Source organism: Tauraco erythrolophus, chromosome 10 (genome assembly GCF_009769465.1).
Source record: "Tauraco erythrolophus isolate bTauEry1 chromosome 10, bTauEry1.pri, whole genome shotgun sequence".
NCBI classification, from domain to species: Eukaryota; Metazoa; Chordata; class Aves; order Musophagiformes; family Musophagidae; genus Tauraco; species Tauraco erythrolophus.
The window spans coordinates 6,977,279-7,038,226 of record NC_141474.1 but is presented as its reverse complement, the minus strand read 5'-3'; the positions used below and the strand labels follow the sequence as shown (position 1 = coordinate 7,038,226).

General features: G+C 43.6%; 4 protein-coding genes across 5 annotated transcripts; 2 read left to right on the top strand and 2 right to left on the bottom strand.

Annotated features, from left to right (window-relative positions):
- Positions 1-397: 397 nt before the first annotated feature.
- Positions 398-18,411, top strand: SCYL3 (SCY1 like pseudokinase 3). Its single transcript, XM_086617339.1, has 15 exons — positions 398-424; positions 4,121-4,336; positions 4,865-5,050; positions 5,713-5,826; positions 6,799-6,855; positions 7,574-7,676; positions 8,279-8,390; positions 9,070-9,147; positions 11,331-11,470; positions 12,184-12,371; positions 12,918-13,089; positions 14,866-15,009; positions 15,605-16,341; positions 17,697-18,075; positions 18,284-18,411. Exons 2-14 carry the CDS (start codon positions 4,172-4,174, stop codon positions 17,757-17,759), a joined length of 2,259 nt encoding a protein of 752 aa, XP_086473465.1. The 5' UTR covers positions 398-424; positions 4,121-4,171; the 3' UTR covers positions 17,760-18,075; positions 18,284-18,411.
- Positions 18,412-18,811: 400 nt separating this feature from the next.
- Positions 18,812-37,080, bottom strand: FIRRM (FIGNL1 interacting regulator of recombination and mitosis). Its single transcript, XM_086617338.1, has 24 exons — positions 36,952-37,080; positions 36,401-36,440; positions 35,591-35,679; positions 34,318-34,422; positions 33,620-33,760; positions 32,462-32,624; positions 32,005-32,089; positions 31,315-31,453; positions 30,755-30,835; positions 29,730-29,794; positions 27,917-28,065; positions 26,900-27,008; positions 26,226-26,412; positions 25,188-25,270; positions 24,758-24,809; positions 24,341-24,434; positions 23,499-23,680; positions 22,688-22,810; positions 21,664-21,759; positions 21,125-21,238; positions 20,585-20,689; positions 20,255-20,335; positions 19,379-19,492; positions 18,812-19,072 (listed from the first exon to the last, which is right to left on the bottom strand). Exons 1-24 carry the CDS (start codon positions 37,048-37,050, stop codon positions 18,887-18,889), a joined length of 2,682 nt encoding a protein of 893 aa, XP_086473464.1. The 5' UTR covers positions 37,051-37,080; the 3' UTR covers positions 18,812-18,886.
- Positions 37,081-37,934: 854 nt separating this feature from the next.
- METTL18 (methyltransferase 18, RPL3 N3(tau)-histidine) lies at positions 37,935-39,016 on the top strand. 2 transcript variants are annotated; one of them, XM_086617644.1, is made up of 2 exons: positions 37,935-38,030; positions 38,127-39,016. In XM_086617644.1, the coding sequence occupies exons 1-2, from the start codon at positions 37,955-37,957 to the stop codon at positions 39,014-39,016; spliced, it is 966 nt and encodes a 321-aa protein (XP_086473770.1). In that variant the 5' UTR covers positions 37,935-37,954. The 2 variants fall into 2 exon arrangements, with proteins under 2 accessions (XP_086473770.1, XP_009991112.1); XM_009992810.2 differs by having other exon boundaries at positions 37,935-39,016.
- Positions 39,017-43,633: 4,617 nt separating this feature from the next.
- LOC104369861 (14 kDa phosphohistidine phosphatase) lies at positions 43,634-46,709 on the bottom strand. Its single transcript, XM_086617630.1, has 3 exons — positions 46,580-46,709; positions 46,004-46,128; positions 43,634-43,767 (listed from the first exon to the last, which is right to left on the bottom strand). The coding sequence occupies exons 1-3, from the start codon at positions 46,707-46,709 to the stop codon at positions 43,675-43,677; spliced, it is 348 nt and encodes a 115-aa protein (XP_086473756.1). The 3' UTR covers positions 43,634-43,674.
- Between the last annotated feature and the right edge of the window lie 14,239 nt (positions 46,710-60,948).

The window sequence follows — 60,948 nt, the reverse complement described above, 5'->3', positions numbered from 1 at the left end:
CTGCGACGCAGGAGCTGAGGCGGTGCGCGCACGGGTGGGCTGCGGCTCCTCCGGGCGGGAGAGCGGCCCCGCTGCGAGCAGGGAGCGCGGCCCCGCTGCGGGCAGGGAGCGCGGCCCCGGAGGGCGGGCTGCCGCCAGTACGGACCTGCCCCGGAACGCAGCGGGCGAGGGCGGCTGGCAGGGAGAGTCGCCCGCAACCAAAATGGCCGCCGCCGCTTCGCGGGCCGCGCCCCCGCGCAAGATGGCCGCCTGCCCGCCCCGCCCGCCGCCAGGGGGCGCGCAAGGCAGATGGCGGCGCTCCGCCCGCCCGCTCGCCTCGACGGTGCGCTGCTGCCGGAAGCGCGAGTCGGCGGCCGCGCTGTGAGGGAGGGAGCGGCCGGTGGGGCCGCGGCAGCACCTCCCGCCCCGGGCCGGCGGGGAGCAGGTGGGGCGCGGGCGGTAATGGTGGGTGGCTGGGGGACAGGTGACGGGGGGTGGCAGGGGCTGACGGCGGAGGCAGGTGGTGGAAGGTAGTGGGGGGTAATGGCGGAGGCTGTTGATGGGGGGCTGGTGGAGCTGGAGGGGGGAGAGGGCGGTGAATGGGGGTGACCGGGGCTCCGCTCCTCCGCCCGCCCCAGGGCGCCGGGAGCCCCGGTGGCCCCGGCTCCGCTGGAGCTGGGCATGTCCTGCCTGTCCCGGCGGGGCCTCGCTGCCGCCGGGGACGTGGTATCGCGCCTGGCGCCGGGCACGGGCACTCTGCCCCGCCGGGGCCGGTCGGTTCAGCCGCAGTCGGTGCCGCCTTGCGCTGCCGGGCCTCGCTCAGGACGGGTCCTGCAGCCCGGCCGAGAACATGGAGGCGCCCGCCCGCCCTCCGCGCAGGTGTTTGTAACTCGCAGGCAGGGTACGTGGTGGAGGCAAAAGCTCGTTTTTCCGGAAAAAAAAAAATGAATACCGCATTGGTGACCGTAGTTGTTTTGAGTGTGCTGTAGGCAGCGGCGTTGTTCCTGGCAGCTGGTGTTACGCTGGTTTTTCTCCAGGAGCCCTCCGTGTTGGAACGTGTGCTCTTTCCCTGTGCCTGGTGCCCAGGGTTGAACTGTCCTTCGGAAGGTGTGATGAAGTCGTGCTTCCTTTCCCAGAGGGGCTGTTGCCTACTGATCGCCCGCCTGTCCGTGCTTGTGGCACTGCCGTGCAAGGTGCCTGCTGGACGTTTCCAGTTGCCACGTTGGGAAACCTCTGCTTTTGGGAGCAAAGCACGCGTCACCTCTGTCAGTGGCTTCCAGGAGGCTCTGCTGGCATGGGAGGTGGTGGGCAGAGCCAGTGGAAAGCCGGGAACTGCCTCACTCTTAGCTGTGGAGCGACAGCGCTTAGCTATGTTTCAGGTAGATGCCTCGTATGTGGGGCGTTACTGCTTCACAGAGAAGCTAAGTGGAAATTCCAACTCTATTACCACTTTTGGTAGCAAACCCAAATTGTTCTTACCTACCAGTCCCTCTGCTTTTCCCTGCTGGGCTCCTCTCCATCTCAAGGTGTGCTCTGTGTTACGTCTGATGTTCTTAGGGCATTATAATTTGTTGAAAATAAGATATTAAAGGTTTATAATGTTGATAATGCTTTTAACCCACAAAGCACATGTGGTCCTTCCACAGTGTGAGTGATAGTTTACTTTAGCATTGGAAGAATTCTTCCCTGGGCTTTAGCCACGTCTGGGTGTATGCCTTTGCAAATGCCTTTGCCTGCTGGAGTTGCAATAGCCAGCGTGTTCTGGAGTGCTGTGAAAAAGAAGAGAAACCAAGCAATAGTTTTATGAAGCTGATAGGTTCCTGAAAAGTGTGGCTTGTGGTTCCACAGGTGCTGTTGCCACTTGGTTGTTGGAAGCTGCTGGCTGAAGGTGCTCAGTGTTTGGTACCCAGAGTTGCTGGACACCTCCTGAGAGGTAGTTACGTGGAGTGGGGGATGCTTGTTTGGAGCTGGTGGTTGTGCAGCGGCACCTCGAGTAGATGGCAGTTATTTGAATGACTCTGCTGTTACAGTATTTCTGAACTGTGGGCATCTTTAAAGCCAAATTTGTAACTGGTGAATACATCCGTGTGCATTTGGAGGAAGGTGAGGCACTAGGTCTGTGCAGATACTTTTAGCTGTTCTGTGCAAAACCTGACTGCGAAACAATTACAGTAGAGCTAGCAAGCAAGCAAAGCTGAAAAGAGCAGATAATGCAGATAAATGCACTCAGCTGTGCCCAGGAGGAGCAGCCGGTGCCATTGCACACAGGTGTGGAAGGTTAACCAGGGGTGAGCCAGAGCAGAGCTCCCAGGGACTGGCTGGAGAGGGAGCCCTTCATCTCGGGGCAGCATGAATCCTTTTCTGCTAAGGAGTTCACAAGAAAGTCCTTTTTAGAAATGTGTGTAGCTGCTGCATCGAGTTTCCTTTTCACTTGTTGGCCCCTCTGTGTAGTGCTGGGAAGCTGCAGTTTAGACTTCTGAATCTTTTTCTTTATTTCTCAAAGGTCACGTTAAAGCAATTGGCACTGAAAAGGTGCACACCCATCCCAGACACTAGAGAGGAGAGAGTGCTAGGAAGTTGCACGTTCTGTAGATAATTCCCTGTTAGATTTTAGGTGGATCAGGAGACAAAAAATCCCCACAATTTCAGGCTGTAGCGGTTGTTGTACACTCCCTTGGTACACTCTAGGGGGTTCAGATCTGTTTACATCAAGCAGTTAAGAGCTGTAATGTGTATTGGTTCCTATATCTAATGAGCTCATATGGTTCATTCCTCCCAGCAAGAAGCACGTTTAGAGTTGTAGCTACTGTTTGTTACAGAACAGTTTACAAAGATGATTAAATGATGTGTGAGCACGGATTTGTTTGAAGTCTATTAAAAAGGCAGCATTCTGCTCCTTCCTAGTGCTCTTGTTAACTGGTGGGTTGAGCAATTGGCATATTTACATTTAACAAAAACATGGGATCATAACATGTTTAAGTGTAGGACGCTTTGGGGGAAAGGGGGATCAATCATTTAGATAACTAATTCTCAACTGAAGCAGCAACAGGAAGCCAGGAATCCGTAACAGAGCAGCTCTCTCTCCAGAAGGCCCCCAGCACTGCTGACCTCTGAGCTCTTGGAGGGGCTTGAACTAAAGACGTGGGTGAGTGGCCAGAGCTGCAGCTCTGCTGGAAGGGCTCTGTCAGGGAGCTGAGAGACTCCCATGCTGTTGCTCTCCTGAAGCCTCAGGTCACGGCCAGAAACAACCACCATAAAGCAATTCTGCGGTTGCAAAACACGCTTGGGGGTGGGCAATATTTTTTCCTGCTTTTCCTGAAGGCTGAGGTGTTGCTCTCTCCTTCCCTCCTTACTAAAGATCGTTTGCTAATTTCTGCATACGGACCGGTGTGGTAGCCTGTGATCACAGGCCTGATTGCAGAGCACGTGCTGGGGTCAGTGTTTTCTGAAAGAGCCTCTGCAATCAGCACCTTTGTTTTACCAGTTTTGTATGTGAGGAAGCAGCACAAAAATCTGTGTCAGCCTCTTCCTGACAGAGGCTGTGGGAGGAAGGAAGGGTTGGCAGGCAGATGGCATATTTTTCAGATAGAGAGAAGGTAATCGAGGTGAGGGGGGAGCATGCTGCCAGAGGAGGTTACCTGACTGTAGCTTTACTGAAGTTCTTCTTCTTAAAAGCAGCAATGGTTGCTTTTAAGAAGGCTGAGGGCTCCTAAGGCGATGGCGATCACAGTTCCTCACTGCCAACAGGTCTTAATCTGAATCAAACGTCTGGAGTAGGTGTCTGCGTGACTGGGGGTGTTGGTGGATCCTGGTTTTGGTAGCCAGGTCAAGTATTAGTTGTGGATGCTGTGCTGTCTGTTTGTGGCAGAGCTGGTGATGCTTGGTGGTGATGCTGGCACAGATGCCAGCGCAGTCCTAGCTCCACAGCTGCTCACCTGTTGATCTGAACCCTTTTGTGGACACTCGGTTTCCTTTACAATGCATGGGGATTTTGTTCTTGTCCTTAAACTGAAGGAGGGGATACCGGCAGGAGGAGGTTCTTCGTGGCTGTGTCATGCTTTTCAGAAATGCTCTGAAGGTGAACTGGACAGCGCCTGCCAGAACTGAATTTATCTGAAAAAGATTCTTCCTTTACCTAAAGGGCCTGTTTGTCATCAAGAGGGACCCTCTGCAGCGGTGACTTCTGCAAGTGATGGGCTCGGAGAACAGCGCTCTAAAGAGCTGCACGCTGGAGGAGCCGCCGTTCACGCTGCCGACTGGACACACCGTTTATCCGGCCGTGCTACAGGATGGCAAACTTGCTTCGGTCTTCGTGTACAAGCGAGAGAATGAAGATACGGTTAATAAAGCTGCCAAGGTACTGTCAGAGCATGCCTGGGACAGGCTTGTGAGAGCTATCCCTCTTTTTTATTTTGGGGGGAGATGGGAATCACTTAATGAGGATCAGACTCTTGGGGAGTAAGGGCAGGAGAAAAGGTCGCAGCTGACCCTGGCTGCAGACAGCTGCCGTGGAGGGGGGAAAAGGGAGTGGGAGCTGTGAAGCTCCTTGTGCGCCGCACAGTGTGAGCGGTGGCGGGAAACGGTGTTCAGCCAGCGATGCCTGCGTTGGTTTGCAGCATCCTGGTCTCTTCCCGCAAATCTAAGTCAGAGAGTCTTTCTTAGGTGGACCCTACCCAAAACACTGTGTTTATTCTGGGTAACACTTTATCTAGATGCGTTATAAAAAGTTGTGCAGTGCGTGAGTGAGCGTGCGGAGTGCCTGGCGAGGAGCAGGGGTGGGCTGTCTAAACGCAAGCAGAAAACCTGGCTAAAAGCACAAGGCTAAGTTCTGCAGCCAGAAGAGGTCACGTAGATGAGATTTAACAGATGTCTTTGTTTCTGGAAGCACCTGAAAACCTTGCGCCACCCTTGCCTTCTGCGCTTCCTCTCGTGTACTGTGGAAGCAAATGGGATCCACCTGGTTACAGAACGTGTGAAGCCTTTGGAGATGGTCCTGGAGACGCTCTCTTCCGCAGAAATCTGCGCAGGGATCTACGATGTGTTGCTGGCACTCATCTTCCTCCATGACAGGGTAGGTACCACTGGCAGCAGTCGCCAGGCTTTGGTGGGAACCAAATGAAACGTGACAGGAGAGTGTTGTACCTGGGCGACTGTCTCATTCCTGGTTCTCCACAAAAAGACAGACCTACACCCCACAGTTCTTTTAGACTGAAACTGCTAAAATCATTAGCTGCTTCGTAGGAGGAAGGGTAATTAAAAACACTGTGGGCCTTGGAAGTAAGGGAGCAGTTTTCAATTCACAAATTGATGTTTGCTTGCAGTGCTGCTTACTTTAGGGAAATGAGATTGCTCAGCCTTGGCATTTATTTACAGCTGTTGCCACAGGTCAGAGATTGGTGTCACCATTCCCTTGTTTTGGCATCATGTCCAGGACTGCAGTTAAATCCCAGCTCAGACTGTTGCTTTTGGGCTTTGTGTTCATAGTTGGAGGCCTTCTCTGGATTTACAGTTGCATTGCAAGAGCTGTGACAATTAGAGCTTTGTCTTCTCTAAAACCCCAGCCCTTCTGCCTGGTACCTGTGAGTCACCTGCAAAGTCCTGAAGGACCTTTAGAACCGTGTGCTGCTTGGCAACTTTTCCTCAACTCCTCGCAGTACCTAATTAGTGCTGATTAACGTTTTACATCTTCACCTGTCTTCATCTTACCCTTTTTTTTTTTTTTATATGTTTTAGGGAAACCTAACACATAACAATGTCTGTTTATCATCTGTGTTTGTAAGTGAGGATGGGCACTGGAAGCTGGGAGGAATGGAAACAGTCTGTAACTTCAGTGAAGCTACCCCAGAGGTAAGAGCCAAGCAAAGCGCACCCTCTGATGCCCGGAGAGGGCTCCTGCCTGGCTGAAGCTGGCCGGTTATGGACGTGAAGGCCCACGTCTTCCCAGTTTCTTCAATTTACTCTTAAGTGTATTGGCTCACTTCCAGCTCTGACCTGGACTCTTTCCTCTGAGGACACCGTAACCATAAACTGTGACGTCTACACAAGCAGAAACTAATTCCCCATTAGCCAAAAAGCATTTATTTTTCTAAGGGAGACCGCTGGCTGGAGGGTAGGCTAAGACTGAGGAGAATGAGATATCTTTGCTCCTCTGGACTGATTTAAAAACAAACTGGAAAAAAAAAAAAAGCTTTAGTGTGTAGCAGGAAGATCCAAGTTGAAATGAATCCATAAGAAAAATGATTTCAATGACTCCTCAGCTGGCATCTTCATTGCTTTTTACTGGTCTCAGCAGAAAAATCCCTGGTTTGATTTCTGCTGCATGCTGTGCAGAGTCATTGCTGCAGCTTGGCACTGTGTTGTAAGTGTATGTTGCTTTTTCTCCCAGAGGATCCACAAATCCTTCACAAACTGTATTGGGTGTCCCTGGCGTGTATCACCTTTCAGAAGGGATCAGGCAGACATGCAACTGGTGTTTGTGGTGGTGCACAACAATGCAAAAAGCACGGCAGTAAAACCTGACTGCCAAAGCTCGTGAAATCTTTTCCCTGTCCAGATGGATCATGCAGAACAAGGACTAAAGGGATGAGTTGGCTGTGATGCCCTGAAGTTGCTTTCTGTCAGTTTGGTGCTTCACACCTGGTCCGTTTGCGCTTCCCCTTTGGACAGAGCAAGGTGCAGGCTGCCGTGGATACCAGCGGAAGGGGCAGGGGCAGAGGTCCTCCCACACTCTTGGAGCTGGCTGGTGGGGAGAGCCTGCTGCTGCTGCTTGGCACAGATAAGCGATCGAGGCAGCTCACGTCTCCCCTCTTCTCCTTCCAGTTCCTCTGTCATGTCAAGTCTGTACGAGACCAGTCGTGCATCCCTTGTGAGGAGATGGTGAGTAACTTCACTCGCTGGAGGAACTTCTTGCTGGCAACAGATAAAAGTGCAGCGTTCGGGAAGTGGTTTTCATTCACATGTTTTATTTCCTTATGCCTGAATGGGAGGAAGTGGCTATGGGATAATATCTGAGGTTTGCTCTCTTCCTTTTTTCCCCTCTTCCATCCCATCTCTGGTTTTGGAACAGTGTTTGGCACAGGGAAGTGAAATTCTGAATGGGGAGTGATGGGACATCAGGATCTCATCATGTTTTTCAAACATTTTGTGTTGCAGCTTTAATGCTTTAAATCACCAGAGCTTTGCAAAACTTCAGAGTAGTTGCTTTGGTTTTCCAGATCACTGTGGCCACACCGTTCTGTAGTGCTCACAACAGCCTTTTTTTCACTTGTTAATCGCCTCCTATCCACTGAGCATCCTGTCAGTCGCTTATGCTAAAGGACCCTCTTTCCCTCTCTAATTGTCACCTGTTTCCATAGAAATGCTGAAAGCTGTTGACCTGCTAGGGAATTGCTTCCTAGTGATTGCTCCTTTGGGTTATAAATTCCCCAGTGAAGGTTTTTTTAGCCTGATATTCTACTGCAGTGTGCTTAGTGGAGCTTTGATGCTATAAAAAGAATTGGAGAATGTGTATGGGGGGGCAGGAATAGAGACTCAGGGAAACTACCAAGTATTTCATAAACTCCTGCTTTGCTGATCTTTTTGATTTTGTTTTCAGTCTGCAGATTTCAAAATTCTGCCCAACAGCTACGGGCACGCGAGGGATGCCTACGCGTTTGGAACAATGGCTGAAAATCTCCTGACGGTCCTAAACGATCAGGGTGAGGAATGACACATGTTCATTTTGCTACCGACAGGCCTCCGTAGCTTATTCCTTGCGTGTGTCACAAGCCATCTGCCTTTTGCTGCAGATGTGCTACAGGTCCGCTGGCCGTTGTTCTTTGTGCTTGCTAAGTCAAAACGCAGGCTTCGGCTTCTCCTGTGTCCTCCTTTTCCTGCATTTGGACGTGGTCAGATGTGGCTGGAGGTCACCAGCCCATGTAACACGAGCCCTCTCAAACCTGCTCTGCAACAGTCAAGAGGGTCGCTTGGTGCTGCCCCACGAGCCTCTTCGTCAGGGGTTCTGGCCATGGGCACGTGGAGGTTGTGTACTGCAGCTGAGCAAGGGCTGCCACCTCTAGCAGAGAGGGAGCGTGGCAGCCAGGTTCTTGGGAGGACAGTAGCACTCCTGGGTGCCCCAATAGCCAAGCAGCTTAGGGAGAGAAACGGAAATGCTATTTTCCCTTCCTTTAGGGAAGATATCAGCAATTTTGCTATCAAATAGAGCTTCTAAAAATAACTCTTTTGGGAGGGTGGAGGACTTCTGAACATCGCTTGTTCACTGTCGGGAGAGAAATCTAACCCAAGGTGCTCTGGATTTCAGTTTCAGCAGATATTCTCTCCAGCTTTCAGCATACCTTGCACTGTACACTGCTGAATCCAGATCCAAAGAGTCGTCCACCACTGTCCAGCTTATTGTCTCACGAATTCTTCAGGTAAGGAAAGGAACATCCTGCTTCTCTTGGTATGTCTTGATACTGCTTATTTCTGTGTTGCTAATGTGTTATTTTTCTGAAGGTGTGTTACTTATCGGATAGGAAGCGCAGACTTAATCCCTGCCTTTTACAGGGATCTTTGTCGAAGAGACTCCTTAAATTAAGAAAGCATTATCGGCCGTCCAAATGAGGTGCTGAACTGGCAGTGGTGACAGAAGCGTGTCTCTTAGTCACTCACAGTCAATCGGATCTCCTCAAGCTCATGGGAGGTGGCGGGAAATGCTCTAGAAAATAAAATCATTAGTGATACCGCTGGAACAAAGCATGCTCCGAGATAAGCCACACAGAGCTGTGTCTCCTGTCACCTGAGTGCTTCTCTGGGTGGTGGCCTTAGCGTGGGGTGGCACTTCCTTCTGCTCATTGCCCCGGGAAGGTGGTCAGAGGTGGCCGATGCCACGTTGCCCAGGTCTCCCCGTGAATTGCTGACTTCAAAGTGCAGCACTGCACGGGCACACCCTTCGTCACACCCTGTGCCAGCGTTCTTGGTCCACTGGCATTCGACTTGTATCCATCTGTCTAGTTCTCCCTAAATGAAGGACAGGGATTTGCAGTCTCTTGGTTGTGGCTGGTTTAAGCATCAACAAGGATCACACTTGACAGCCTATGTTTTTGTGCTTAGGAATGACTTTTTGGAAGTTGTGAACTTTCTGAAGACCTTAACGCTAAAGTCTGAGGAGGAGAAAACTGAATTTTTCAAGTAAGTGAAGGAACTATGATCTGAAAACTTACTATTTCAGAAATACTTCTGCCCACTGGGATCATGGTGGGAACTGGGGAGGCGAGTGGCCAGAGAGGTAGTTCCTTAGGTGCCAGATTTTGATTGCTGTGGCAGAACGTTGTTCGCTCGGTCGTATTTTGGGTACTCCAGCCAAAGCGATGATCACATCAAAGAGGAAACTTCACTCCCGCCTTTCCCAGTTTCTTCCTGTGCACGGTTTGGTGTTTGGGAGGAGCGGTGCCTGCTGGGCATCATGACTGCCAGCCTCTGGAATGATGCCGTGCCCTACGGACAGTGGTGTTTTTGCCTGCTACAGACCAGTCGCTGCCCCTGGAGAAGCAGTCCAAAACGAGACTGTAGCGACATGTGTTGCTTCAGGGTTGCTTTTCTGAGTCCCGTCTGTTTGCTAGCAGCTGGGCTGAACTCCTGCAGGCCCAAGAACAGAAACTTCCCCAGGAGCACAGGGATATGAAAAGGAAAGAATTTTTCCATTGTCCGTGTTCTGATTGAGTTAATGCACTTTGTGGGGAATAACGCTGATGTTACTAGCAGGAGAAGCAAAATTATTCAGGTTGTTTTCCACCCGCTTTTAGCAGCACTGTCCCATCTCCCACCGCACCACGGCTTGGCAGGAATCATTTGAAAAGCCCATTCGTGGCCCGTAGCGTTGTGGTAGAGGAGGAGTGTGGCCTAACAGCTCCTCTGCTCAAGCTCTGGTGAAATCTGTCCCTGCTGGAGCTGTCCCGGTGTCCTGCTGCTTTACACACAGGCAATCTGCTCGCCCAGTTTCAAAATGCTCTAAAATATCAGAGAGCTTCTTTTAATATGCTGGAAAAAAATAATCTTCCCCTCGCCTCGTTCTTAGAAGTAGTTTTATTCTAGATGTGACTTTGCGAGAAAGGGAAATGTAGCACCAGGCACCTCTTGAGGCTGAAAATTTGTGCCGTTTAGGCAGATCTTGTAAACTGCTGATGAGTTTTCAATAAGACATTTGGGTGAATTAATCTTGTGGTGCCAGCCCTGTCTGGGTAAAGCTGTTGTCCGTAATGGATGTCGTGGCTGTAGGAGTGCAGTATCTGCAGGAAATCCTATTGCCGTGGTCCTCCAGAAGTTTTCTGTAAAGGAAGCTTCCATGCAGTCATGGCATTATCTGGGCCTGAAAACGGGAAAAGCTGAATTTTTCCTTCTTTTTCTGTGTAAAAGAGCCTGAGTGTTCTTACGGAGCTATTTTCCTGCCTGTTTTATACTTCTGTGGTTGCCATCGGTTGTAACGCTAGCTTGATTTCTCTAGTGTGAGACGAAGTGGAGGAAATAAGAGGAGAAAGGGGAGCATACTAGGAGCACTCGGAGTGGTTCCCACCGTCTCTGTGACAGCAGTGTGTACTGAGGGAGGGAATGAAAACTTTGCCTAAATATACAGCAGTGTATACTTTGTCAGGCAGAGGCACTCTCACAGCGTACGCGCTGTGGCTCTTAAGTCTCCTCCAAGGCTAGAGAAAAGCAGTAACTTTTACTGATATTTTAAAAATTAAAATCCTACAAAGAACAGCAGTTGCACAAAATCAGACTCTGTGACTTTAATAAATAAACCTGGCCCATGCTCTGTTGGCCACCTCTGAAACTTATTGGATGGAAGTGGTTTCGAAATGGGATTCCCTTTTTGCGAGGGAGATTCCCTCGTGTGGCGGGCTGAGCAGCCTTTTCTCAAGCAGAAGGAAGATTCTTGCGATACGCCGGATTGCGGGCTGAGGCCAGCTCTCTTCTGCAGTTTTACCGCTGTAGCACTTCATGAGAGATACCAGCTCAGGCGGTTTGATGCCACAGCGGTGGGCAGCTTCTCAGAGGGGGAAGCCTTCCCTTCACGAGCCAGCTGCAGGTGCAGCGGTGCTTCTGGGAGTGCTCGTGACAGCCTGTGTTCCGCTGTGGGGTTTTACAGGATGCGTCTCTGGCTCCTGCCTTGTGTTATCGTTGCCTGAAAGCCAGAGGCAGGAGCAGAGCCTTGTCCTCCTACGTTAGTGGGTATGTGGAGTGCGAGGCTGCGCTGGGACTGTGTTTCTAGGAGACGAGGCAGACACAAAAAGAGGGGAAAGTGATATTAAGAGAAACGGTTGTAAATGCACGGGAGGCTGCCTTGATACTAACTCCTCTCTCCGGCAATGCAGGTTCCTGCTGGACAGGGTGGCCGGCTTGTCAGAGGAACTGATAGCATCGCGGCTGGTGCCTCTTCTACTCAATCAGCTCGTGTTTGCAGAACCCGTAGCTGTTAAGAGTTTTCTTCCTCATCTGCTGGGTCCAAAGAAAGGTGCCCTTTAAATGCTTTCTCTCTTCACAATTATTGCTGACAAATTTGTGATTAATTCAGAGTGGTTCCGTTGAATCAAGGGCATAGTGGTGCTTATTTATCCAAAACAAATACCGTAATGTACAGAACTGGAAAGGACAGTTATGTGTGTTTCCATGTTTGCAGTACTTCCCACTGCTTTGCTGCTGCTGGGAGAATTAGGAATTGCCTGGGCTCTTTCGCAGGTTTAGGGGTCACCCTTCCCACCCTCTGTGACTCACTGCATATCCCTCTTCTCACTTTTCCCCTACCCTCCCTGGCCTTTTTTTCCTGCTGCTGCAGTTACTCTCCTGTAAGGGCGCTCAGTTTCTTCCCCTGTTCCCTGCAAGGGGTGGTCAGCATGTCTTGCCAGGTCCCCGGCTATCTCTGTCCCTGCTGTTTGCCTCCCCTTTCTTAAATAGCCACGGGTGTTTCGGCCAAGCAGTACCTGTCTTTGGACTGACCGTCCGTGTTCAGAGCCACTGACATCGAGCAATGGACGCTGATACTGCTGCCTCTCCTCCCTCCCATCTCCTCTGACATCCCAAGCAAGCTGTGTTGGCAGCTGACAAAGAATTGGACCTGGCAGTGGGGTGACACTGTAGATCTCAGCTGTGATGGTTTCTCAGTGAGTGGCTTTTGGGTGAGCTGTGTCTCGTTATTGAAGCAGCCTTTTCCCATCTTCTCTTCCCCAGAGCAAACTGGAGACAGCCAGACCAGCTGCCTCCTGTCGCCAGCCTTGTTCCAGACGCACGTCATTCCTGTGTTGCTGAAGCTATTTGAGGTTCACGAGGAGCACGTTCGAATGGTGTTGCTGTCTCATATTCATGCCTATGCAGAACTGTTCTCTCGGGAGGAGCTGAAAAACATCATATTGCCCCAGGTGAAGGACAGCAAAACAAGACGTGGTATATCCTAGAACATGGATTCTACTGCCCGGGTTGGCTCTTAGCTTACTGTTAGGATCTCGTAGCGCTGGCCACAAACAGGCAGTTTGCAGCTACCTTTCTACACAAGCCCTAACCCTGACACCCCATCCTGATCTGGAGCACTGGTTTTGTTAAATCCGGTGCCCGCTGTCACACACCCCACTCGTGCCGATCCCTGTTGGCCGTGACTGGCAGCCTCGCAACGAGAGACCGCGTTTCTCTTACACACTGCAGCTGTCGAGAGAGGAGTCGTCGATCTAAGCCCAGAGTGCTTTGGCATGACAGTCCAGCACTCGCCAGGCACTGGGATCAGCTGCCCTCTTGAGCTTGGAACACAAAATGAAAGGCTGATTTTATGCTATAGAATAAAGTCCGGTATCCACTGAAAGCTGGGGGAGATCATAGAAATGAAATGTGCTGCAAATATCCCCTTTAAACCTTAAAGAAGTGAAAAAGCAGAATTTTCCATTCTTGGTAACTTTATTATGTTCTTGATGTAGGTATTGCTGGGCCTTCGAGATACCAGTGACTCCATTGTCGCGATAACGCTGCACAGCTTAGCAGTTCTTGTCTCTCTCCTTGGACCTGAAGTAGTTGTAGGTGGAGAAAGAACGAAGATTTTCAAAAGCTCTGCACCAAGTTTCATGAAAACTGCTGATCTCTCCCCAGAAGGTAAATGACACGGTCAGAGCGCTCTCGGGATTCTTGCCCATTCTATCCAAGCAATGTAGGCAGAATTTATTGGATGGTTAATCTGTTGCTGTTGACAGATTAATTGGAAAAAAGCTAATTTGCCTTTCCTTTAATTCTAAATTAGGTGCTGACTGTTTGCAGTTACAGAACTGATATAAAAGTATTTTAAATGTAGGAATTTAAGAATCTCTGTAAGCAAAGGAGATGAAGTGTGTGTGTGTGTGTGTTGTGGAAGAACTCTACTGCCCTTCTAAAGGACTTGTGTATTTATCCAGATAGTTGTTTTAATATTCCCTCTCTCCTTCACAGTTTTAAAACCAGTAAATCTCAACCTCTTCCCCCAATTTCTATTCATAGATTGGAAAAGGAATACGAACTTCCCTATTTTCTCAGCTCTCAGGAGGCTTTTCAGCTAATCCAAATGAAGACAGTAGTCCCTGCACCTCCTAGATAACTTGGAGCCAAGTGTACTAAGGGAGAGCTTTTCTGGATATTCAAACTAAGAATGCTTGTAACTGGAGGGAAGAAGCGGCAGGTGTTCTGCTCTAGCCATGTAGATGCCAAATGAAATGCATGGTAGAGATCTGTTTAATGTTTGCTTCCTGATCACGTGTGTACCAACAGCTGCCACCCTGTATTAAAACCTGTGGATGGCTCATTGCATGACTGTGCTTTACGTTCTTTTAGTAGGCTGCAGTAAATAAAAACCCTTTGGATTGCATGCTAAGACCAGGTTATTTTTCAGAATATATTTAAATTAGACCTGATCAAACTGTTGCCCAACACCAAAACAACCACCTCTGTCCTCAAACGTGAATGATGACCTCCAAAAATAGTACTAGAGGCTGAACACGTGTGGCTTAATAAGCTGTTTGCTTAAGCCCCTAAAGGGATGTACCTTTTATCAAGGGCACTGTGGGAGAGGGTGGGATCTGCGTGTCAATGGCTGTCCCTTCCAGTGGCACGGGCCACAGGGCGCTGGCTGTGCTGGTAAGCCCTAACCCAGGCAGGCGCAGCTGGCTGGCAACATGAGAGCCAAGAGGAAGCAGATGCAGCGCTGGCCCAAGCCACGATGTTCTGGGGTGGTGGCAATGGGGCCTCGCACAGCTGAGGCCACTGCTGGTGAATCGCCACCACCAATCCCAAAAAATGAGCTGGAGGTGATGCCAAGCTCTCATCACTGGCCCAGGGAAGCAAACCTGTCTCGTGCAGCTTCAAAGATGGCCTTTGCTCCCTGCCATGCCATGCCACCCCACCTCACCTCGCCTGGGTGTGGTGTGAGGGAGGCTCTGGGTGGAGCCTGCTCTGCTCATGCCCAAGCACAAGGTGTAGCGTGTGAGTTTGCTTGTGCTTCGAGTTGTTGCCGCTGTCAGTGCTGTGCTTTGGTACGAGAGGCAGATAACGGGATTTGTGATGGATTTTGGATCCAGCCAGGTGGCAGACAGCGTGGGGTTTCTTGAGCATCTGTGCTGACTGTAATCAGTTTGTTCATTGTATGCTTCTCGAAAGAACGCAGCAAAACCTGACCCCTTACAGCTGCCCAAACTTTGTACTGGCAAGAGCCGCAGACGGCGGGAACAGAGGAGTGTTGTGTTATACCCAGATCCAGAGGCGCAGCTGTCGGACTGCTGAATCTTCATTCGCTGTCGCTTGTCAGTGTTGTAAAAAGGAACCTTCCAATGCTGTGGGTGGTTTCCACTCAGTGACAACACACCTTGTAGACCTGGTGTCCTCTCTCTTCTTTTATCCCTGCAGACTCCCCCAGTCACGTTGGAAGCAATCAGAGAAATCAAACCTTGCGGCCTTTGAAGAACAACTCTAGTGTGTTCCCCATCTCTGGAAACGCACCTGTCAAGAAGCTTTCAGTGCAACAAGGCAATCCACTGGCTTTAAAAACAGGTAAAACTTTGCCCTACCTCTTCCTTTTTAGAAATCAAGTGTCCTACAAATGGAATGTTGCTTGAAAAGAAGTTAATTTTCCCCCTGTGCTGATCTGAAAGAGATACAGCGAACCAAGGAAGGAGAGTGTGACCCTTGCCTTCCTAGGGAAGCATTATTTGGGAATCTGATCCACACAGACTGCTGGCTGGCCTGGAATTTGTTTCCACACAGCAGGTTCTCTGCTGTGCTTTTCCACCACTCCCACAGCGTGGCAGACACACTGGGTTTATAGGTTAGCTCCTTCTCTGACCTTGGAAGCTGACTCAGCTTACTCTCCTGGCCTTGTTTCAGTCACCTGTTGCTTATTGGCTGTCAGGTTTTTTGCCTGAGGGCTTTGAGCTGAATGCCCCTCCTCTGCAAGCAGGAGAGTGTCCAGGAGAGTGTCCATGTTTTCTAAATCGAGAGGAGCTTAGCACGGAAGCATCGTTCCATTCAGCATTACCGGCTTATTTCCACAGCAGGTGCTACCTGTGATGTCGAGGAGTTTTAGGCACAACTCTGTCTCTACACTTGCTCTCTTGAAATGAGTATGTAACACCTTTGTCTTCCACAGGTGAGCAAGACATTCAGTCTCCCCCAAATGGAATTCCTGGAAGCATTAATACGCTAGGGAGCAGCAGGAGCTCTGTGACTACCTCTGAAAAGCCAGCAGAGGAGTGGCCGGACTGGAGTGAGCCAGAGGAGACAGACACTGAGAAAACTGTGAACATTCAAATTCAGCCCCAAGAGCCACAGGGCAGCATGGCATCTTATTTTGCTGAACATGATGTGGATGAGAAGCCTTGGGATGACTTTGAGCCCAGCAGCCCTAGTCCTGAACTGTCCTCAGGAAACTGCCTCACTGTGACACAAGCTGATGCCGTGGAAATGCCAAGGCCTCTACCAGGTACCCATCAACCAAGCAAAGAACTCAAAAGCCTCAGACTGAGTCCGCCCACAAAGTCCTGCCCCGGGGAGAGCTGGAGCAATGACAAGTGGGATCACCAGGAACAACTGGAAGAAACTGTGCTGCCAAAACCAACCTTTCAGGAAAGGTTGAAGTCTTCATCGGAATCTGGCCTAGGAGAAGAATTCACGATCAAAGTGAAGAGGAAACCCATGCAAGACCCTGAGCTGGACTGGTTTGCTGACATGGTACCAGACATTAAACCTCCTTCGGCTATCTTGATTTTACCTGAAGCGAGGACAGAAGCACTTGTTCCCAGTCACTCTGGTGTAGTATCCAGCAGAGAAGATGCCTCCCAGAATGTGCTGTTTTCCTCCAAATTTGCAGCAGCTGATGTTATTGAGGTAAGAGGATATAGGCAGCGGGGTTTGAGTGACTGCACACTTGAAAGGATCCTAAAGCACCTACGTAGCTGGCTCCTTAATCAGGTGGTGGATAAACCTGAGGAAGTTTCAGCAGCACACAACTGTACAGTTGAGTCTTTACCTGCGAATACGAGATGCCGAGCTTGGAATTGTCAGGCACCAGGTAACTGAGGGGGCTGTTACTGCAGCAGCAGGAGAGCTGTGTTAGTCCATTCCCTCACTGTTCCTTAACTTGTACACTACTAAAGGCACTGACTAAGGAGTTTTAACTCCTGCTTTTAATTTGTGCTGCTGTTTCTGGGATAGAAGGACCCTCCGCTAAGTTAGGGAGAGTCTTTGTCAGACAGGTGGAACGCGGCTGGATGCTGTCGGCTGGACAGGCATGGCCCCATGCACAAGCAGACCGGGCTTTCAGGTGCAGAGGGTGCTCAGGACTCGGTGTTGCTCCTGGCTCTTCTAGGAAACCCTAAGAGCACTGTAAATAAAGGGCCAGGAAACCAGAACCTCTGGGTTACAGAGTAAAGCTTTTTGGGTGCCTTGTTTTCATGAAAGAAGAGCTGAGACACTTCTCTGTTTTGGAGAACCGGGGGGGGTTTAAAATGGCCTTTTTAGGTAAGCAGGTAAATCCCTCTAGCCTCATCACAGAGCCTCTGGAGACTGCTTCTGTTTCCTAGGAGGGGAGGTAGCGCTCCCAGCGCTGCCACCTGAACACACAACAACCTCCAGTAGGGAATAGCTGTTGATTTCAAGTTGTTTTGCTGCTTCAGCCTCAAGAGACCCCCCCACAGGGGTAGCAGGTAGCATGGAGAGAGCAGCCTTGGATGTAAACTGAAGTTGTTTACAGCACTGGAAAATGGCACACTTGGTTTTTAAGCAGCGCTGTCGTGGTATCAACCCTGTTTTGCAGGGGAGTCACTCACTGTAGTGCTGTGGCAGGGGGAGAGGGGAGCTCAAACTCCACAGGGTTAGAATACAGCAGGACAGAACAGCTGGTTCCTGGGGGGAAGGAAATCATCTAGTTTATAGCAGCCTGTTCTTAACTGAAAGTGATTTTGATACAAACAGTTCTTGCTTTAATTTTAGGAAAAAGATATCAGTACGCCCCTGTTACTTTGCTCTTTGTCTTTAAGGTGTTTCCTTTTGTAGATAAAAGTACTTTAAGACAGAAAGCTGCAAATACTGGCACTTTATTTTTGGTCTTACGAGGGGCTTTTGGCATTCTGGAGGAATGTCTTGCTTTGCAACAGCAAGCCACGCAGGCTCCTGCCTGGCTGCTGTAGCTGTGCTAAGCCCAGTGCACGTGCCTTACTGCTGATAACGTTATGTGATTCCAGGCTGAAGCTGCAGGCTGGGGTGAAGAAGAGGAGTTGAACTGGGAAGATGATACTAACTGGTAATGGGACCTGAAGAGACAAAGGCAATTTATGGTGTGTTGGATTCTGTAAGAGGAGTTGCTGCTTCCCCGATACAACGGATAAGTACCTCAGCACTGCTTGTGCCAGAAGGCAGGCACTTGCTGCAGCAGCCAGCAAGATCCCGTGGGGCCTGATCTCTTGCAACGGATGCTCCTTTCCAGTCTGTGCCAAAAACCGCAGGGGTGAGGCCTGCGGCTCAAGCAATATGCCCGGATGTGGTGTGTGCCACTGCTCCCGGAAGGAGGAACAGCGTCATGGGTGTGTTGGTGCTGACGTGCTACTGGAGGCCAAGAGTGGTGTAAGCGATTGTTCCAGAACTCATCCCTGCTCTGAAAAACTGATGACAATAAATGAAAGTCACACTGAGTTCCTTTGTTAATGTGCCTTTTTCTTTTCTTTTTTTTTCCCCTAAAGCCCTTAGAAATGTCTCCTTTAACTTTTTAGCTAAGAGATGATTTTAAGATGAATGTACAGTTTACTCAACTTATTTATTTCTGTTTATGTAGTTCTGTCAGTGGATGGCACAAGAGGTGCTAGGAACCGGGCAGTGAAGGACCACTGAACACAAACTGCTTAAGCACCGCATTCTTTCTGCTCTTAACTGTGACCAATAAAGGTTATTTTTAAAAGATGACCCTAGCGTGGAGTGGAACCAGCAGCAGAGGTATGTTCAGAGAACAGTGTAAAGCCTTAAATTGTTATTCTGGAGTATATTTTAAAATTAAGATAAAAACACTTAGGGGCTGGTCACCTGTATGTGACCGGAACAAAGGTAACTTACAACAGATTCAAACATCTTAGTATTCATAGTACAATCTCATGAAACGTTTATCATCATACAGTAGCTTAGAAGAGCAAGCTATACATTGGCAATATACAAAATGGCAGCTCAGGTGCACCGTAGTGTTCAGTAAAATACATCAGTCCTTCCAGCCAGCTGTTACGAAAAGACAGGCCAACATCTCACTCCTCAGTTCGTTCTGGCACATAACTGAGACCCAGCAGTACAGTAGAGCATCACCCTGCGTCACAGTTTTTTCTTCAGCAATCACAGTACACAGGCATCTCTTCCCCAGCTGTTTTATTGTCTCTAAGACCTGTTGAGCACCTTACCGTACACTGTCTCTGAGGATGGCTATAGCTGCATGTAGAGCTTCTAGTTTCACTGCAAGCCAGGGAGGGGGTGACCCTTTCCGGAGCAGCAGCTTCACCGCCTCCACTGCCCCCTCCATCGTGCCTACTGCTGACTTGTACTGCTCCTCAGAGGGTGGGTGACATGCTCTTTTTGCCAGAGGCTGCAGATTTAAGTAAACACGAGACATCATTTGTAATGCTCTACGTAAGTGACCAGTCTGCGTCCCAACGCAAGAAAACCCTTCGGTGGAGAAGAGCTGCAAGAGCCTCCCCTGCCTTGTGAGAGTTCTTGCCAGCTGGCAGGCAGTCCAGAGCATTCGGGTCTAATACTAAGGGCCAGGAGTGCACGACTGTTTTTTTTCTTAGAAAATGGAGGGCAGCAAGAGCATCTTGAACCTCTTTAGATACTTCCCAGAACTAACAGAAATCAACACTAGAGCCCAGACAGCTGAAAGAAGTGCACGTACCTCTCCTGTTGACTCCAGTTCTCCATCCATTTTCATGAACTGTGCGCTGCAGGTAATCCTTTCTTGCTTCAGGCGTTCTGTTCGTGCTTCTGTTGTTTCTTCTACTTGCCTCATCTAGGGAGAAAGCCACAGGAGAGGTAACTCAACAAGGCAGCATTACCAGCCTTCATAGGCTCAATTTATACGCCAGAACAAAGAGGAGGGAGGAAGAGATCTTAATGTGCAGTTGAAAGTGAATCTGATTTCTCGCACACTCTTCTGAGCAGGAGATGGAAGTTATCTACAACTTGGGTGTAGCATCACTGGCAGCTGTCAGTTCTTTTGCTTGTCAAAAACCAGCCTGCCCAGATAGCCCTGCCTGAGGTTACAGCATGATCACAATCCCCTCTTTCCCACTGTCGATGTTCTCCATGAATTGCCATCTGCTCTTACGAGAATTTTTTCAAACATGCGAAAAGGACTAAGGTGTTTCATACACGTTCGTTTGGCTTTCAGAAACTAGTCCAAGAGAAACATGGAAGGAAATCACAAACCAAATGATGAAATCCCTGTCTTTTTAACAGATGACTTCTCTGCTTACAACAATGACTGTGCGATGTAATCTTTTTTTGTTCAAGGAGGGAAAAGCAAAGCATTTAAATCAAAGTTGGGAAGTACTGGAAGAGCAGCATGCACAGGAATGGCAGTTATTAACTCTGCTGATTAAAACAAGTAGAAGAGTTCAACCAGATCCCAGTTAACAGAACAATTTATTTTAAACTTACTTATAGTCACCATGCAGATAATGCAGGTGTAGACATAGGCCGGGTACTGCTTATAACGGATGTGTACAACATCAACTACGAAAGCAGTAAAATAGTTCAACAACATACATACCTTAGCCAGAAAACTAACAACTTTGTTCTTAGTTTCTTCAGAATTAAGGCATTGAGGAACAACATCTTCGTGGCTTGTTTCCTGTCAAAAACGTTGAATAATAGTTGTTTAGTACGTTCATATTAACAAAGAGACGAAAGAAAGGTTTCTGTGACAGTCCCTTCCCTGTTGCAACCAATGCTTAATCTTCCTTTGCTTCCAGCTCCTGAAGTCACTTACTGAGATCCAAATTGGTCAGTGAAGAGCAGCAAACACTTAAGACAGAAGAATTTCTGTACAATAAAAGTTAACAGAGCCAAATAGATGCATTCAGAGTTCTGCTGTGCTTACCTCTGCAAAGCGTGTGAATGCCTCCAGTGCATGCTGATGAACCAGCCAGGTCTGGTCAGCGAGCAGAGAAGCAAACACACACGACAGCTGGGGTACAAGTTGCCTCTGAAAGAGGAACAAATATCTGTCAGCTCCAAAGAGTCAGTTGTGCACATCCTGCCATCATGACGGATTGTTAAAAGAATCGCTCTAAGGTCGAGGGACGGGTTTGTGGAACGTGAGAGTGCCACTGCCCCAGCTGGCAAAAAACACTGTAAGGGAGGTGAAACGTTCTGTTCTTTTCTCTTGGAGGTTCCAATGTCAGTTCTTTCTGACCCGTGAGAAGCAACAAGCAAATGAATAAACGAAGCATCCTGCAAGCACCCAGCGTGTCTCAATGAAAAGTAAAACTGCCACAGACCATTAATAAGTCTCCAAGGTCATTATGTCATGGCACTCCTGTATGTACTGGATGAACTTGATCCTTTATATGTAAATATATAGCATATATTTCCATCAAAACAGTAAAGATTATCTAAATAAGGCCACAGTTACATTTACCTGTGCTTCTTGTGGTATAAACACCTTTCCCATAGAAGAGAGAAAATCCACCATTGCTAGACGAACATGATCTGGGGGATCCAACTGGAAAAGGGAAGACTGCAGTGCAAACACCTGCAGAAAACAAACCTCACTGAAGCTCCATCAAGCAGCTGGCAGGTGAAACTCTTCTATCTCATCTTTAAATCTGAGGACATTGATTTTAGAAAGCTGGACTGAAAACGAAAAGTGTGCTACACCTTGAAAAAAACTGGCTGGGATAAAGCTGCAGGGTGCATTTTAGAAAGAAACAAGCATACTCTACCTCATCTCAGTTGTCTTACAGAGTAATGGGATTCTCAAAAGCAGTGTTAACTGAAGTGCCATATACTTGAGTTTAAGGACCAGGAAAGTAACCAAGGAAGGAACAAATTAAGAACCTCCATGTGTTAAGACAAAGCCAGAGGATGAAATAACTCATTTAAAATTTCAGGAAATCACAAAAAACTTGGGTTTTGTGAAGTAAATTATCGATAAGAAAGTTTTGTTTTGTTTTTTACCTGAGTAATCAGTTGAGCATCTAATGCTTGGATGAAAAATTCCAAAAGGTGAAGTAATAAACTCAGGGTCTGCTGGAGACATGGCTCATCTGAGACCTTCAACAGATCAACAGATCACAAGATATTAATAACATTGTGTTTTAGCTTATGGCATAACTACTCAAGAAGGAATTTAAAGCTAAGGTAGCATTCCAAAATTCTTAGCCTAACTTCACACACATAAAACAACACATTGTCAGCACCAGAAGAAAATATTAAAATAGTCACTTCGCTATTTGTACGTAGTCATATTTTACAAGACCCTTTGATTTTTATTAAGAATATTTCTTATTCCTTCTTCCTCCACTCACTAATGTAAGCAGCTAAAGGTTATCTGAACTATGTCTGTTCACTTATCAGTTGCCAAATGTCTCCACAGAGTAGCTGAGGTTGGAAGAGACCTCTGAAGGGGCACATTGTTGGCTGTTCTTCACTCCCACTCTCAGACTTCCTTTTTTTATTCCAGAGTATGAACCATAACAATCCTTTTTTCTTTAGTGCAATTGCAGATGTGAACAGGTACACAGTCACAAGGGGATCACCTTACTCCCTTGTTCTCAAAAAAACAGGAGGAAGGTTACTAGCTCTGTGGGTTTTCATGTGCTAAGCTAGGAACTAATTAAATCACCATAAGTTTTATTCACATTCTAATGAACATGTCAAATACGCCGAATTTGTCACTGGTATGAGTCAGAATGAGGTCTTCTGGGCTTCTCCTTAGGCAAGGCTGAATCTCACACTCAGTAGCAGATGGAGCACCAAGGTGTCATATATGTAACATTTAGGAAAATTGAAACTCCGCTTCCCAGAGCATGCGCCTGCCTCATACAGAAACCAGCCGACAGCGGATGGGCAACACAGTTACACTCTGCTTTACAGAAATGGTCCAATCCAAGTAAAACAACCTTGTAACAAACACCCGATGAAACGGCACCACCTCTCAAAGACATCGTGCTGTCACCACTGGAGCAGCAAATTCTCCTACCTGCTTAGCCTGCAGGAAAGTCCAGAACTGGCCAAGCACTCCCAAGACAGATGCCTGAAGTTCTGCGTCCAGAGTGTCACCAGCAAAGTTGCAGGCAGCCAGCAGGACAGAAAGGGCAGTATTCTAGTAGGAAAAAATGAGTAAGAACGACCAAAAAAAAACTGTAAGCAAACAGAACCAAAACCCCAGGCTCATATTAAACATCTAAAATGATACAAGATGGCAAGAAGCTGAATGTGCTGTGTCAGCTGTACAGTACAGCTAATCCACCAGGCCACTGGCCAATAAAGCTTCCAAAGCAAGGAGACCATCCGTTGCTTCTGTGAGTTTCACACGGTGCTGTGGTCATTAGCTGTGTTGGCAGGCAAAAGCTGGCAGCAGATATTTTATGTGGAAATCTGGTTTCTCACACTCCTCTCCTTCACCAAGGAGACCAGTGAGCATCTTTCAGGTTTGATGCTGCATAAAAACAGCCAGGACTTTAAAACTTAAAAGTAATTGTATGATGTAGTGTAAATCAGAAATTCTAGAGAAAAATACATCTGTTTCCTAGGGAGAAAACAACTAGAATAACTAATAAACCACATGAACTCCACTGTCATCACCATCGGAGTAGAGGGTCCTAAGGTGCTGTATACAAGAAGAAATTATTAAAATGAGAATTCTTGCTCATGCATTTGCCAGTTTGGCATGGAAAAAAAAAGCTGTGCAACACAGAGAAGAATAGAATTGAGGTGACAGCAACAGAATCCTTCTAGTTTGGAAATCCAGAGTTGCCACGTTTTTACAAAGAGAACTAAGTCTCCTGTACCACAGGTCGCAGCTCTCCCAAAGCACGCCTGCTGTTCAGCCACCGCCTGCACTGCGCGAGCCCTGCCACGCAGAGCTGACACGCCACTCGCTTCCGAAGATCCGCACCCAGGGCCTTGAGGGATACGTGCTGCCACACAGCCAAGTTCTCCACCTCTTCTGGAAGAAACTTCTGAGCAAATTCTACCTGCAAACACAGGTTAATAGGAACTAAGACCAGAAGACAATCTGATAACGTGTCAGAAAGCTGAGAAACCAAAATGCACTACTAGTTTGCTTTAGAAATATTACATGAAAAAAAGAGTAAAACCTTTTGTTTAAATAAAATCCAACTTTTTATATAAAAACCTTATAAATCTGCCACCTCGCTTGTCACATATATGACATCAGAATGATTATGCAACTTCAGCTGCTTGAAGCAGTGGCCCTGGCGAGTAGAAGAAGGAGCTTTAGGCTCTCTGAGGGGTGCAGAGAGGCACCGACGGGAGAGGACACTACTCCTTACATCTGATGACGTGAGCACCCTCACAAACACCAGTTGCAGATCAACGACAGGACCCACAGTTTCAGCAAACGTGGGAGATGTGCCGTTTTCATACTTAGTCAAAAAAAGGACCTTCCTGTCACCCAGTAAGACCAGTCTTAGAAAGGTGTAGGTGCCTTTGTTGTTTTTATTAAAGAGCACATCTGTATAAATAAGGATCCACTATGACAAAGAAATATCAAGTACAGCAGGCGAGCACTCAACGTCCTGCCATTTCTGAAGTGTCAAAAGAGGATATTTTAACACAGGCCACTGATCCAAATCTCTTCTATTAAAGGCAGAAGATGCTGGTGCTGTACGTGCCTGATGATCTGGAGCCATCAAGAAGAGCATACGCCTCAGCAGAACACCCAAGGCAGAGACCTGGTAGCAGTCACTGGGCCAAGACTTTATCTGAATTAGGAAAACAGGAAATGCATCTAATTAAGAAAAGAAAAATCACCACTCGGCAAATGAATTCTACACGGAACGTTCTGAGAGTTATGTGGGATCACAGCACAAACACTAAATAAAACACTGCAGCACATGTTGGAAATACTAGGCACATTGCTTTATATTTTCACAGTACTGCTTTTGCTAATTATTAAACCGATTTAAGGAATTAACACAGTCTCTTGGAAAAAGATGAAACTCCTGTCTTTGGTCATTCAGCAGGTTTGCCAGTAGAACTAGGATGAAAACTGGTGCCGAATTGCAAACATCCCTGTGGTTCTTACCAAGTGGGCAATCACAACAACATGGTGGGCGCACAGTTCAGCTGTTCCATACCTGGAATGTGAGAGAGACACAGGAGCTTGTGAGTCTGTACTTTGGACTCTTTCAGAGACCAAGTATTATAAATCTTGTCTGAGAGACGCCATTGCCTCTAACATACCTGAACTCGATACGCACGGTCACAATTTACTTGAGAGAACCATTCCAAAAAACAATTGTTAAACAACAGAACAGGTACGTTCCCCTTACTTGCAGGAATGTAAGAATGGTTAAGCCGTTTCTGCTCCGAATTTTCCAAACATGCTCTATATCTGAAAAGAATCCAATTCTGGCACAGTTTTGTCTTAAAAAAATTCATCTCAAGGAATTACATACAACAGAACTAACTGGATCTGTGGAAATCCTGCTTGACCTGCAATAAAAACATCTTACCGGGCAAGGAAGCACCATGAGTCCATTGCCAGCAGAGACGTAATCATACTAGAACCCAGCACAGCACCCAGCAGAGCATACTCCTGAGGAGAAAAAACATGTAAATTCACATAGAAACAGATTGCAGGGCTACTATGAGTTTTACTCCTCTAATTAGCATAAAATCTAGTAAGATTTTCAGCCTGTCCAATTTAAAATGTAGATAAAATTTCAGCTACACCTTCAGTTTTGCACATTTTAAATGTGTATGTGCATTCATTTCAGTGAGCTGAGGATCTTTCGCTTTTCAAAACATTTAATCACGTGCATCCCTTCTTTGCAAGGCAACTTTCATGAATTATTTTTTTTTTTAAACCAATGCATTTTCTTGGCAGCTGTACTGGCAGCTTACTGAAAACCAAATAAAACCTTTTGCTCTTTTAGGAACATAAATTTTATCTGAAAAAGGAATGTAGCATTCAGAAAAAAAACTCCTAAATCAGGGCTATGATTTTTGTGACAGCTCTTGACTTTATAAAGGTTTACATTTATCTAGAGGTTCTTTTGTCTATGTGCAGTAAAAAGTGAAAAACTTCTAAAACATTATATAATATTAATCAGAGCCCAGAATACTCCTCTGAAGTAGAAAGATTTGCTTATTACCATTTTACAGTATGTTCTTAGCTGGAATCACAACAATGTAATCTACTCTAAATATTTCCTCACAGTAGAGACCAAAAAAAACAAGTAAATTTAACACAAATTGAATGTTGCCTAAGAGAAAGCACTGAACTCTGCCCCTCCCAAAGAGAACAAAAATTTCCAACGCCACTGAGGTTCTCAACAACTTGTATGAAGCTTTATTTTCCCCTTTCCCACAAGCGACACTTGCTGTAGAACTGAACCCCAGTCAGGTAACTGTCACAGCTGCTTCCTACAGAACCACTTGGTACCTACGCATCTCTTCAGAGCAAGATCATCAGAAAGAACTCAGTCGTTCTTCAGTAGCACCTGTACATCACAACAGCTGAGGAGATGATAAGCAAAACAAAATCTTACCAGCTGAGGAAAGTGTGATGGGAGTGTGGAAGCAATGAAGGAGCACAGGTGGACGCAGACATAGTGATAGAGGGTGATGGGAACTGCTGGCTGTCCTGTACTGACCACCTCTGGCAGACAGACAGGGAGAGAAAGCTCGGTAGAACATTGCTGGAAACTGAAGAAGAGTGCTGAAAACAAAGACAGGCTGCAAGGGTAAATGAAAAAAAAGAAAAACAAAGAAAAACAGTTGGGTTTCAGATACACAAGTCTCAAATCCTGCAAGCAACATCCGTACTACAGAATCTTTTTCTCTGACTGGAAACCGGCAATAACTTCAGTGCTTTTACACTAGATTTACGTCCCTGACTACCTTCCTTTTTTACAAATTCAGGTGATTATTAGAGGGTTCAGGCAGAAAAATATAAGATTTTAACTCAGTCAAGTATCAACAAATTACATACACATCTCTCTCCTTATCCTGGAAGTACCCTAAATACCATTCTGTTCCGGAAAATACAAAGATACCTCTGGGTCTGTATCCTTCACTCCTGAAGCACTGAACATCAGATCTGTTTTTCTCAGCACAAGGATTTAAGTCTGACAAATTTTACTATTCAATTGCAAGGGAAACTCCAGCAGCTGAGCCTCTCTGATTGCTGTGGTAAGAATTACAACAAAAAACTTTTTAGTACCTTTTTCCTGTGTTCCAGAGAGTTTGCACTTCTTCAGGCTGCGAGGACAGCTTGTCCATTATGGTAATCAGGATGAGACACTGGGGCAGCTGCTGCTCAGGAGGGAGATCTGTAGAAATTTTAGGGTTTTTTTTAAATGTGATGCTACTTGCCATGGTAAATATACTGTGTGTGTAAACTGGCTTTTAAGCAAGTGACAAATGATGGACAACTGGTGAAACATAAGAGTTCTCAGTAAAACTATCAAAAATCACTGCTAGACACAGCTGGTTAAAAAGGAACGTTTCATCATGAATGTTGTATTTGAAGTGAAAAATAAATGCAATAGACTGTATCAGGTAAAATCTAAAATATTCGAGTTCTGAACTGTCACTGCAACATGCTGCAAAGGAGTTACAATCTGGATGTCTCACGTTTCCAGTCTCCCTAAAAGCACTGGATGCCTCAAACACTGGAAACACAAAGTTTTCTTCTAAGTGTGTCAGTATAATCACAAGGCCGGAGTGTGCACGTGGGAGAGAAGCGAGTCAGCTATCTCAGCATTATGACATGTTGATAAGGGCAGAAATCGAGAAGGGGGGGTGTTTTAACAAAAAGCTGACTGTTTTCCAGTTTGAAGGCATTCTACTTTTCACAGAAAATACTTAATTTAGGAAAAAATAGCTGTCTTCCCCCACCAACAGAAGAGCAGAAAAATTTCGGCCTACTTCGAAAGTTTGTGACAAACGTGGGTCAGAATCATGCAAAACAGCAGAATCGATAGGATTTCTGTTAACCAGATTAATATCGAATTTACTGTGAGCACTCTGGAAAAGATGCGTTCAACATGAACTATTTGTTATAAAATTCATCTGAGTTAGCAGGCAACTGGCTGTATCACAGTACTGACAAAAGAGCTGGAGACAAACCAACCAGTACAGAATATTGTTTGTGGTCCAGAAAGTCAAAATATCAATCCTGGTCTCTTGGAGGTGGTTACATTGTGCTATGGCAGTGGTAGATGCATTTTAAACCCACCTAACTTTTCACTTAACACTTGCTCCATAAAAGGGCTAAAGGGAAGAAGCTGGTTGATGAGAGGGTCCAGAGCCACAAGAAAAACCCGGGATATTTCATCTCGATGAACTTCTGAGATCTCTGGAGCATAGAGACTGGGAGGAAATTTGCTGAGGGAGTATGAAAAAGTTAAATATTGTCAGTAACATTTTCAGGAATGTTATTTTTCAAAATAACTACAAAAAGGCAAATTAATTATTTCCTTGTTATTGGGAAATAAAAGGCAGAAAAGGCTCCTCATTTTAGAATATCTATTATAGATGAAAGTTACAACCTGCATTCAGCCTTTAAACTAAGCATTGCAATCCAATATTTTACTAAACATTGAAAGAAAACATTGCAAGCTCACAGAAAATACATAACATATACAAGAAGAAATACACTGAATCACAAAAAAAAAAGACAGGCAAAGAAAAGCCAAGAAAACAGCTGTATACACAATTTGACAGTCATAAACGTGACAGCTCTGACGTAACACGTGACACTAATAACAGGGTACCACGAGTTCTCTGAATGGGCAATAAAAGAAAAAAAGAAGCGATATGAGAATAAAGCCAGAGAGATCAGGAAATGAAAACCTTCTACTCTTGCAGCCTATAAAGTGACTGTAAAAGCGCTACCTTCCTACTCAAAAATCCTGCTCGGTTTTCCCGAGTGAATAAAAGTTTACGACCTTCTACTTGAGAAAGGTCTGCGAGGTAAGTAACATTAGAAGAGGAAACTCGTAAAAAAACACCTGCCCGATCTTGCAGAGAAACATTCAGTGAACCCGTGTGTGCGTCTCTCCGCAGAACCTGGCTTCAATTCCAAGAGAATGGCTGAAATCAGCCCTCTACTATCAAGTCGGCTTTGCCCTATTTTTCCAAAAACACTATTGCAGCAAACAGAACAAAACTTTTGAAAGAAAAACGCTGAGCCGCTTGCAGGCTGCTACGCTTTAGGAGGATAACATTAAAAAAGCGTTTGCTTCCAGGAGAACCAAAGAGTCCTTCTGTGTATAAACACAACAGCAAAGCTATGAAAAATTTTGGGACACACTGTTTTTGATCCTCTCTCCCTTCAGGACAAATGTTTCCATGCTTTGTCTTAAAGTTGAAACTATCAAATTGTTGTTGCTGACACCAGCAAGTCTTTTTTTCTTCCACTGGATTTTTTCTTCCACTGGAGTTTAAGGCAGAAAAAGAAGAGCGCATGGCTGTTTCGTTGTGGATGAAACAGAAGGGAATTGGGATTCCGAGGGAAGGGTACTTCTGAATCGCCTCGACTTTGCAGGATTTGACTAACGTCGCGCCACCGTTCGTTTCGCAGTGGAAGGTACGCTGCTGGGTTGCTCGAGTTTAGCTCTGCCTGGCTGCTTCATTGCCAGGTGGCTGCAGGGCGAATCCCACCTTCAGGAATTTTCACTTGAGCAGCAAGAGTTTTCAGATGAAATTGCATAGAGAGACCCAGTGTCCAAGACGATCACTTTGCATGCTCTACGCATAACTTGCTAAGAAACGTTGACATAATGATTTGCAACAAAGTCAGTGGCGTGTCAGTATCAGACACTCCAGAGTACAGGTCAAGAATGGGTTTAAGGTAACTAGTACCACCCAAAAGTGTCCAATTTACTGAAAAAATGTTTTTTTTTAGATTTCTGTACATGAAAAAAGAAAGGAACAGCTCTGGAACAAGAACTGTATTTCTGTATCCCAAAATACCTGCAATTTTGTGAATTTAATAAGGAGATGTTTTTAAGATACTAGCAATAATCACTTATTTGAACTTCACTTACCTGTATATCTGAAGAAAGAGCTGATGTAACTGAGAGCACGAATCAGAGAAGAAAGAAAGAAATTCCTGCAAAAGCCATTAATTTTGAGTGCTATTTCTAATACAAAATACATAACTAAATACACTGTCTTTCTGTTCAGCTATACCAGTGTGTAAAGTACTACACTGCAAAAATTGGTTAAGTTCTCACAACCCACAGCACAAAGCAAATGCGAAGCAAGCAATATAAACAGAGTATTCCCAAGATTAATGACACCACATGTATATATATAGTCATTAATTAAATTTTTAGGCTTATTTAAAAACATTCCTAAGTGCAGTTTTAATAGCCATAGAGAGCTGCAAAAACCTGAAGGGCTCTCACACATGCTGCAAGGCTGTTTTATCCTGTCACAATGCTATTTACTTTGTGTCAAAAAAAAAAAAATAATCACCCCCCTGCTTTTATCCCCCAGGACAAAACAGATGCAGAACACACCACCACTGCTGTTCCTAAAGAGCAAAATTTTTTCGCATACATTCTTAAAACGGGTAGATTTATGGGATGTCTTCTAATAACGAGAAAAATAAAGCAGAGCAACAAAGCACAAGGGCCAGGGAAAGAGTAGCAAGTTGGTGTCAGAGCTAACAACCGCAGGCGTTTCGTCTAACACCATATGGTTTTCAATTGTTGGGACGAGAGACAGTTCTGAGAACTTGGCAACAGGGGTCACCTGCTTAATTCTTACAGATAAAGTGACTACTGCACTGACTCGAGGGGGCCTGCAAAGACTGGATATCTACCAACCCCTCAGGGACGCTGCTTGTGTCAGTGTATTATTCTTTTTGTTTTTTCTGTTAAATCCCAGCAGCAATGCTCAGGCTTGTGAGCACACACAGGTGGAGGAACAGCAGGCAGGTTATGCATGGGTGTTAATTATGGTATAGTCATAAATTGTTCAGATACTGTGCAGTACGAAACCATTCCATTTGCAGACCAGAGGCTTAAATTTAACACTCATATAGAATTCAAGTATTAAAACCTACCTTGGTGTAATGTACAAGGGAATTAGCAAAGAACCTGCACAGCTTGACTGTCTTCTGGAACAGCCTGAGGTCAGTGCCCTCCTGCCCAAAAAAAGCAGTTCTAAAACTTCATATACATAGTAATAGAAGGAAAAAGAAAGTTAGATTGCTAACAATGTTCAAAACCTATTTCAAACTTGATTCTCTCCAGACTCTGCGGCGATGGAGGAAAAAACTTGAGAAATCTTCAGTATGCCTCAGTGTTTCTATAGCAATATTCAGAATTTAAATACTACCTGTTGATTGATCTCGGGATATCGTCAGTTTAGGAAAGAAAAAAAAAAAATTCCCATAGAGTATGGTGAAAATTTATTTTCAGCGCCTCAACTAAAATATCCCAAATCTAAACAAACTTTTGGGCCTTATTTTCACATGGTTTCAAAAGAACAAGGTGTCCTGGCTACCACATGAATTGGAAAAAAAAAAAAACATACACAAAGAAACCCAACCCCAAAACCACTCCAAGCAATAATACAGCACAAAGAATTTATCCTCCTCAAGCTGAACAGGAGATAACTCACCTGTATCTCTGACATCTTCATTTGCTCAGCCAGTTGCAAACAGGAGTGAAAAGAAAGAAGAGTGTCCTTGCACAGGCCACTGAGAATGTCACTGTGTTTCAGGTGGCACTGCAGCAGAGAATGATGCTTCAGGCTTTGCCTAAAAATAGGAACATAATCAGATATTTAATTGTCAGGAGTGATCGTGCAATGAGTTAGTACAAATCCAAACAACTAGTTCTTCTCTTTAGACTCTTGGACAACACTATTTGGCGCAATATCCATGTACACCAACACCAGGAATTTTGAGAGAACAGCCCTCTTCATAGCCATGACTGAAGGAAGCACAGAGGAGAGGCGGGATGAAAACACAAGACAGCACAACTCAAGCCAAAAACACCAACAAAATTGCAGGTCAGACCTCTTAAGATTATTTAGACAACAGTGTTTCGAATTTTCTTCTGTATTGTAATACAAAAAGTCAAGCTTCTCTCACTTTTTCACCTATGATTCTAACTACCCTCACTGACAGTGCCTGTAATACTGGTTACTAGCTAAATTTTTTAATGTTTCTAGATTTTCGTGATAGCTGAATTGAATTCTCTAATTTCAATTTTATTTGAAGCTCTGAATATAAAGCTAATGAAACGTTAGTTATTTAAAATTAGTCTGTTTGTATGACGATAACACCCGAAGAGTTCAGCAACATACTTGATTATGAACTTCCACGTGTTGGCATGGAGAGCATGGTCCATGTTGGAAATGACAGAGCATATCTCCAGCACGGTGTGGATTACTAAGGAGGAAATCAAAACAGCAACAACTGAGTTACATCAGACTGATGAGTTCCCAGCTGTGCTCCTCTCCTAGGAAAACAGCAGCAACCACAAGCACTGAGGGAATACCACCACATTAATGCCGAATCAGGAAAATGGCTCAGTTCTCAGGTGCTGCCCCTTCCCTACAAACTGCACAACATGCCCCATCCCACAGAGAAAGTTTCAGAAGAAAATGGAAATATTTCAAGCTTCAAAATGCTGCTTTCTGAAAGGCTGGTCAGGACAGCAGGAACTAAGTGCACTCAGAATCCTGTTTTAAAAATTCAGACAGACTTTTTATAGAAAAAAAGACTGAGCAAGACTAAAAAAAGCATTAGATCCACATATACCTGACACCATATCTGTGATGTTATCTTCAGTAGCAGCAGAGCCCATGGAAATCATATCAAGTAGTTCCATCAGCTGCTTCTGAAGAGAGTAAGTTTCCTTGAACATAGCTTGTAGGAGGTCAGAAATCAAGTGCAGATGCCCACAGTACACTGATTCACTGTCCTGTAGGAAGCAGGGAAGAAGGGGTTTAATAAGAAAAGTTCAGGAATCACAGCCTGATTTTTCACATCCTGAAAACACCGTGAGATTTGTCATACATTTCACAAGAAACAAGAACAAGGCATGGATGTACCTACTTTTAACTCCACATGCAGCCAGATCTGCAGCTTCTGACACCAACCCCTGTTCACTAAACACAAAATGCTGTTCACCTGCAGCCTCGTCAACAACTAATGATGCCTGCCTGGCTCTAGTGAGTTTAGTGGGCTTTGGATTAGGCCTTGATGCATGAACCTAAGATCATATTTCTGAACAAAACAGTACAGGCTTACCAACAAAGAAAGCGGTGTTCCAAGTATTTCCCAATACTTTCAAATCAGAATTGTTAAACAAAGGTACCGCACTTGAGTTCAAGTCCTGACATGGAAAACTGCTGTAAAGGTTCCCATAAGAGAGAAAAACTAAACAGCGAAAACAAAGGCTGACCAAAAGCTGTTGTGTCCTTACGATAACCTTGTTTTATTTTCAGTTCTGTAGAGGGCATTACTGAAAATGCAGATCTGAAACTTGTAACCAACAACGATCCTAATCGCAGCTTTCCACCCGCTTTGGAACTCGCGCAAAAATAGGGTGAGCAGCACCGTTTTGGTAACCATTTGTAGCTCTGAAAACACCGCAGCTATCAGAAGGGCACGGATGTCACAGAGAGCCTACGTTCATTCATCAGCAAAACGTTCAACTGACATTGATGCAAATGTGGAAACAGCACCGTCTGTGCCTCTCACTACCAGGGCACATTTACTGGGCAGACAGCTGAAAAATCATCTTTGTACCTGTGCATCAAGTACATTCGGTAAACTATTTAACAACTAAATTTAAATTTTAAAAAATAACAATCTGACAACAATATTACTTCAAAATGGGATCTTCTTACAAAGTAAGCGTTTCCTAAAAGCCAACCGGTGTTAAGAATTCTTCTTCTTCTACCGCAGACCTACCTTGCAGTGTGTAAATGTGTTCTTTATCACATAAAGAACCGAGGACGGGAGGGTGCGGATACTCTCCAGAGGCACGCACTCCTGCAGCGTGCAGACGTATCGCACGCAACCGGTCAGAGCTTCCAGCAATTGCACCACGGTCTTAAAGAATAAACAACAACAATCAATGTTTTTCACTCCTCCAATAATTTCAAAAAGCAGCTTTTCTTAGCTGAATTGCACCTAGATTTTTATGGCATTTACAGTTCACTGCTATTTGCATAAATAAGTAGTTTGTTAAAGATGAACGAAGCTCCAGAAAATAACATCAAGCAATTCCAGACCTTCTCTCCGATACCATGTATTCTTTGAAAGTTTCACATTTCTTTTGACTACTGTTCTCAATTTACAAAAACTTTAAAACTCTGAATTAAGTGACCATATAAGTGCCAAATTCACTCTTTAAATATGTAGAATCACATTCCTTTTGTTTTAGAGAATTTGAAATTTTTTTTTTTTTTTAATTCTGATTAGCATCACACACTAATCAAATCATTCACAAAATTTTAATTGAACTTCAACTGCAAAGGAAGTTCAAATTACATTTTAAACAGCTGGTTAGTAGCCAACAAAAACATTCTAAAACCCTCTTAACTGTTGAGGTAAAAATCAAAGAATAATGTAAACATTCCTTTGACAACTTGTTTTACAAGACTTGCCTGTAAAAGATTCCTCACAGTACTGCATAACTCTGTGTTCTGGCTGGTTAATCCTTTGGCCTCACTGGATAATTCATACATCAAGTTATCAAATAACTGCAGAGTCTGTCAGAACACAACAAAACTTAAACATTTTGTTTGTAAACGTACACAAGCAAATAGTAACACCAGTCTGTATCTGCTTGCTTCCTCGGCATGGAGTCCTGGGCTACTGAGACAACCCACAGGAGAACAAGACACTTTCTAGCGTTTGAATCAGAAAGCACCATATACCAAGAAGCAAAAACTGTCTTACAGTTTTCCCAAATTACAGACAGCAGCTAGATTAGCTGTTATTTTTTTATAAAATCTGTTAGTAAAACAAACTTCCTAACTAATTCACTTTAAACATATACCTCGTTCTACCAAAGATTTTTTACTTAGTTAAAACCGCACCATATTAAAAGGATATTCATTTTGTCTCAGTAAAACTGTTTTTGTTGTTGTTGTTGAGAAAGACCATTAGCAGTTTAAATACACAAAGAAATGGCCTACAAACAACAATAATTTCTACTTTGGCTCAGGTCCTTGGATATTTTACAAGTGTTACTCCTGAGACTGCAAAGACAGCGAGTGGCTTCCTGGCATGCACAGGGTACTACATAAACTGGTATGGTACAGTAATCCCTGTTCAGGATATGCCTGTTATAAGCCATTTTTCTTGTAATCTCCAAAATTTGCTACAGTACATAAAATAAGGTAAATGCAAATCAAGTGGCCGTTTTTACAGGCTTCTTAAAATAAACAAGCTGAGGCCTGAGACTTAAATCATTCTCCATCGCTTAATCCAAAAAGAGAACATTTGTTAGGCCAGTATGATCTAAAAGTTTATTCGCTATATTATTCACAAATATCACAATGTTCACTTGTGATATAGGAGTTCTGAGTTCTTCAGTTTATTTGTCCTGAGAGGCCAGTGCACATAAAAATTGTCCACCTTGGTTATTTTACAAAAAGCCAAATCTCCTCAAAAAGAAATAAAAACCAATTCTGTTACTGAATATAGAAAGTAGAACATCATATGTTTGATCTTCTCCCCACTGTAAAGAACAATAACAGAAACAGCCCAACAACACAAAATTGTTAAACTTTTAAAGGATAAAATTTTAATTTCAAGTTTTGTATCCAAAGCAATGATTATACCATGAGACCTCAAAAAAGACTCACTGCATTCTAAGCAGGTTTTTAGCACTGGACTGACTGAAAATACCACATTTAATTGAAGCTGTCATACCTTAGGCAATATTTTTGAGAAAAAAGCTTTTTCCAAATCTGCCAGGCTGATATGGGGCAAAAACATTTCAGTCAGGATCCTCAAAACACCTGCAAAGCAAAACATTTATAAAACCTTACAGAAAAACAACGAGCAATTATCAGAAGTATGTAGCAACCTACCAGATGAAACAAAGAACTGTGTCAAGCAGAAACAGATCAGGTGTTTGATTTTGAGAGGGGAACACAACATTTGCCACACATGCATTATCTGAAAAAATCAAGTAACACTAACAGCTGCAACATGCATAAACCCATCAATACCAGCATCACACCTGGCTATGCTTAGTTAAGGGCTGAGCACGACTGTTTACTCAGGGAACTAGAATTTTCCACATTCCAAACTGCAAATAGTTGCATGTTTAACGTGCTGGTTGGCACTAATATGCAAGTTAATGATGAATGTTAGTACGACTCCTAAACAGTTACATATCAGGCTCATTTTTTTTAATCACTATCAGGTATTATCAGAGTTTTACCACTTGTAAGACAATGACCCAAAAGACAATAAAATACAGGACGAAAAGCACCCTTTTTTCACCTATCTAAAAATCAGAAGTCGTGGGAAGGAAAAAGCAGCCTTACACACATAGGTTCCCTAGAGGCTTTTATAAAGCTTATTCCACATGCAGCTGGTGTAACATGCAGGGATTGCTGAAGACCGTGAAAGTCACTAGTTGCAGCAGAAACTTATTTTTAAGTAGTGCAGAATTTATAATGCAATTGCAATACAATCCTTAGGACGAAGAGGCACTTCCGGGTCACTACTTACGAATATGCTCAGTCCAGTCTTCAGACTCTTGATACATTGAGTAAAAACGTTAAAGAAACGCAAACTCGTTCTGCCGTAAGTTATCCTTAAAGCATATGCAGAAGTCACCGTGACTTTTCCCCACGCACACTCCATCCATCGTATGAAATTGGCAGGGATGCTCCGTAACCCAGGCAGGCAGCTCGATACCCGCACGACCAGCACAAGAATTTCTACAATGTCTTGGAGAGTAAGTTTTGTTTTGTTTTTGGTGGACTAGGGTGTGGGGGGAGACTCATCTACAGTGCTAAACGAACCACACGCTGTTCACTGTGAATCTCTTATTCCAGCGAAGGGCTGCACTCATTCCAGTAAAACATCCAGCTTTTTTGCCCTGTTATCAGCCCCTTACAAAGGTCGCACCACTCTCTTTCCCACGGATTTATTCGCTGGAACTAAATGCTGAAGGATAAACCCCCCTCCCCTACACGCCCCCCGCGATTTCGGGGTGGCTCCTCACAGCCACCCGGTCAGCCGAACCGCTCCCTCCCTCCCTCCCGCGGGAAGGATATAAGGAGCCGGGGCAGGACGGCGGGCAGCTCCCGGCGGCAGAGATCCCAATCCCAGCTCCCTAGCTCTTGCAAGAGCAGCTCGGGATCCGTCTGGGACATGGCACCGGCTCCCCTCACCTCAGCGGCGGGAAAAAGTTACCTCCGCTATCCCGGCAGCCTCCGCGCCCGCGGGGAAAAAGGGGGCGGGGCGGCTGCGGCCGCAGCCGCCCCGCCCCCTTTTTCCCCGCGGGCGCGCATGCGCATAAGGAAGCGGAAGGAGCAGCCGCTCCACGTGGGAGAAGCGGAGGGAGGATCGCGTCCAGCACCCGGGGGTCGGTACGGGAACCGGGGGGTTGAGGGGAACGGAAGGGCCACGGGGTGGGTAAACCGGGACCGGATCCCCTCGCCGCAGCCGGGATGCAGGGAAGGGAAGCTGGGCCTTCCCAGCCTCTGTGCGCGTTTTCGCGTTGCTGGAATTGCAGAGGAGCGAGGATAAAGTTTTTTAAAATGGGAGGATTTGGGGTAGGAAAATGCCGCTGGGCAGCTGCAGGAGCAATACATAGTATTTTAACTCGAGAACACGCTTTGTTCAGCATCACGGTTTTTTCCTCAGCTAAGCCTGAAATGCCAGTTTTTCCAGAATAAGCAGCTACCCTGATTTCCCCACATGACGTGAGAGATGTGGTCACTTGTCACGCTCTTTTCAGAAATTGAAACGTTTAGAACAGTGAACGTTGGGGTGCTGCAATTAGACGGCCTTGTTTGTGCTAATATTTGGCGGTTTAATGAGAAGTGAAACTTCATTCTGTTTCTAGAAGTCACCTGACCCCCTGGCAAAACATCCAATATTCCACCTGCAGAGCACACCTCCCCATACTGATAATTACGTAAAAACATCCTCTATAAAAAAAAAAACCACAGAATTAAAAAAAAAATAATCTTTGTATCACTGTTGCTCTTAGATGAATGTTTCTGGCTGTAATAAGTAAAGCTGAGTTTTTTTTTTTTAGTGTTATTTCTAAAAATGGATTTTCGATTTAATTTTTCTATTGATGAAAATGAGATCAATGAACCAGACACTCACGATAAGACGGACTCACAGCTGCGCTCTCCAAAACACAAGCAGGAATCCACGGAAAACAGCAAGGAAGCTGCTGATGCTGTCGCAGACTCCAGCCCAAGGCCGGGTACTGATAAGCACCAAGATGAGGCACCATCAAAGAAAAAGTTCTGCTGTAAAGCTGCCAGGGAGCACGAGGTACCTGAAGATCTCAACAAAGTATTAGAAAATAAAGTAATGGAAACAGTGTCAGACCTGTATTACGTGAAGGTGTCTGTCGTGGAAATGATGTGTTTGGATGGCACCGATGAGGAAGGCATCGTGTCTAAAAGTGTTTCTTCTCACTCCGATCTCATCCCAGGAGTCTATGAGGGAGGACTGAAAATCTGGGAATGCACCTTTGACCTCATTGACTACTTTTCCGAGGCAGAGATAGAGTTTACCAACAAGACTGTACTGGATCTCGGCTGCGGGGCTGGACTGCTGGGAATAGTTGCATTGAAGGGAAAAGCTGAAAAAGTCCATTTTCAGGACTACAACAGCACAGTGATCGACGAAGTCACCTTGCCCAACGCAGTGGCTAACTGTATCGATGAAAGGAACAGGATGGGTGGTGGAGATGACACAACAACTGGCAAGCCTCCTTTGAAGAGGCCCAAGAACGCAGAGCGCTCACCTGCTGTGCTGAACAAGTGCAGATTTTTTTCTGGAGAGTGGTCTGAAGTCAGCCAGCTCCTGCTGAGCAGCAACAAACCCTTTTCAAAGTATGACATGATTCTCTCATCTGAGACCATCTACAATCCTGACTGCTACAGCGCTTTGCATGACACACTGGCTCAGCTCTTGGACACAAACGGCCACGTGTATCTGGCAAGCAAAGCACATTATTTTGGGGTTGGTGGTGGTATCTACCTCTTTGAGAAATTCATTGAGGAGAGAAATGTGTTTAAGAGCAGCATAGTTAAAATAATTGATAAAGGACTGCAGCGATGTATTATGGAAATGGCCTTTAAAGATCACAGTTAAAATTCAACCGGTGGTCCTTCAAAAATATCTTTATAGAGACAAAGTGTTTTAATCCTTATATCTCATTGCTTTTTCCTCTGTTGAGTTATTCTAGTTTGGCAAATTAAGGATGCTCGTTACTGAAATGTTTGACAAGTTCTGATGCCTGACGAGAAGCGAAGGCCTCTGATTTGGGTTTTGCTCAGAAAAATGCAGTTCTGCTTAAACCAGTATCTGATTATGTCATTATATGTATTCAAAAATGAACAAGTCACTGTGTCCCGGTCCCCCTCACATTCTTTGTGAGTGCCAGAACCGTACCTCACAGGAGTGGCTGCTGAACCAGATTGTTCAGCATGTTAATACCATGCCAGAAGCGGTTCTCGAGGGTTAGACTCGCACCTGTGATCTGGTTTAGCTGCAGCAACAGATTTCAGAACCGACTGCACACCTGCCCGCTCTGCAGCTCTGCCACCAGGGGGGGATGTGATTGTATTTATCGCTTGTGTTCCATGCTGCTGGCAAGCTCACAGATTTTCCTCACGTTGCCGTATGTGATGCACACATGACTTTTACCCAAACCTTTAAAAAGGTGTACCAGAGAACGTTTACTACTGTGGTCTGTGAATGTTTGCGTTCAGGTTTTGACATACCACTCAAGAAAATTTCAGCAAGCAATTGGAAATAGCCATACTGTTTCGAGAAATTAATAAAACCGATTTTGTTTTAGAAGCTGAGTTGAAAGAAGATTCTACACAAGAAAAAGTCCTTAAAACAACCAATAAACTTACAAATGCAGTCCAGGAAAACAGAGGGTGACAGAACTCAGCTATAGGCAACAAGTGGGAAAGGAGATAAACTGCACTACTATAGCAGATTGCTAACTAGAGTGCTGTATTGAGTGGGTTTTGTTGTTTGTTGGAGTTTTGTCACTTTTTTCCACAAGATTTTTCCAGAAATTAAACTGCTGTGACCCATTTTCAAAACTTGCAGGGCAGTACTGCTGGGGGTACTACGGAATACTCACACCCCTTCAGTGTTTTCAGCAGTTTGGCAGGGCAGCAAGTATCCAGAAAAACCTGTGTACAAGTCACTCCTGCGTCCTAGGCTGAAGACAGTGAAGTTGCTGAAGAAATTACCTTACCAAAAACGCCAAAGAACTACAAAACCTTGTCCTGAGTGCTTGGTATCACCAACAATTCACACACAGAAAAAAAATCCATTTCGTGTTTTGTCTTAACTAAAACTGGACAAAAAGCTGTTACACAACTCTTAGCAGGTACATCAAAACTACTGCTTATCATCATGCACTGCTTTAGTGGGTGCCCTTCCAGAAATATAAACTTAAAGACAGTCAAGCACTGCAGTAAGCTGGATGCAAGGATACTCAGTGTAGGAGAGAAGGGATAATAGCCTTAGGAGATGGAAAGAAACTTCTTACAGCAGTGACCTAAATCACTTTAATTATTGCATAAACTTCCCGTCATGGAAGGCTATGAAAGCCAACTGCAATATTCCTATTTTGACCATGTTATTATGATGGAGTCATAGAGGATTTCCTGTACTTTACAGAAGAGCCTTAACAACTACTGTTGTTTCAGAAACAATTTAAGTAGACTATTTTAAAGGGATGCTTTGGAAACCACTGAAGCTGCTCTTTTATAAGAGAGAGGAAAAAAAAGTCAGTTGTGCCATGGCTGGCATTGGGAATTTTTCTACATCAACTCTGAAACTTACTGATGACAGACAGCTGCTGACTGCGGATTGAGGAACAAGAGAAAGCTGCAGCTTTGGCAGATCAATGAAGTACTGTCAACAGTTGGTTTTTGTTAGAGCTGGGAAGTTGTAAACAAAGTGACTACCACTTGCCATTTTTCAAACCTCAGTCATAAAACAAACAGCTGGCACAGAGTGACTCAATGGCTTGTTCTACACCTGCTGGGTCCAGTGCTGTTGCAGAGAAGGGTACCTGAAGTAGTAAGAAATGTTGACCCCATGACAATCAATATGGTTATCTCATGTATTTTTTGATTTTTACAGGTGGCACTTACAATCTTCTACCATAATGCTTCCTCTTGAAAATACTCCATGATTGAACTCACTGTCTTATGTTTAATATACTACTCCTTTGCTCAGCATCCTTGTTTTATTATTGGATTGCTCAAACATAGCTGTTTTCATGCAAATACAGAATCAGATTTTTTTAGGACTTTTGAGTGAAGACTGCTAGAGCCACAATCTCACAGTGATTACACACCTGCAAAACAGGAAACCCTACACAGTATAATTAAGTTCCCATTTCAGAATTACAGATGGGAATTAATAAGGGATGTTCTCAGGTGAAATCAGCAAAATTAGCATTGGGATTTCTGTAATTCCAGATGAGTTCTCTTCTGTTCTTATAAGTCAGCACATATATGCTGAGAGGAAGAGAATTCAACACTTACTTTTGTAGGTTGGTTGTTCTGTTGGTGTTTCAACATCAAATGCTGGTTTCCCTAATCTACAATGTTAAGGCTTTCTCTGCTTGCCAAATCATCGCAACTGTAGTAACCAGTCCCCTGCTTCTCTTTATGATCTGGAATAAAAATATTTCACTCACTTGCAATGCTTATACATGTTAATAGCCAGGGAAATTAACATTTCCCCAAATGACATTGCACTAGAAAATAACAGAACTAGGCAGACCCTCATAGTGGTTTTTCGATGACATAATAAACACTTTCACCAGGCCCAGTTTCTTGTATGAAGAAACAAAGGTAGAGATAAGCTGGTAACTCAATTTATTAGCTCATTCCAAATCATCACCCCTTTTCTCCCCCTGCCCCATCCGTTTGCTTTTTTAAAAGAGTCATCACAACAAGAAATCCGGTCTAAGTTATGTCTTTCCCGTAAGTATTGGAGAGAAACATTAAAATCAATCATCAGCATCACAGGAAACTAAATTAAAAAGCTTGTTTGTTTTAACAGGCACTATCCTCAACTGATGACTTCCCTTTGAAAACCATTTGCTAGTTTTGGGAAATGAGGCTATTAAAAAAATCAGCTTTGTATACTGGCACCAATTAAATGGCATCCGTTACAGTTACTTTACTAAAGCTTCAGGGAAAAAACCCATGAGGAAAATCGAAGTGGGAAGTGCCCAACTTGCAAATTACTGACTTGTATGCTATTCTTAGTTACTAGGTACACAGGCATTTAATCATGTTCTGAAATCAAAATCTTGTTAAGAAAAAAATAATCAAACCTGCAATCAATGTTATCACGGCATTTGAAGCGGTGCAGCCAGACAACTGCTGCACAAGAGCTTAAAGAGAAGCACAAACAGCAGATGCAAAAGCTCAGAGGCAGTGGAGGGAAAAATCCAGACTGCATGTGAGGGAAACAGGTGCCAACCAAGAGATGTGCAGCACCAGGTTCCAGAGGTCCTGCTCCCAGGTGATTACTGGGATGGACATATGAGGAATGGACTGAAAGGTCTGAGGATGAGAACGGGCCAATCCCTCTCTGCCCAGCCAATCAAAACAAAGACACAGAAGGGTGATATAAGATGGATAATTGGCATAATAAGGCAGTACCAGCTGGATTTTTTGTGATACAAACTAGACTGAAGCCTCTCAAATGTCATACTGTTTGTACTTAAGAGCCACACACACTGAAAAGAAAAAGCTACTGTATGCCACCAGATACTGGTAGATAAGCCCAGTAGGAACCACAGCAAAGGGAAGAACCAGGATTTATGTACAAATACCTCTTGAAGACTGCAAATCAACAATCTAAGTGTAAGAACAAAAAGTGCTGCCTCAAAATCCACACCAGCATTCAAGAGAAGATTTTGCAGGAAACAAAAGTGAAAATCATGGCAAATAACCTCACAACAAAGGGCAACGTCCTGCCACAACAGGAGGAAGCAGGTACTGTGCGTTAATTCAGACACTGGCCAGGTGTACTGGGTCTGGCTGGGAGGTAGTTAACTATAAGATAATTACTGCCATTAAAAAAAAGGAAAAAGCACCATTACATTCATGGGGAATAAAAGTAGCACAAGGGAATCAGAATGAAACAAGTATTGTCAAAATTTGACATGGCCATCAGTCTACTACAGGGAAGGATCTTACAGGAAAAGAAAAGATCTTGAGCATGGCTTGTGTGGAACACAAATACTGAATTTTCAAAACCAAGGACTAAATCAAAGATTGAGATCATTGATGAAGAACTGTAACAGTCAACCCTCCCCTCCTGCCCCGATTTTTGTAAATGTGGATAAGAAAGTTGAAAAGCCTAAAGAGCAATAGAAAAGAAATAGAAAACACTGGTCAAAAGACCAGGGAACAGGTTTGGTCCTGTGGTGTTTAAGTTGATGGTAAAATCCTGATGTATCCTACAATCTATCCGCAAGACAGGATTTGATGAAAACAAACTGGAGGTAAGATGTGGGAGTGTAATTAGACAGCATGTCAAAAGGAGAGGAAAAAGGCTTGGAACAGCAGATTCTGCACACAGGAATGATCTGAAAAACAAGATATATCTTGGGATTACTAACCATATTACAAATTACAACAGAGTCCAGTTACTCCAGGTGCATGGTAACGTACACAGCAGACATTCAATTTTATTTATCAATATACAAATCTCAGTTACCAGTTTTGAACTTCTTGTTGTGTTGATAGGTAGCCAGTTTATTTCTTGTCATCTGACCATGTAATTTCATAATCTGTATACGTTTTTTTCAGTATCTCTACAGTCACCGAATGATCTGCTTTTCCATAGCCCTGCATGAAAGAACAAGTGCTTGTTAGACACGTACAGAAAGTAAGTCCACAGAACCACTGAGTTATTGTCAACACAAATTACCCAGTTATGATTCAATACTCCAAGTAGTTCACATACAAATCAAATACAGGTTCTAAAAGTCTTTCCTTGCAGTATGGTTTTTTTTTTCCATTGTCCTCTCCAATTCCCCCCACCCTGATTTGCAGAAAATAAATGACATAAGCCAAGCAATCTCAAGTAACAGAGGATGCATTTTTCACATCACAATTTTTCCAGCAGAAAGCTTGTTCTAAAATGTTCCCACCCTCTCAGCAACCATATTTATTGAAAGTTCTTTTAAACCAGAGAGATTGCATTGACCAGCTTGAATGTATGAGCATAAAAACAACTGATTTGGCTCAGCTGAAGGAAAAGGGATTAAGAAGCCACATGTGTGAACACCTGAATACTATTCTAGCCATTAAAGAAATCAGTTTTCATGTTTTATTAATTTGCAACCTTGCCTTAGCTGGTAATGGCGTAATTTTAAGTATCTATGCTCTTCAGCCACTGCTACTCCAAACTAAGGCAAGGTGAGATGACCCATGTGATTTTTAACCTTCATTTAAGTCATTGATCAGTGTTACTCTTTCACTGACATTTAATGACACCAGCATTAAAGTGCACAGGTTAAAGTTATTGATGCATTATAAAATGCAAGCTTTTCAAAACATCAGCAGGTAATATAGTTATGTCAGAAATACCACAGGTCTATACTGTCAGTTGTAAAGCAACAGACCTACAGATCACTCTTGCCTTGGTAATCACTGTGAAGACAACATCTGGTTTTGCAAATAATAGCACAGCATCTACTTCAAAAGAAGTCAGTGACTATTTCTCTGGTTTTCATAAAACTCCCAATATAGTGCTGTTTTCAAGTCTGACAACAAATCTCCAAGTCAAGAGAAGCATTAAGACAATGTAATTAATATACTAACTTCTGACCTGCTAACTGAGGCCTTCTGAAGCTCCAGGTCTCTGCCTGACAGAGCCCTCATGGTAATAAAACTCTGCTTTTACACAGTCCTCATCTGTCAGCATCAAGGCACCAAAAGCCGAGAAACAAAGTATTTTCCATAGACCTTGCATGACAAGAGCAAGAGTTGACCACTGCCTCTAACACTAAATTGGCAGCTGAACCAATAATACAGGTGTCAAGCCTCATCTAAATATGCAATGAGGACCTGCAATCACAAGAACTTAGTAGAATTATAAGTTCTTATATAATTATAAGAACTTAGAAGCATTATACACTGCCTTCCCATTCCATAAAAATCCTGAAGTTTCTTTTTTTTTTGTACGATTTCAGGTGGCAAGAGTCATCTTGGAACAAAAGCAGCACTAACATTTAAAAAAAACTCAGCTCATTCAAGGCCCAGCCTTCACTGCTCATCTGACTAAGGTAAGCAGGTTTGAAGTAGCCACTATTTTTTTTATAAAAAATTAATTCAACTTAATAGAACTGTTTTCTTCTTGTTTACATTAGAAGCCTAAAATCTTTACTCACAGCATTACTACAGAAGCAGCTATGCTTCATCACAGAGCAACACAAGAAACAGACCACAGCATGTTGCCTAAATTCAAGAAGTAATTACCACTTACTGAGTCTTTCATAAAGAAATTGAACTTTAACAGAATAGTAACAGGTAACAAAAATGCTCTGGTTTCTGTATACTTGGAAGTTACTTTTATTCCCACAAAATACATTTATGTGAAACCACATCTTCACCTACTAGAAATTCACCACATTTAAACTGGTTCTGCTCTTCTCCCTCAACACATACACAGAACATCATTCACAACTTAGCTGGTCAACTACCAACCAACATTTGTATTGGCCAATAAAGATCATAATATAGCTGGATCAGGACCCTGCAGCTACAAAGGGGCTATTTCTGCTCTGGCAATAAGACAAAAAAATTCTGAGTCAAGAGAAGGTAGCTTCCATTTTCAGTCTTGATTGTAACTTAATGCTGATATTATTCCACATTAAATTATCTAACTATTTTTGCTTTCGTCTCCTGCCCTTAAAAACTGTGGGTTTTTTCTAATCTATCTCACAAGTGAGCCAGACAAGTTTTCCAGTTAATGTTTACACTGTGATTCAAATTGCTGAAAGCCACCACAGTATAAAACAAAAACCCCAGAACATCAGAGACGAAAGGATCTGAAGAAACACACAAGAGATGCACTTACTGTAGAGAGCCCAAATACCCTAATTTTCTTGTCTTTGCTGTTATGATCAATTTTCCCTCCTCCAAGGCATTTGCACTCATATCCCAGCTTTTCCATCTCGGGATTTACTTTTTCAAATATATGATCTGCACAAGAAGAACGGTTAGAACCATTAGAATATGCACTAGGCAGCAAATCCTCTAGGAGCTCTTCTTTTCAGCTATTTTCCCTGCTCATTTTCCTCCAGTTCCCTTCTTTCACCTACACGAGAGGGAGATTTCGCTTGACAGACACAGAAGAGCTGTAATTAAGGTTCTCCGTTTCAGGTTTTTTTTACTTAGTTGACATATCTCATTCTCCTAAATGAGGTTTACCGCGTTTGGAAGTGACAACTGACAGAGATATTGACCTGCTTTCCATATTCGCATGCGGCACCCATAAAGGGGGGGAAAGGGGCTTCTGAGGTACGCCCGCTGACAGCCGCCGCCGCGGGCCAGGGGCTCCCCCTCAGACTCGCTCGGCGACCGCGTCCCGCACCTGAGGGGCGCTGCCGGGGAGGGCCCCGCTACCGCCCGCTTCCCCAGCCCCGCCACGCACTGTGGAACTCGGCCGCCTTGGTGCCGCGGACGATGTCCCGCCGCTCGCCGCCGCCCGGGCGCTGCAGCTGCACCAGGATGTACTTGAACGTGCCCTCGGGGTCGATCTCGACGTCCCGCACGGCCGCCATGGCGCTACCGGCAGCCTCTGAGGCGAACCGCGCGGGGGCGGGGCCGGGGCCGCCGCCGCCTCACAGGCTGCGCTGCCCGCTCGTTACTCCTTCAGGCTGCCCAGGGCGGCCTTCTCCATGCGCCCCTTCCTTGGCTGCCGGTCCTCCCAGCGCCGGGGCCTGCCCGCAGGCACCCACCGTCACGGGCACGGCGTTTACACTGGAGGTTTGTATCTCTTATTTCATAGATGTAAAGAGTAACCTCCAGAGCCGTGGGGCGTTAAGCTCTGCCTGTCCACGACCCTCTTCCCTCCGGTGTAAGAGGGTCATGGACAGGGAGAGCTTAACACCCCACGGCTCTGGAGGTTACTCTTTACATCTATGAAATAAGAGATACAAATTTACCTCCTGTTCACCTTATTTTATGGGTTCCACTTGACGAGTTAGGCAAACTCCTCATGGGTTCGTCACAAATGTCTAGAATGACCAAGATACACACACCAACATATTGAAAATTGAGTCTATAATACTTAATGGAAGAAAGAATTGTTTACTTGTACCATTAAGAGCATGGTCTTGTATCAAGTGCTTCCTCCAAAAAGCAGCCCCAGCCCCACCAGGCCTCCCCACGGGCAGCCGCCGCCAAGCCCGCGGCCATGGCCAAACAGGTTGGCAGGGACACACTGGGAGGCTGTGCGGACATTTGGGGAAAGACCCAACACCGTTTGCTGGGGAAAACAACAGGAGCCCAGGCAGCACCTGCTCAGCCCAGCTGGTCCGCTTTGTGCAACACAGACAATCAAAACCATGTCAGATAGTCTGGTTATGAAATCTTTATGGGAACCTTTCCTCTTCCCCTTAATGCATTTATTGAAAAGTAAGGCTTTCTGTGGGAGTGCATACCTCAATTTTGAGAGGAAGTGTTTCTCAGGTCCCAGAATGAATTTCTAGTTGTGAGGTAAATGTCACCTAACCAGCAAATTCCACAGAATGTAAGGAGAAGGCCAAGTGCAAAGTCCTGCTCCTCAGTCAGGGCAATCCCAAGCACAAGTACGGGCTGGGTGGAGAATGGATTGAGAGCAGCCCTGAGAAAGACTTGGGGATGCTGGTTGAGGAGAAGCTCAACATGAGCTGTCAGTGTGTGCTGGCAGCCCAGAAAGCTAACCATATCCTGGGCTGCATCAAAAGAAGCGCAGCCAGTAGGTCGAGGGAGGGGATTCTGCCCCTCTACTCTGCTATGGGTGGCTGACAGGATCACCATTCTATGAGCCTTCCCCTCAAAAGAAGAAAAAAGTAAAGAAAAACCCACTCTATCCTCTAGAACAAATCACTGTCCTGGAACCCGATCTAGAAACAAGTGGTATTGAACATGATCTAGAACCTGCTCTAGAACCAGTAAGTGATCTAGACCCTAAACTGAGCTAGAAACCCTATCTAGAGCCCTCTCACTCCCAAACCACCACCTCCACAATTCACCCCTGATCTTGGAAACAACTGCACTGACACCCCCCTAAATGAAAACCAGACTCAAACACATCTGGACCCAAACTCTAGGGCCCCAGGTCAACAGCAAGCACATTTCTTTCTCCTTTTCAAGCAAAGGGATTGGGAAATAGACAGATGAATGCTGATATTGTCTGCTAGAAAAGTAGGTAGTGCCACCCCGACATTGATGGTGACTATTGATGCTCTCATGAGACCTCACATGCAGTACTGCCTTCAGCTCTGGGGACCTCAGCATAAGAAGGACATGGAACTGTTGGAGCCAGTCCAGAGGAGGGCCACGAAGATGATCCAAGGGCTGGAGCACCTCTCCTAAGAACATAGGCAGAGAGAGTTGGGGTTGTTCAACCTGGAGAAGAGAAGGCTCCAGGGAGATCTTATAGCAGCCTTCTAGTACTTAAAGGGGGCCTACAGAAAAGCTGGAGAGGGACTTTTTACAAGAGTGTGTAGTGATAGGACAAGAGACAATGGATTTAAACTGAAAGAGGGCAGATTTAGATTACAGCTAAGGAAGAAATTTTTCACTCAGAGGATGGTGAGGCACTGGAACAGGTTGTCCAGAAAAGTTGTAGGTGCCCCATCCCTGGAGATGTTCAAGACCAGGTTGGATGAGGCTTTAAGCAACCTGGTCTAGAGGAAGGCATCCCTGCTTATAGCAGGGGGGTTGGAACTAGATGATCTTGAAGGTCCCTTCTAACCAAACCATTCTATGGTTTCATGAATATCCACATTTTAAATACTAGAAGTTTTTTTAAAGTTTCAAAATATTTCCTCAAGGGAGGCTCAACATAGCCACATCTTTTAAGTCATGTATTGTAAGTCATTTTCAACTGATCTATTCTATTAATACATACAAATAGTAAATCATTGTTGACATGAATTTCTCCAACACTAATATAAAACCAGTGCTTGAATATAGATAATGTGCTAGATAAACTAAGATGCAACACATAAAAAATATCAGCAAAAGAATATGTATCATTTGGATAGAGCATTCAGAGGTAAATAAACAAGATAAATATAATTTTTTAACAGAATTTTTGTGATATATTTCTTTGTAATTAAAGTTATTTACTAAATTACTTCATTAGCTGTCTTAAGTTGTAATAATGATTTTTAATAACTTATTATTTCAGATACTATTGTTAGTTACCTTTTTGAGTACAGAGTAGTACCATCACTGTGAAGAAAAGGACCAGAGACTCAGTAAGGCAAGCCAAATTCTTGTTAGCTGTACCTTAGGGGATGAAGAGGTGAGAAGGGCCTTAAGTAGAAACCAAGCCTACCATCTCAGCTGTTCTGGATTTGCCAAGGCAGGCAGGGAAAGTGATAAAATCTGTGTCTGGGTAAAAGACTCTTTAGGATCATGAAGCTGAGAGAGGTCTGTGGAGGTGAGATGGTTGCTCTAGTTTGCTTTGTTTGGTTCAGTAGTAAAGGTCTGTGGGAATGTTGTAGTGTTAGTTCTTTAAGCTTCTTTTAAGCAATGTAAAAGGTCTATTTTTGCTTTGATAGTTTTTGTGTATACAGCTTACTCTTTGTTTAGTTTGTCTATTAATTTAGCATGATATTTGATGCTCTTATTTATTTCTTCTTAAGCATGAAGAAAGTTTTGTGGTGCTTGCTTGTTTGAATGAACCTTGCCTTTTTATTTTTAATTAGAATAGGATACTTTATTTGCTTGAGCCCAGAAGCCTGTTGTGTGACTATGGCTGTAGAAAACTTTATTGCCTTGTTGCAGTTAAAATGCACGGAAGGAACCAGCAACAAACAATGGTAATACTGGTGAGCAAGGGTAAGGATGGCAAAGGAAATCTGTATGGCGTACCTCGGCTAGAAGCTAAACTTTAAAGGAATTTGTTCTCCACAAGGAGAGCAGGCATCTGGCTTGACCTGGCATGAGTTTGAGCAGATAAGTTTGTCACTTAACAATAGGCAAAGCAGAACTTTATCCTGTTGTCCTTAGTGCTTTTGTCTTCCCAGGCACCCACCTTATCCAAAAGTAGTTTTTTATGCTACACTGAGGTATAGGAGCTTCCTGTTGGTTTTCTAGGCTAAAGACAAAATTCCCCTGCTGTTGGCGGTAATTGTTAGTGTGTCACTTTGTGGGCCTCAGGAGTGCAAAGAGGATGGCATGGGGCAACAGGGGTCTCAAACCAGAGACAGCCTGCCTCCAGTGAAACTGCATGGAGGGACTTTCCTCTTGGAATGGGCGTACCGATATCTAACTATGGCAGCGAGTTTGGCACTATTTTCTGAAACATTAAGGAGTATTTTATTTATTTGGCCAGGTGACATCTTATCGCTTCACAGCAGTGTCCTAAAAACCATTGTTCTGAGGAAAGGTATTGTAAATATCTCAAATTAGGTAACAGTGAACTGCTGCAATGACGATTAAGATAGGATAGTAGATATTTTTCTTCAATGGTTGCAGCCAGGCCATAAAGGTAAATGTTGCCAGTATTTTTTCCTTTTCCATGTTATATATTGTGTTTGTTTTATATTATGGTTTGCAGGCTTTGGACTGGACCCAAATGACTATAAAGTTGCACTGATGTTTTTTATGCCCTTCCTATCATCAAGTTGTTTTAATCCACAAGGCCTTGTGAAATCCACCAATCCTTACATTAGCTTGGGCTGTGCCAGTGTTGCGATGTGTGTTGCAGTGGATTGAACTGTTGCTGTAGCAGAATGTGTAGTTACGCTGTTGTTAGGCTGAATCTGGGATACCTGAGCCCAGTTACTGGTTGAGCTAGTGCATTGGAACCTGGTCAAACTTCTTTACATGTTCTAGCAATCAGAGAGATTAAAAAGAAGCAACAAAACCTGTGGTTCATGTGACAGGGTGTGATAGCTGGGTGTAACTATTGTAGCTGAGATGTCCTGATATCTGTCACACTTGCACCTTCTGAAAGTACTTCCTGAGCATCTTGAAAGGGTTAAAGCAGATTATAGCCCTGTGTTCTCTATTGCATCCCTTATAACAGGGTCCTGTGACTATGCTTTTTCTGTTTAATAACTCTTGAAAGTGTTAGTAAATGTTGACTCGGTTTGGGATCATGACAGAGAGATCATTGTTACTATATTCCTACAGGGCTGATGAAAATAGGTGGAGAACGGAGATGCTGCGAGTGTTCCTGCTGAGGGAGTGGGTTCCTGTGTGTCTTTTGAAATGTTTGTGTGATGACAGCTGCTGATAGGGGACAAATACATTCTTGTCATCACACTTAACTGCGTTTCTGCTGGGCTTTGTGGTGGCGTTAAGGCTGTGATATTTGTATCTTTTTATAGTAATGTTACAGGAACATTTTTCTTCTCTGAGCCCCTACCCCAGAAGAAGAATTGCTCTTTTCAGGAAGTGTGTATGGTTACTGAGCATTCTCTTTGATTCTTTTTCCCAGAGTTTCATGGTTTTTTGGCTACTGAGGTGGACAAACAGTCTTCAAATAATCTTGGAGGAGGTTTCCACTTGAGTGCAACGCCCTTAGAAATAGGCTCTGGAGTGTTTACTAGATGTAAGCAGTAGCTTGACACATCAAAAAACAGCTTCTTTATCTTTAGTCTTTATATCCTCTAGCCTTATGCCACTTAGTAGCTCTAACTACAATTCAAATTAGGATTTTCTTCTGAAAAAAATGGAAACAGTGACTTTAAGTACATGGATTGTTACATAGGCGTGTTAAATGTTAGTTTTCCAACAAATACGGCTTCTGAATATAGCTTAAGGAATCCAGGTGTGCCAGTATCAAACCTAACAGCAGAAGAATGTAACAAAGGCATTCTGAAAAAATGAAAAATAATCAAATCAAGTAGCTTAAATGTGTTATGAGCAAAGCACAGGTGGGTAATATAAATGCAGCTGCATTTTCTTCCAATGTATTGGCAGTCCAGCTAGAGCACGCGTAGAATATCTGCAATAAAATAGAGTATTGTAGTTACGTCAAGTCACAGGTTGCTAGGAGTTCCTGAGACATAGGTGCTAGCAGAGGAAAGCCAGTGTTGTGTCTTACTAAGGATTTCTAGAGTAGCTCTGCCCAAGTATCCCTTTCTTATAGTTGACTTACTTCTTTCCCTCTCATCTTGCTGTGAGTATACCTGAGATGGCTGTTGTAGGACTGTCATCTGCTAATTTGACTCCTAAAGCCTTTGCCATGAAAGCAGAAGGTTGGGTCCTTACGGGCCTTCCCTTTAAATGTCACTGACAAAGTGTGCATGTACAAAGCAGAGCAAATTGCTGGAGGTTTTCAGGATGTGATTGGGCAAAGTGCTAGAGAATCTCTTCTAGGCTTACTTCCTCACGAGAGGCTGGACCAGGTGATCTTTTGAGGTCACTTCCAATGTGAGCTATTCTATGAAATTCAAGTGCTAAAGTTATTGAAAGACAGTTCTTTGCATTTTTTTTTTTACTTTAGGTGTGTGTACTTATGAATGTGTAAATGGACTTCTCCCTTAAATGTTTTCATGCATGCAAAGATTAGATATTCATAAAAGAGGATCCTTGCAAATAGAAGGTTCATAGCTTCTCCCCTGCATTTCTCCAGATCATTTCTGTGTAGTCAGTAACAGCGTTTTTCAATCAGGTTTGAGTTACTATCCTACTTCTAAAATTCAGGCAAAGCACTATGTACAGCATTTCACCTCCTCTCCTGGGCTTAATGTCAGGAGGTCAGCTCTGAGACTAAGTTACATTTTGACTCACACAGCAACATTCAGATAAGTTGAGTATCTGAAATAACGCCTTTCCCCTGCATTGTGTTCTGTGTTTTACAGCCTTCAGCTGAAATGACTAAGTGGCAAAGTTGAGTACGCAGTAACTTATGTTTACAAAGCAAACACCCTGGCTTCCCTTTCTGAGTAACTTGATAACGGAAAGGATCCCTGAAAAAGCCAGGCTTGAAGGCTCAAATAGGTTAACCTGTGTGCATGATGACTTACGAGAGAGATTTTCTGATCTGTAGTTAAAAGCTAATGTAGCTTTGAGTGGAATTTTGGAGGAATTGTTATTGACTGTTGACAACTGTCACTTGTTTTCTCAATTCGGATTGAAATGAGGGGTGGGGAAGAGAAGAGGTATATGAAGACATTAAAGCCAGTTGTAATTGAACAAGTTCAGGTAGCAGAAGTCATCTGACTGCAGAAACAGTTCCGATCTGACTGACTTATCGTGCCGAAACCCAGGATTGATGTACTGTGCAGGTCTTAGAGCTGCCATTCCGGCTTGCTTTCAGTGCCCAGACTCTACTAGTTAACTTGGATGACAGCATAAAAGGAAGAAACTGGATTGCAGTTCAAGATCATTTAAGAGTAGGCAAAAAACCTGAGCGCCAAAAGTATCTTAATGTGAAAACATTCTCATATTTATTTTGCTATTTAGCCTCTGATCAACAAGTGACTATAGGAGGAATATTAGTATCATGCAAATGTGTTAAATATACATTGTGCTGCAGTGGAGCTCACCATGGGATTATCTCAAGTCATTACACTAATCCAGGTTACCAGAGTCAGGAAAAGGGAAACAATCGGTTTGAACTCCAGCTTTATAAATTTTCCCTTTTATTGAGCTCTTTGACAGCAGGGCACAAGGTGTAAGGATATGTTTGGCCCTTTATTGTATTACAGGAAAATATTAAGAAAAGAATTTTGAAGTAGGTAATTTCCAATGCATGCAGCTCTCTACCAAGAGAGAAAATTGAGGGTTGACTTTCAGCTGGACTTGCAGGATTTTTTTTCCTCTCAGAATGAGAGTACACCATTGAGTTGAGCAGAAGAATGCCTAATACACCAATGCAAACGAAATACGTTGTTGTAAATTATGACTGTCGTGGACATCAAAGATCACAGGTCTGCTCTGCTGCTTGGCCTGCTTATTTTAATAGGCTTTGAATGAAGTTTTTTCTTCAACAGCTGTTGGGTAGCAGCTCCTCAGATTAGGAATGAAGACAGAGCAAATGCAGGATAACATTATCTGTCTTGGTATTCACATCTTTTGGATCTGTAGTCAGTTCAGCAGCCAGAGGCTTGGTTTGTGCACTGAAGGTGAAGAATAGAAGCCAATTTTCAGCATGCAGGAGTCTGAAGGACCTCTGATGGGTCTTTATACCTTGCTTTCATGAATAATGCTTTCATATGATCCCTTTCAGAAACTTAAGATATGCTTGAAAATCAAGTTTTTTGTTCTGCTACTCATAGAAGGCATCATACTTATATCATTGCTCTGCTGGCTAGAAACTCCCTCCTAATTTCCAGTCTATATTTAATCACAAACTCTTTGTATCCATTTGAGTTTTTTGTACCTACTTTATCCGTTTATATACAGAAAACTTCTGATCGCCTTCTTTACTTTCCTGATACTTATAAAGAGCCCATCGCATCCTTTCTGAGCCTTCTTAGCTGCTTCCTTTTCCCCAGACTTAAACACAAATGGTTGTCTTTAGAGGGAACTTCATGGAATATTTCTTTTTAGAAAGTCTAGAGTTTCCTACTAGGAAGTGTCATTCTCCTGAATGACCGTATCACCTGCCTGTCACAGAGTTGGTAGTCGAACCCCCTTTGAAGCAATGAACACATATTTCCCACCGTAGAATCCCCTTGGTCAGTGAAACCAGTCTGCTGGGGTTGTTTTTTCAGGACTCTGCTGTCCTTCGGTTGTCCTTCCCTGCCTGTAGTGTCCATACCTCACAGCATATGTTGGGGGCACGAGGAAAGCATGGTGTGCAAGTGATGATTCCAGAGTCCCAGCTGTTACTTTGTGGTCTGTAGAGATGAACAGTGTGAATGAGTTGTTTAATTGATCAGAGTTAATTTCTGTGGGATCTGTGACATCCTGACTATAAGGGCCTTTCAGCTACAGCTGCTTTTCTTCAAGATGCATTTACATTCATAGAGCAGAGGTACAAGGAAACTGTGTGTCCCTCCTTAGTCAGTGTTGGGAGTGCGGTTCCCTAGGTAAAAATCACAATGAAGAAGAAAGATGGATGGGGAATGTAATTGTAAGAAGTCTTACTTGCAGAGTTCTGGATGTAGGTTGAAGGGAAAAAGTAGATTATTTTTATTTCTTCTAGTGATATACTAATATTTGTGTCTGTGGGCTGATTTAGCTGTAGCAATAGTTCTACTCCCAGAGATAAGACATCAGATGCAGAGGAAAAGAATGAAGAGCTGCTTTCCCAAACTCTGTCATTCAGTGAATGCCAAGGTCAGGGAGCAGAGTGTGGTACACATACGAATGTATTCTTGTTCTGCCATGTTACTAAATTATGTACCTTAGTAAGTGAGGGAAATGCCTTTAAAAGGACATGTGTGCTGTTTATTTTGGGAGAAGAAAGTTGAATCCTGCCTTAATGGATAGAAGAAAACACATAGGATTGGTGGTTTAACACTTATTTTGTTTATTTAGTAGCTAATGGCACAACCTGGGTAAGAGATGAAAAATTACAGTACTGTCAATTTTGTTCTGAATTCTTTTCCCATTGCTTTAAGCATCTAAGCAAGTGTATTTGCTCTCATTTTTTGTTAATAGAGAGACAATGGATCTCCTTTGACTTAACCTTTAGATAAACCTTTGTCTGTCTTTGGCTGTAGAGAGTAGAGAACAACTGCACTTCTAATGTACTTCAGGGTAGGCATAAATCTGGATCTTTCATTCTGTTTTGGCAGTAAGGTAGCTTCTCCTTCGTGGTTTGTATACCCAGTCTAACGTCACGGGGATTTCATTGCTTAGAAGTGTAACTCTTAGAAGAACTGAACTCTTAACTGCTTCAAATAAGAATGTTGCATGCAGGCCCAGTATTTTCTAGCTGATAAATGACAGTCCCTTCACTTCCTGCTGATCCAATACCTATTATGTAAGTAAGCTTTGATTATGACTTCTGTGGTCTAAATAACCTGACTCTGCTACTGATTGCAGTCGTGTGACTACAAGAGATGAGTAAATGCCTATTGATAAATGAGAGGAAAAACCCAACAAATATATACCAGGAAAGATAAATATAGAATCACAGAATCAATCATTTAGGTTGGAAGAGACCCTTAAGATGGAGTCCAATTGTAGACCTAACACTACTAAATCCACTGCTAAACCATGTCCTGAAGTGCCATGTCTACACATCTTTTAAATACCCCCAGGGATGGTGACTGCACCACTTCCCTCGGCAGCCTGTTCCAGTGCTTGATCACCCTTTTGGTGAAGGGTGATCAACAGGGTGGGGGATACATGCTTTGCGTTTGAGAAAACTGACTTTGTGGGTTGCTTTTAAGCTCAAATATGAAAGTACAGCAATTTCAGGGTAGGTGACAGACTCGCCCTTCCTGATGAGTCAAGAAATCTAGAAGTGGCGGAAGAGCAAAATCTTCACTGGAAAGTTAAAGTATTGTTTTCAGGCCCAGGAAATAAGGAAAATCCTAATGATCTTTACACCAGTTAAATGGAACTTTACAAAGCCTCGTGGTACTGTTTTTTGTCCGGGAAACAATAAAATTGAGCAATTTAACACCATTGCTTTCGATGTTAGTGATGAATGTCTTTGTTTTTGAAACAACTACTATGTGCATCAATTGAAGTACCCTCCACTGATGATTCTATGTTAAACATGCCTGTCCTAAAAAGCAATTATTTAGCCAGCTGATAGAAATAAACTCTCTTGGAATAATTCATGGATGTTGTGGTTGTGGCAAACTTATGGTGGAGTGGCTAGAATGCTCCTGAAAGAGTACTTAATTCAGAACTTCTGTTCTATCATGGTCTACTGATTGAGAAAAGTCAGCAGTAGGATGAACAATGTGCCTTTGCCAGCTGTTCATGGGTTAGGTTTTACTTCTCAAGGCTGTGCAGTTGTTCTTTGTACGTTTGTCTTCTGCTTTGAAGATTTCAGATATCAAGTGATAAGATTTCATTCCACAGAATGCCAGTAGCTTTGATGATGGACCTTTCTGCTTCTTGGTTTTATACATGGCATCAGACAGTGAGGACAGTCTCTGGGGCTTGGCTTTCAATACAAAGGTCAGTACTGTCCAAAGCACCTTTTAGGTACAGGATCCAAAACTTCTACGTCCTCCAAAAATGTGGCTCTCTAGTTTATAATCTACTGCAGACAACACTTGGAAAGTTTATTTACTACTTGTTTCCCAGTGAAAAAATTAAGGACTAAAGTATCTGTACTGGCCTTCTCTGAAGCTTACTTAGCAGACATTTCTTCCTAGAGCAGCACAGCTCCTGGGGTGGAAAGTCTGGGCTGAAAACTTGTGGAGAAACCTGAGAAATTACAATATTCAAGTTATAAGGTGCTGTATTTAATGATTAAAAAATTGTTGTTGAACATTGCTTTAGCTATGGACTCGAGCACATTAAATACTGTGTCCATCGATGTATAAAAATTATGTGCCTGAAACTGACTTAAGCACTGAAAAAGAACAGATCTGAAGCTTGGAATTCATAAGCTAATGGTGAGATGTATTAGTAAGGTAGTGAAGCTAATTCCCTCTTCATCCTTTTGGTAGTCTATCCCTCATAATACTGCAAATGGAAAACGAAGGATCATGTCAACATTCCAATGCTACTGATAGTTCACATGCTAACTGATAAGTCAAAACAGTGTTTTCTGGGAACAGAGCTAGGCAGAAGCTATGCAAAGAATTTGCAAAACAAAACACGTTTCTCATGATGACCACGTTTATAGAACCAACCACTTAATCTCCTAATCCTGAAACTTCTCTCACTCCTCTCATTTGCCAAAAACAGTAACTGTTCTCTTCCTCAAAGCCAGCATTCCCATCAGTGTCACATCTGGGACATCTCACCTGCTGAGAGTATGGGAATATGGAACAGACCTGGGCAGTAACATCAACAGTGCTAGGACTACACATAGGTTATATAGTTATTCTTTCTTACATGTGCATCAAGAGTGGCAAGGCTCCAAGAGCTTCTCTGCCATTATTTCCAACAGTAGAATTAGAAATAATCAAGTTCTGCATGGAATCAGTTCCACCTGCAACTGCAGGCAGCCAAGTATATGTGATGTTAAGACCAGCCCTGCTTTTATCTTAACTCAAGGTGTGAGTTTTTTCCTCTGCCCCTTTGTTCTGTTTCATATTTCAATGCACTGAATCACACCTTGCCAGTGCAAGTGATCCCTGGCTTCAGGTTAGATTCTTGAAAGTATATTTTACTTATTTGGAGGAAATTGAGCAGTGTGAGTCACATCAGAGTTCCTGAAATGAGAAGTGGAGATAAGACTTTTCTGGCTCCTGGGGTTTCACTCCAGACATAGTGGAGACTGTCTTGGGCAGCCTGAGAAATTCCAGCTTATTTGTAGCAGTTGTCTTGCTGAGTTTATTCACACTTAATCAGACACACAGGCTGAGGGATGAGTATGTTTTTTGGAAATTATGTTTTCTTCCCATCTAGACCTCGGGGAAAACTTGTGCCTTAGAGCTTTTGTCTCTGAATTTTTAAAGAATTAGTGTTTCAAGCTCCTCTCCAAACAGGAAACACCTTCACTACTGACAGCAGAACTCCTTTTCCCCTCAAGGCTGGCTAAAGCTCTTCCTCTTCTAGTGAGTGTTACTGTGGGTGAAGCTGGAGTTTTTTCCATGACTTCAAAATTTCAAGTAGTTTTACAGCTCTTTGCCATGGGATAAATGTCTGTTGTACAAGCTATTTTGACATAAATACTTATAAAGTGTTTTAATTTAGGAATGACAAATATAGCTCCTAGAAGAGAGGTGGAACTGGGTTACTCAGAGGGACTTCATTTTCTTTTTGTCTGTTGATATAAAAGCATCATTAAAACGTTTAAAAAGGAAGACTTATAAGATTACATCTACATTTACATATTTCTAATGTAGGTAAAGAACCATTTGTTTAAAAAGACATGGAAAACTAATCTCTGTCTCTTTCTATATGTACATACATACTTGTGTATATTCAGGTTACCTGAGATTCCACCATGTTCTGTGTTTGTCTTATTTTTGTGATCTCAGCCAATTCAACAAAGAATTTCAGATAATCTAAATTTCCTACTGCACCTCATTTTCATAAGCTGCTGATAATGATATTGGCAAATGTTTCTCAAATCAAGACTTAAAAATCTCCAACAGAAAGCTAGACTCTACAAAACTCCTGTTCTAGTGTTTCATGGCCTCCTTATTTAGGAAAACTTCCTTTCAAAATTTGTCACTACAAATCAATCCAACAACTACTTGTAATGCATCAAGTGGACATAAAGAATTGTTCATCACGTGCCTCCTAAGCACTCTAAAATACCTTTAGGTTTTAGAATATCGTATAGATTTCTTACCTCTATCATCCTCTTCTACAGTGGGGTGGGAATAAAACAGTTAAATGCCTTTGTAATTTCCGAACATGTGTTACTTGAACTGTGATGTGTGGAGAGCTGATAGTTTGGAAAATGAGATCATTTACAATCTCCCTACAAGCCAGACAAGCATACGTATATGTTTTCAAGGAAGCAAACAAAATGAGGGTGTTCATAAGAAATAAAATTAGTAAATCTGATTGGTTTTTTGGTTGAAAACAATGCAGAGTGTCAAGATTGTATGAGATGGTCCTAGTTTCTTTTCCAAAAGAGAATAAAACTTTGATCTCCTTGTAAAGAATGTATGGACTGTGCTCAGGATTGAATTGTATTTTATCTACCTGTGTCTTTCCAAAATCACATTACTGAAGATTAGGTGCAGTACACCAGATGAGATTTGGCAAAGGCAGATTGGATTGAATAATTACAAATTTTGCCTTAAATAAAACATTCCTGTTAATATATATCAGAACAGCATTTCTTATTTTTAAAAATGACAATAAATCATTAATTTATTATAATAATGAATTCATGATCTGCTATAACTTCTAGTTCCTTTTCTACAATGCTCCTGCCTAGCCAGCAGTTTCCCAGTTTTTCTGGGTTGTTTTTTTGGTGGGTTTTTTTTTAGATTAAGATCATTGTGCTTGTTTCTCTTGATTTGTCCTCATTTCTTTTGGATCATGTCTCTAATATATCAAAATATGAGTCCTACATTGGTCCTTGCAATTCCTTAAAGCTTAGCGTCATCTGCAAATTTTCTAAGCATTTTAGATTATAATTTGCCGTCCAACTGAAATCAGCTCAAGTTAGTTCAGGATGAGCCTTCGCAGGGCTCGTTCGCACAGTGGTTTCAGACTGACGGAGATCTTTGGAAAACTGCCCTTTGAGCAGTGGTTACATCTCTTGCCTGTTTATTTTATGGTGATTTCAGCTAAGCACTGTTTCACTTGTTTGCTTATAAGAATGTCTCGTGGGACAATATTAAAAGTCTTAGTTATAGCAAACTGTAGTGCACTATTCTTTCTTTGTTACTCAGTCTTGAAGTACAAACTAGATTAATCTGCCAAGAATAAATCTATCGTATCAATGTCAGCTCTTCTTGGCAGCTTAGTAGCCTTCTGCTGATTTTTTTTTTTTCAATTTTTTCTTTAAAAATTTTTCAGTACGGTTCTATTATCTGAAGTGCTCACGTGGAAGTCCTGGCTTCTAATTAGCTTGACTTCTTTCCTGGGTACGGAGGGGCAATATTTGCTTTTTGTCAGCCCTCTGACACCTTTCCTCGTACTCTCAAAGGTAATTACTGAGGGTTTGGATCCTTAAACAGTATCTTGATTGGCTGTAACTGACATAATCTTCACTCCAGTCTTTCCATGCTCTGACCTGTTCTCTTCTCCTGATGCGTAACATTATTGCAGTAAATATAACTTCATTTTTATGTGTATAGA

Coding starts and splice junctions, on each gene's coding strand:
- SCYL3 (XM_086617339.1), top strand. CDS start 4,172: ATGGGCTCGGAGAACAGCGCTCTAAAGAGCTGCACGCTGGAGGAGCCG. Junction 12,372..12,917: donor AAAACATCATATTGCCCCAG/GTGAAGGACAGC, acceptor TTCTTGATGTAG/GTATTGCTGGGCCTTCGAGA. Junction 13,090..14,865: donor TGCTGATCTCTCCCCAGAAG/GTAAATGACACG, acceptor TTATCCCTGCAG/ACTCCCCCAGTCACGTTGGA.
- FIRRM (XM_086617338.1), bottom strand. CDS start 37,050: ATGTCCCAGACGGATCCCGAGCTGCTCTTGCAAGAGCTAGGGAGCTGG. Junction 34,423..35,590: donor TCTCAAAAATATTGCCTAAG/GTATGACAGCTT, acceptor GTGTTCTGACAG/ACTCTGCAGTTATTTGATAA. Junction 33,761..34,317: donor CTGTGAGGAATCTTTTACAG/GCAAGTCTTGTA, acceptor TTATTCTTTAAG/ACCGTGGTGCAATTGCTGGA.
- METTL18 (XM_009992810.2), top strand. CDS start 37,955: ATGGATTTTCGATTTAATTTTTCTATTGATGAAAATGAGATCAATGAA.
- LOC104369861 (XM_086617630.1), bottom strand. CDS start 46,709: ATGGCGGCCGTGCGGGACGTCGAGATCGACCCCGAGGGCACGTTCAAG. Junction 46,129..46,579: donor CAAGGCGGCCGAGTTCCACA/GTGCGTGGCGGG, acceptor CTTCTTGTGCAG/ATCATATATTTGAAAAAGTA. Junction 43,768..46,003: donor GGGTATTTGGGCTCTCTACA/GTAAGTGCATCT, acceptor TCTTTCATGCAG/GGCTATGGAAAAGCAGATCA.